We start from the raw sequence: 72,089 nt of genomic DNA, 5'->3' as shown, positions 1-72,089 counted from the left end.
GATATACTCTCTCTCTCTCTTCTAGTATTCTCTCTCTCTCTACTCCTCTCCCTGTCTCCACAGTCCACACCAACACCACCATGATTTTCTGGACAAAGGCTGCTGCATCTCGGGCCATGACTCAGATCCACCACCACCATAATTTTCCGGCGATCCCTGAGCAGATCTGAAACCACAGTGATGTTAGGTGTAACCCTAGATCCAACAGGGTATCCGAGCTTGTTCTTGATGGGTTCGGGTTATCCGGTAATTGGGGGTGTGGATTTCGTGGGTTTACGGCAGCGGGTTTACGGTGGATTTACGGCGGCGGATCTGCTCATAGATATCCAACAGGGTATCCGGTGGGTTTACGGCGGCGGCGGAGGTGGTGGTGAGAATTGGGGGTGTGGGTTTCGTGGGTCAGTGTTGGATTGTCGCCGGAGTTAGAGAAATTGGGTGATTTTGTGGGTTTGAGATCTAGGGTTAATGATTTGGTGGTGGTGGAGGTAGAGGCGAAATGGGTTGGAGGTGGACGGATCCGGTGGTGGTGGATGGGTTGGAGGTGGACGGATCTGGTGGTGGTGGTGGCCGGGTTTCGACCAGGTTGTTTAGATGGGTGGTTTAGATGGTTGACCGGGTGGTGGTGGTTGTAGATGGGTGGTTGACGGCGGCGGTGGGAATGGAATGGAATCTGCAACGGGGTGGGTGGGGGTATGGTGGCCGGAGTGGTTGTGATATGGTGATGGTGTGGTGATGGTGGCGTAGAGAGAGAAAGAAGAAAGAAATGAGGGGGAATGTGTTATAAATTTGCAGGTACAGGCGAAAAGACAAAAATGCCCTCACATGCGTCTCACGTGAGGGTATTTAACTGACTTTTTCTAACCCAGTTAGCGTAAAGGACAAAACTTGTAGGGAAAAAAAGTTTAAAGTACACCGCCTGCAAGGAAACTAAAAAAAGGACACGAACCGTAATTCGTCTTATTTTAAAGGACAAAATTTGTAATTGGGTCTATTTTACTTTAAACTATTGATTTTGTTGTATACTCAAGTAGATAATCATAAAAGCTTATTGATCTAAGATCATCCTCAACGAAGACGTCTCACTAAAGGGAGTCTATCTCCTTCACTTAAGAAAATCAAGAGTAACATTTTTTCTCTCCTCTCACATTTTAAGGCCCATCCGCTTACGACTATGTTAAGACGGATTTTCACTCCCGCTCTCTTTGTCACGCAATCTCATCCATTTCCTTCCCTTTCACATCAGTCCAAGGGACTCCATGAGCAGCAACGACAAAAATGATCTAACAAAAACCAAATTAAAAATACTTCATTCTTTAAATAATACACACACATATATAAAAGTCAAGTATAGGAACCTCTAAAATAATGAACACCCACAAAATAAACACACTTTCTATTAATTTATATTTTGTAGAGCATTATTTTGCAATTAACATTTTTAAAATCTTTACTTATAAAATACATGAGTGGAATTATATATGCATGTTATACTTATATATAATAAAAGGTAGAAAATAATAGCTTGATGAGAGCAAGAGTTAATTTCAAATTGTTGAAGGGCAGCGATTGATGTAACATCCCCTGTATATGATTTTATGTCCGTGATCTACTAGAATCGCATAAAAATACTGATGTTCATAAGACCAAAAAACAAGCAATCGAAACGGCGATCCTAGTGGCATATATACGTGTTGGAGTATATGGATGGCGAGAAACAATGTTCTTTAAAATAACATAAGGACCTCGATCAACTGAATCAAGGAGGAGATCGAAACATATACTTTTCTATGGGTCGAAAATAGAGGGGGAAAGTGCTAGGACTTGATTGGAAAAACTGGTGTAAATTTTCTTTCTAAGATATTGTAATCGTGTAAATTGTATGTGCATTCGGGTAGGCTAGTTGCCTGCTAGTCTAGTTTTTCTGATTTAACAAAATTGGCTATTCAAAAAAATAAAGAAGAGGGCAGCCGTTCAAAAGAGAAAAAAGAATATAAATAAAAGTGAAGAAAGAGAACCCGTAAAGCCCATGCATGGGAAAGAGTGCTCTTGTATTAATACGAACCTCCAACATTTCTTTATTTCTATCCTTTATTATGTGATCTGTCTTGTCTACTCAAAATGCACTACATACATATTATTTTAAATAAACAGTGTTTTATTTGTTATAAACTTTAATGCCTATTCGATTCAACTTTGTATATTTATTTCATACCACGATATAAATCGACAATTATGCGCTCCAAAAATGGTTAAAACTTTAATGTCTTGTCTACTCTTTGAACGCACTACATATTATTTTAAGTAAAATAGTTTTTTATTTGTTAAACAACAACGTACTTTAATGTCTATATTCGATTCAACTTTGTATATTTATTTCATACCACCAAATAGATCAACAAATATGCGCTCCAAAAGTGGTTAAAACTATAACTTGTATAAACTTAATTTGGCCTTTTGCGTTTATTCATGATCTAACTTAAGAGGTGTTTTTATTGGTGGATAATTTGTTGGTCATTTTTATTGAAGGAGTTATCGGGGTTTAAATGCATGCATGATGTACTTAGGGATGCTTTATGTGATGCTATTAAACATACATAAATATCTGCAAAATGGAGACCCTCGTGAAGTTTTTAATATATCCACTTGGAGGGAAGTTTGCTTTACAGTCGGCTAATATCCTGGTTTTTGGTGGGTAAAGGGAAACAAACTTGTGTGAACCTTACGTGAGTTTCCCCTCTTGTTGGGCTCGGTGGCAATAGGTTTGTTGCAGCCTTGAAGCCCAAGCGGCGTTAAAGGAGGAATCGGACGCCCTAAGATCCAAAACTTTGTTTTATATAATCGGATTTACTATTCAAAAGAAGATCGCGACATGCTATTCGTTTACCTACTACTTATTTATTGTAATAAGTATGAAGTAAGTACAATGAAGATTTAACTTCCTAAAAGAAAATAAATAAAATTTGTTGACTCTAGTTACGGAATTTCCTAAACCTATTAACTAAAAATTAACCAGTTAACGTTGTTCAATAACTAAAAACTTTAATTCAGTTCAATTATATTGTTATTGGTTAATATATATTAGTTAAATAGAGTGGTGGAGTGATTTTGTTGAGATGTATATTACATTAGAGATGTCCCTATCCATGTCTCAGAGTGTGGGGTGGGGCCCTTTTTGAAGTGTCACCGTCGGTTGGCTTCGTCCCAATTCCATACTACATATGTGTAGTTTCCTAAACCTATTAACTAAAAATTAACCAGTTAACGTTGTTCAATAACTAAAAACTTTAATTCAGTTCAATTATATTGTTATTGGTTAATATATATTAGTTAAATAGAGTGGTGGAGTGATTTTGTTGAGATGTATATTACATTAGAGATGTCCCTATCCATGTCTCAGAGTGTGGGGTGGGGCCCTTTTTGAAGTGTCACCGTCGGTTGGCTTCGTCCCAATTTCATGTTTCGATACATTAATGGATCGAAGTCAAAGCATCAAAGATAAGTATCACCAACAAATATTTTTTTAGTTTTTTCACTTGCATTGTATGCATGTGTTTTTTTCCGAATGCGTTTATTAAAGACTTAATTGCAGGACTTAATTGCAGTTTTGTTCTCTGTAGTAAAATTTAAAAAGCAGTTTTTAATTTTGTGGTGGTTTTTTTGGTGATTTTTTTTGCAGTTACAATCCCGTGGTGGTCTTTGTTTTTACAATTGGAACTCTCTGTTAGTCCCAAATTTGAAAATTATATGAAAAGACGTTAATACCCTTGCAATTTGTAACCACGTGGTCTGATAACTTATGCACGTTGGACCCCGTATCGGTTTAACTTTTCCCTCCAAATCTAACAACTAGCATTTGACTTTTCACGTTTGACCTTGTTTGACCCCTTGACTTTCAATTAAACAAGTTGACTTACAATTTAAGTTGCTTGTTACTCAAATTTACATGAACAAAACTAATCTTGATTACCTAAATGGTTAAATGCTAAGCAATGTAAACACGTTGTTTGACTTTCCTAAGCCAAACTGTTAATCTGTACAAGATTGAGCAAGTTGACTTTCAATTGCATATACAAGATGCATACATACATATATAGATGCATACACACATATAACACAGTGTTTGACTTTCCTAATTCAAACTATGACATATATATATAAAGGACCAATACAATAATTCCTAATTGTACATTACGTACGCCAGTTCCTACACCGTCGATTTCAAGAAAAACACGTGATTGCAATATTGTAAATTTTATCAACTCTGGTCCACCGCTCCCATCGATTTCGTCCACCTTCACCATCATCATTCAACAATCTGTCATCGTACAACCATTTCGTCCACCGTCGAAAGCACCATCCACCGTCATCATACATCGTTGTCTGTTGTTGTTCACAGGTTTGTTTATCTTTTGATAGAATTGAAACTGAAATTGAAATTGATGAACTTAATTGATCAATTAACTTTGAAAATTGATCTAATTAATCATCAATTTGAGGCTTCAATTGTTCAATAGAGTTTTGAGTGGTGGGTTTTAACCATGAATGTATTAAGATTAAGCTTGAACGTTTTAGGTTCTAAGCTTGTACGTTTTAGTTTAACCTTGAATGTATAAAATTTAAGTCTGAACTTCTAAACTTGAACGTTTAAAGGTGTTCATTTTGGTCTGAACGTTCCACTTAATCATTAATTTGAAGCTTCAATCATTCAATTTTGAGTTTTGAGTGATGAGTTTTAACCTTAAATGTATTAAGATTAAGCTTGAACGTTTTAGGTTCTAAGTCTGTACGTTTTAGTTTAACCTTGAATGCATAAGATTTAAACCTAAACTTCTAAACTTTTTGCGAACTTCTAAACCTTTTGTTTTGAACTTCTAAATTTTTATTCTGAACTTTTAAACTTGAATGTTTAGAGGTGTTCGTTTTGGTTAGAACGTTTAAATGTACACAGTGTCTTCAGTTTTGTTCAGAATGTTTAAACATATAATTTTGAACCCTAATCAGAGCTCAATTAAGTGTATTATTTCTACAATTTTCATAATCGATTGATGAATCTAAACCTTCTACACATCAATTCGATTGATTAAATCATCATTTTTTTTTTATCAATTTTGAAGATTCTTGATGTTCAACGACATCCTATTTTGATTTTGGTTTTTTTTTACTTTAGATATTTCATACTTTAAGCTCTGAATAAGGTTTAAAATTAGATAAGATAAAGTGGAGAGTTCAGAATTTGGATCAGAATGGATTTGTAATCGATGAATTTGATCATTAACTAGTTTAGGTTATTTACGAAATTTCCGCTGTGTGTTTTATAATCCAACACTCTGGAAGGTCGCGTAAGTAATGTACGCCAAACCATTATTGTACAATAACTCACCCCTATATAGAGATGGTCAAAAAAACCGGTTTGGGAACCGGTTTGCCGGTTTAAACCGGAAACCGGTTTTTACGAAAACCGTTTTTTTTAAAACCGGTTTGACCGTTTTACAAACCGCCGGTTCGTATTTCGGTTACAAGTTTTAGAGCCAAAACCGGTTAACAAACCGGTTAATGAAAAAACCGGTTTTTTTTAATAACCGGTTATGGAAAAACCGGTTAACCGGTTTTTTCATAAACCGGTTTTTGACCGTTGTGGAAAAACCGGTTAACCGGTTTCTCCATAACCGGTTAACCGGTTAAAAACCGGTTTTTGACCGTTGTATAACGGCTATATGGCCGTTTTTTTTTGACCGTTTTTTTTTTTACCATTTTACCCCCACAAACATCTATATATAGTTTAGGTTGGGTATTGGTTAGATCACACTCGATTATACAACTCCAAACGCTCTAAACGTTTATTTCATACGCGATTATTTTGTTATCTCACGCTCAATTATACCACATTACCACACCATACGCTCTTATTTCGTAGTCGATTATCATGGCCTCCCAAAGTGCTGCTTCATCCGTCAACATGGGTGCCTCGAACACGGGAGAAACGGTCGTTCGGGTCATCCCCACGAAACGAAACCAAGATGTTGGCAACATTTCGACCTATGCGAAATGTCTAACGGTAGCCAAAAAGCTCGATGCAAACATTGTTTGAAGTTTTATGGCAAAGATGCAAACTCCACTTTAAAAGCGCATGTACAAAGGCCCTTTTGCAAGGCCTTGAAGGACGAATCGGGAAGTAGTTCGCAGCCGGAGATGACGAATCAAGGAGCGGTGTTTACGTACGACCTTGAAGTGGTACGTCAAAAGTTTTCAAACTTTGTGATTCAACAAACACTTCCTTTCAACCACTTCGACAACCCTCAATTCACGGAGATGATGCAAAAGTATGTTCAACCACGCTACCAACACGTAAGTCGTTCGACCCTTAGAAGAGATTGTCTTAAAGCATGGAAAAACGCTAAATCCGAACTAATTTCATACTTTTCAAACTTACAAACTGGTGTAAACTTAACAACGGATGTGTGGTCGGTACCTCATGGTTCGCCCGACTCATACATTTGTGTGACGGCTCATTGGGTTGACCCCGAGTCGTGGAAAATGATGAAACGAACCGTTGCGTTTCAATTGTTTGATTACCCGCACACGGGTAGAAATATTTTTAAACTCTTGGATAAAGTCATTCGACAATAAAAGATTGAACATAAAATCTTTTCAATTTCGTTTGATAACGCGTCCAACAATACGGCCGCGGTTGGCCATTTAAAATTAAAGTATAAACCTATTTGTGATGGAGCGTTTTTTCATAGCCGATGCATTGCACATATTATCAACTTGGCCGTGCAAGATGGGTTAAACGTGATCGAAACGCAAAGAAACAATTTTAAAAGAATGTTACGAGATGTTTTTAGCAACAATAAAACATTTTCAAGATACAAAAAATTTTGTGTAGAAGCTAATTGTCAATGGTTGGGGCCAAATTGGGATTGTCCAACAAGATGGAACTCGACTTGTGATATGTTTGAGAAAGCCATCCAACAAAAAGAATCATTAATTGCGTTTCATCAAATTTTGTCAAGTAGGGGTAAATGTGCACCGTACGATCCTAGAAACTGGTTATTGATTGAGATCGTTACGGAGGTCCTTCAAATTTTTAAATCTTGCACAACTAGTTTATCCGGAGTTTACTATCCAACAAGTCTCATTGCTTTACCAAAAATTGCTGTCATGTGCACAAAGTTGAGTGAACTTCATTGTAGGGGTGCACCTTATTTTGATATGGGTGTAAAAATGAAAGAAAAATTTAGAAAATATTTTCAAGAACTACCCGCTGTTTTGACATGTGCTGCTGCGTTAAACCCTTGCATCAATGTTGGTGGTGTTGAAGCTTTAATAGAAAAAATTTGTGATGAGCTAGAGTTAAACGACGATCAAAACCCCTATTATAGCCAAACTTTAAAGAATGCTTTCAACACCACCTTGTCAAACATGTATGATGTTTACCTTACAAAATACGGGTCGTCTTTCCAAATTCATGACTCATTAAGAGCTGTTGCCCAATCCCAATCCCAAACCGACCTTGAAATGGGGATGTACTACATGATTTGGGAAGACGCCGGTAAACGACAAAAGGTAAACACCCCAAGCAGTGAACTTGGAAGGTATGGTGGTACCAACTTTGTGAAACACATGACTCCGGATGAATTTAGAAGTCTTGATTTGCTGGCTTAGTGGAGAGGTAAGGAGGATGAGTTTCCGATCCTCGCCGCCATGGCCAAAGATTTACTAACGGTCCAAGCTTCCACGGTAGCTTCGGAGTCTGCTTTTTCTGTTTCTGGCAGGGTTATATCGATTAGGAGGACTCGACTCACTCCACCAGCTATAGAGATGTCGATTTGCTACAAGGATTACTTGGACTCTTTAGATAGGGCACAACATCAACGCTCACTCGAGGGGGAAATGGAGTATGAGGCGGGCTTGTATGAAGATGAGGTCAATCAAGGACACACTCAACCAATGACCGATGAAGAAGCCGCGTACGACGATTACCTAAGGAATAGCTCGGGATCGGGTAGCGAAGAAAATTAGTTAAAGAAACAACAAACATGGAGGCAAATAATGAGTAAGAAACAGCAAGTTGTTCATGTAATCGTGTCTAAGCATTCTTTAATGTTTGTATTTTTGAGTTACGAATATGCGATAACGATTTAATGTTTGTATTTTTAATGTAAAAACTATAAATGAAAGTTATGCGTTTTTAATCTTCCAAGCAAAGAACCCTAACAACGAAAGCAAAGAATGGCTTCGGTCAGTCCATTTTGTCTTGTAGTTAACGGTTTGCCTTGTAGTTACCGGTTTGTTTATACTGTGAAAAAATAATGGTTATGTAAAAAAAAAAAAAAAAAAAAAAAAAAAAAAAAAACCGGTTAACCTAAAAACCGGTTATTAAAAAACCGGTTAATAAAAAAACCGGTTTATTAACCGGTTCTAACCGGTTTCTAAACCGGTCCTAACCGGTTAGACCGGTTAGGGTTTTGACATACAAAAACCGGTTATTAATCGGTCCGGTTATTAACCGAATCGATTTTTTTCCGGGCCAAAAAAACCGGTCCAATTAATAACCGAACCGGTTTTTTTAAAAAAACCGATTTGTGCACCTCTACCCCTATATATATATATTGTATATATACATATAGACAGATAGATACATTTATGCATACACGCCACTACAGAAAGACGTATATGCATACACACATATACGCGCAAACACAGAGATACAAACGTATATGCATACATACATACTATAGACATACACAATATGTGCACATGTGAATAGACAATAATGTCCCTGCATACATTACCATTCTTGACAAACTCTTACCGTTGACTATTTAACTAACAAGGATGTTGTTATTCTACTAGTTAATGTTGCACATACATAAACAAAAAAAAAAGACACAATGTAACACATGCACACACACAAGACAAACAGACACACGCAATCTAATACACACACAATCCTTTAACTTGAAGACTACCATTTCCAAAACACATTAGTAGCTTTGAAACGCATTAGTATGTGGTTGTTGTTAACATAAGCAAACACATCACACATTTGTAGTAGACCTAACTACTTAATACCAAAATACTAGTATTAAGACAACATACTTCGGTAATTACTTAATACCAAAAGTTTAATATAAAGACCCAATTATTACTCTAGCTAATCATTTCCACCTGAATTGAACTTAATCCATAAGATCATGTTCGGCCAATTCTTCGTCAATACCGCCATCTCCATGCTAAGGTGGGTCCACGAAAGCTCGACCAACAACACAACTACAATGGAAACGCCTGAACTTGATTAGTAATAGAAGTTGATCGGCCAATTTCAAATATTTTCAAAATGAATCCCGAATCATACATGAGACTAGGTTGGTATCAGTGAAAATGTTAATTAACCATGCCATTGAGGAAAACAGAGTTTAGTTAATCGAAGGGGAGGACCGGCAAAGTTCATCGGGTGATATATTGCAAAATACATATGTTTTCCCTTTAGAGTTTGTATCGTATTTGATTACTTGTAGTTTAATTTTAATTGAATTTGTATACTACTAAAATACTCGTGTTTTGTAGGTCTCGGGACTTAAAAGTTTCTGAAAAAAGCAAGAAACAAAGCTAAACGAGCTAGCACCGAGAGCCGAATAAGATCAGAAGAGAACCAACATTGAAACAACACGAAAAACGAGACAACATGGGCTGGCCGTGCCACGCAGCCAGGGTAGTAAGTCCCGCCGCGAAACAAATTGCGGACATGAAGGGGAGTTTTGTTTTTTTACCCTCAGTGGGACGCGAAAGACCTTCTTTTTCTCCCCGCGCAACGAGAGGAGCCAAAAATTCCAGAAAGTTTTGACGTCTACATAGGTTTTGGGGCTTAACTCTCCTACATAAACATACTTATCAAAACCATAACATAACACATGACTGGAGAGCCACCAAGGACGAATTATGAAGCCATGATTGCATATTTTGGAGTTTTCGGAGGCTAGGAATCATGGTTTGAAGAGCTTAATGTGCGGGATTGAAGATTTTACGGGTTTTATCATCCTGATTTCTCTATTTTGTTTATTTTACTTTGTCACCCTGATTTTCCGTTGTGGATTATTTGATGTTTGTTTGATTTAGTAATGCCATGTAAACATTATACACTCCCTAGGCTTAATGATGAAGTGTTGAAGTTTGATTTTTTTTCCTGATTATGTTCTTGTTTATGGTGTTATGATTTAGTAAACAGTTCGATTTTATTTATTCGATGCATGTGTGTGCTTAGGTTTGTTTGTCGATATTTATTGTTTCACACAGTCTTTGGTGAATGTCTTTCATATAATAGGATTCTGTTATGTCATTTACTATATGTTCTTGACTAGTTAATGGTTAGTTTGCAATAACACCAAAGAAAAAATAATAATTAATCAAATAGATATAGGTGTCTTGCTAATCTAAATATCTGTGAAGTGATAGATTATTTAATCATATATCTTAGTTGGCAAATTGCTAGATTTAGTTTTTTGAGAGGAGTTCGTCTAGGTTTGGTTTATCGATTTTGTCTATGTAGTCCAATTAATATATTAAACTACATTTGATTTCCGCGCTGTGAGGTAGGATTTCGTTTAAATGTACTTTTTCATAACTGTGAGGAAGTCTAACATTAAAACAGGTGTTTTTAATAACTTAATAGAAATCCATATGTGTCTTCTTGAGAAGGGGCATGGGTCATGTTCGGTTTTCTTTAAGTAATTGATACATTGGGGATTCTTGCCTAGGTAGTTTCTCGTCGTCATTTGATTAAATCATATTAAATCATCTTTTGTTTATTTAATTAGTTTAAATTTTATTTTCATTAAGATTCCCCCTTTACATAAATAAAATAAAATAGGTGTGTCCGTTAGTTTAGTCTAATTAGCTAGTTTACGTAATTTAAAGAGTCTTGTGTGTTCGATTATCCGGGCTTACTTAGCTGCATTAGAATTGTTGATACATTTATTGTCGTCTCGTTTTTTGTATTTAGTTAAGTAATTTATAATAGTCTAAGGACTAGTTTGCAATTAATGTAAATATTAAGTCGCTATGGAATTTATAGCGAATTAATACAGTTTTGCTTTCCCATTCACTAGGGAATGTTAGCGAATGAGATGCTAATGTATTGGGCAATTTGCTAGGGGAATGTCTAGCGAATGGCCTAACGAATGTGGCTCATTCTCTAAGATTGTGTTGCGTATGAGTCATCGTCTATATATAGGTTGTAAACTATTTCTATATTAACAGTATGATTATTTATTTAACTTTAGCCTCGTTACTCTGTCCGATTATTCTATCAAATACACCTGCATACACACAACATAACCCCAATCGTCTAATATCGATCATATCATAAGACTAGATCCTTCAGTATACGAATCATGATGTTCTCATGATTCCGAAAGTGGTATCAGTGCTTTTGGGATATCTGATTGATAGATTCGTTAACAAGATTAGGATTAACTGATTGTTTTTAGACAAATTTGATTGAACAACTTGTACGGACTTTGAACAAACTGCATATTAATCAATTTAGAGTAATTGAAGTGATAATTGGGTGTAATTTAAGTCAAGGATTGTTCGAATGAATCGGAATTAAGTATGGATTGATTGAATTGGACTGACATGTTTAATTTGATTTGATTTGGGTTTGAGCAGGAGTCTACAGTGTTTTGAACTTTGGTTTTGACTTTAATTTGTAACAATTGACGAGTTATTGATTGATTTGTGGTTTGGTTGTGTGCAGATTGTGTTTTGGAGTGTTTGTGGTTTGGTTTCGAGTGAATTTGCGTGGTTTTATCTTGATTTTGGATTGTTTTAGATTGTTAAGATTATCGGGTTTTGAACTTGAGGGTCTGAGTTCATTCGTCAATTTCTTGATCTTGGATGAGTTCATTCTCTATCAAACATGAGTTCATTCGCTAAACGGTTATAGGGTGATTATAACTGTTTCAACTATCCATTTTCTACCAAGTCATTCGTCAAAATCATTTGTTTCACTCATTCGTTAATCTCATTCGTTATCAGGATACATTCGTTGTTGTCATCATTCGCTGATTACCCATTCGTTACTCATTCACTATATCCATTCGTTAAACTGCTTATTTCACTCATTCGTTATCAAATTTTCAATAGTTGTTCATTTTCATCTCTATACTTTCATTTTTGACAAGTTAAACCCAAAACTTCAACCAAATGACAAATTATTATGCCCTTGCTTCTCAGAACGGTCTTATGCAAACAATTCTTAAATATGATACAAAGATCGGTTCTCATGCAAAAACCCCGAAGCTTAATAGTCTTGATGATTTCCAAAGATGGGACTTAAGATTTATATCTCATTCTTATCGTGTCGTCTACATGAGACATGACTTTGTATCCCATCACGTTAAGCTGAAACAATTTGACCCACAAAGAGTACGTGACAGTTTTACCATCAAGAACACGAACCATGTTTTGTATGTACGTGGCAATATAAATGGGTTGGAGAGCCATATGCTTCTCGTTAGGCTAGTTGGTTCTCATGGTAGTGATATAAAAGAAAAAGAAAGAACATGTGAGGTTGAATCTTTATGGTCGAAACCGATGACAACATGTGGTTGACGGGTTAGGGCTTGCATGGAGATCGAAACTAGAAAAAAAAAGAATAAACAATGGCGTTGATTAAGAAGTTTGGTGCCACAAATAATTTTTTTAAATATTTTATTAGTTTTCTTTTGTATTTATGTAAATCATTTTGATTTGTAAACAATTGTGATACGTTGGTAAGTTGGTTGTTGGTAATTTTGTTAATGCTTGGGAATGATAGGTTGAAAGTAACTTAGAATGCAGGTTCAAGTCTCATAAGAGAAGGTTTCTTGATCCTTTTTTTCATGAAGAAATTCACTTCGAATAGATTTTTTTTTGTTTTTTTTAAATTATTTTATTCGTGTTTCTTGTTTAAATATGTTAATATAAATAAGAGACTTGGGGTCGCAAGTATCTCATTGGGACACTTGGCGGCACCTTATTGGTGCAAGATATTTTGTTTTCTTTTAGTTTTGGTAGCGTAACGAACGTGACGAAAAACCGGCCGAATTCTCGTAGAATCACCGTGTTTGTTATGTTTTGTTTTAGTTCCAGTATCGAAACAAACGTAACGAAAATCGACCGAATGTTGATTTTGTTTTTATTTTCTGTTTACATTTTCGGTATCGTAACGAACGAGACGGATAAATGATTAAAGAGCGTTCCCAGCCCGCCCCCCACGATTACATCTTCGAATAGATTTTTCTATTAGAGATCATCATAAATGATTAAACACTAGTTAACTATAAATAAGGTTACATACATATAAGAGCGTTCCCAGCCCGCCCCCCATCTCCATGTCCGCCCTCCATCCATATCTCTATAATTACATTAAAAAACACTACAATTCTCTCTACTGTTCAATTAAATAATATTTTTTTATATATTTATCATTCCAGTTTTCTCTCTCATCGCATAATCAATTCAACAAATATTAAAAAGTAAATAAAGACAAACTGTTGTAAAATAAGCCTAATAACCAAATAATACGACAAAGAGATGTATGGAGAAAGGGAGAGATATTATTAATAAGGTGTGTATTACAATGAGGTATAATAAGATGTATATATAAGATAAGATAACTTGGACAATAAGTCTAATCTATATTAGGTATATTGATAACCACCATAATATATATTTATAACACTCCCCCTTGGTTATCAACTTAATACGCTTGGAGATGCTGCCTCATTAAAAACCTTGCTAGGAAAACCCAGTGGGACAAAACCATAGCTAAGGGAAAAAGAGTACAACGCGTATTGTCTACCCCTGATTTATAAATCTGTCAAAATGGTAAATATCGATCTTCTATGAAAGTTGCTCAAAACTTTGTAGTCAATCATTTGCGTCTTCGTTAGTTGACATTTGAATCCTTAAGTTGAATGATATTGTATGATCATCACGTGAAAACTTCTATTGCTTCATATGGTAAACACTATGATCCATTTGTGTTTCTCTGCATCAACAAGACTAACAAAACTTGTTTTGATGGGTTAGTAAACTATAAACACATATTTTCATACCTGAAATATATGTTTTAACCCGTTGTGATGTCTCCTAGTATAACACATGCCAATAAATATAAATAAAGAAAATAATAATCATATATAGCTAACTATACAACATAATGCACAAATGCATTTAATTATGGTATTTCCGAACCAATAAAATTCATATTTATATAGATAATGATATAGAGTCATTGTTAGACATCCTTTAACATGCTAAAAGGATTCAATTTGTCCATGTTAAAATGTCTCAACATTTTCTAGATGCACTTTGATGGATTTATAAACATATAATTATACATATACTCGAACTGTAAGTCGAACAATAATCACACCGTGCCAAGGTTTTTCAAAAAGAATTTTCTCTTTAAAATATCATAACTTTCTCTCGGTGATATGTGCATCATCATTGTAAAATGTGATTATAATGACCCTTTAAGAGTGAAATTTTGATAAAAGTATGGCTACTTATATCCAACTTTTCTCCCCTTTATCAAAATATCTCTTGATTTGTGCCAAGCTCAATTCAAATAGTTTAGCCCATACGTAATAAGCATAAATCCATGCATTTGCCAATCCATCATGGACTTCTTTTCAACTTGACAAATTATGTATACCGATTCACTTTTCCAGGATTTTTGCTGCATAAACTTGCTCATTGACACATCATTTTGTATCACATATCAAAAATCCATATTGTACAATTTCTTTGTTTATTACGATGTTGTACTCATCATGTACATTTTATTCTATGTGTATTCTTATTGATGCACATAATTACATCATTAAGATTTATCAATTAATCTTTCAAGTATTCAATCACCTTAGAAAACTCTTCTAGAGTTCCATTTATGTTCAACATATTCAATAATCGTAAAGTATTCAAATACGACTCTATACACAACAATTATTATGTTCTCGAGAACTTACTTTACATGATTTGATAATTCAAATCCTTCATAGATTTTCTTGTGAACTTTCAGTATCAACTGAATAACAATATTTATTAGACGCGTATCAATTCTCTATTTGTATTACCAGACTATTCAATTATTTGAAAGTTACTTATTCCAACATTGGAGAATGCGTCTCCTATTAATCAATCATGAGGCTTTGCAAAATTCTTGTGCCACCAACTTTGCCTTATTTCACTTAATTTAATTTTCATAACTCACATACAAGACCCGTTTGTATCTAACACTTTAGTTGTACGGACTGCTGGTCCAAAAACTTTCCGTTATTTAGAGAATTCAACTCTGCCATGCTTGCGTCTTTCCACTTTGGCCGATCATTTTTCATAGGCAGATCTTAAATCTTGATCCTCATCATTTTCAAGCGCCATATCATATACAAAATTATAACGACGTCGATTTTATTTCGATTCCATATATCTTGTAGACATGATACAATATAATTATTGAGAGCTCTTTGTTTTCAGGTACCTAAGGTTCTTCAAGAACCATCATGTCTAATCTCTTTCAAGAGAACTTTTATTTCACCTCGACTTGACCATCTTCATTACTTGCTCCAATTTTTGAGGAAATTTTACCCTTGAAACCGATCATTCTACCACGCTACACGCGTGCATTAGACTTATTATCAATATGCGTTTGTCCATCTGGGACATTTATTGTAGCATTAGCAGTTCGTATAGGTGTCTTAGTTAGACACTCTCTTTTGGTCAGTGAATCGTCTGGTAATTGATTCGTTAATCTTTATAGATGAATTATCTTTTGAACTTTTAGTTCATATAATTTAGTTTGAGGATCAATGATAATTCATTCTAACTAAATTCGTTTTCCAACTGCTTTATATCTCCCCCTGATGTTTGGGAATGTTGATTCACTATATAATCATAGATAATATTCAATACCGACATAAAATCTCAACTTCCTTTGTGGCCTCATCTTTGTTCCTTGTGGTGGATTAGTTAAAGTATATAACACACACGAAATATTAGATGAGAAATACTTGGTTACTGACCAAAACCAATTACAATGGGGAGGAAGTATTATAACTTATTGGCTTGATGTGAATTAGTTTTTAAGACATGTAAAATCATATGTACTCAAATACAAACACGAACCTTTGTTCTTGTGATAATTTCCTTTGCAACTAATTATAGACGTTGAGTAAGCGTCTTTAACAAAATAATTTATGAAATAACATACTTTGTTATGAAGTTCAACACTTATTCCAATGATCATTATTAACTTGGGAATTAAATTCATTATTAAAATGAATACAATATACCAATCTGGAATAATATGCTTGCTATCTTATTAGCTAAGCCATAGATCACACAAACATGAAGTTGCGATCTTGATAACCATTTAGACGATGCATCGATTTACAAAATACTAAATGGTATCATGTTAGGATATGCGTATCTTTTTCCCAATTCCATAACATCTAGCGATTCACGCCCACCTTCAGTTGGTAAATAAATGATTTCCCTTGAGAGCAATATACATGTATAATTATTATGAAGAATAATTTGGTTCCTCAATATATTTCACATCATTGACTCGGTGTGGTCTAACCAGTCGTGCCATTAGATAATCATGATCCATAAACTTTTGGTTTATGATTGTATATGTAATATGCTTCTTTAATTCAAGACTATAAATATGAAAGAACATTGTATTATCGTTTCAAACGATCATGTGATTTCACTTTTGTATTTTCACATTTTTGTTCTCATATATGATCAATCTTTTTGCCACATGTGGTGGTCGGTCTCATTATTACTAAATATTAGCATGACCAACATTATAATTCTGATAATCGATCTCATTATTAATATAATCATTGTTACAAACTTTCTATTATGTCCATGATCACAACAATCAGTGCGTATTCACATTCACTTTTGGGAATGATATCAAAACAAACACTTTTCATGGTTGATTCATAATTTTCTCGGACATAGATACAAAATCACTTCAAACCCTTCATACGTTTTAATGATATGCTACTTCAGGAGCATATTTGAGGTTTGACAAATGAAAAATGGTCTTAATTTTGTGTTTCCTCATAATTAATTTTCTCTTCACATGATATCAGTAGAGAAGTAATTACATGAATGAGTCACGTATTCTTTTGATAAATTTATAATATTTAATAATGAGATTTAGGGAGAATGACACTTCAGGTGTCATATTATTCTATATATTCATTGTAATTAGTTAAACGTGTTTATTTTCATGATAATATAAACCACAACTTTGATTTAGCTAATCTATATAACAAATAATAGCATATAGAATGCAAGGCATACCATAAACATAAAATCAATATAACGTTATAACATGTCATTATATAAAGCTAGTGATATTTACTTTTTATATCTCTTAAGATGTCACACCCTCAAAATCCACTAACGGAGTTTTACCGTCAGAGAGTGTGAACTGGCAGGATCGGAATCATTAGTTATAATCAAACCAAAGAAAAACGTTTAAATGTAAATAAGTGCGGAAGCGTAAAACCTTAATTCAAAAGTTGCGTCACGCAGGACGACTTAAAACCAAATGTAACTGTTAAAAATTAAGTTTGCAGAATAAAGATGGTTTCAATTAATGCATGCTCCTAAACCGCGCGCCCGCCTCGGCTACCTGAGAATAACATACTAAAAGTGTCAACACAAGGTTGGTGAGTTCACAAGTTAAATAAGATAAATCGTTTAGCGTTTTGCGTAACCTCGTTACGACGATTCAGTGTTTTGCGTAACCACGTTACGACGTTTAAGTGTTGCGTAACCCCGTTACGACGTTTAAGTGTTGCGTAACCCCGTTACGACGTTTAAGTGTTGTGTAACCACGTTACAACGTTTAAGTGTTTTGCATTACCAGATAGTGTTATGTCAAATTATATATCGATAGGTAGCTAATCTATACAACAAGTATCGCTAAGTGGTTCGCGACCGAAGCTGACTGTTTATCAAGTGCCCGTCACCAGGTCAACCCAGACCATGGTAAGTGTTAGCCAAAATTACACCCACTCAACCTCCAGTTGAGCTTAACGTCGGGTGGGGTTTGTCAAACCCAGTAGTACTACTCAACAGTGACTCGCTATTCCAAATATTAACCGGTCCGATGTGTGGGACTTCAAATGTTACGTTTGCCGCTTAGCCTTTACAAGTGATATATAATTTATAACAAAATCTTAAATATGCGTTTATCTCAGAAAATATGTTTATCGGAGTATGTTATCTCCCCCAAGTGAAAAACGTTTGAAAACAGTTCAAAGAGCGGGGTAAGTGAAACTCACTGTTTGCGAAGAATATCCCGATCTAGATCACCAAGTGATGTGCGTCGTAGAAACTCTCTAGCGTTCTAAATAACAAAGAGATTTTATAAGTATCGGTACGTCTAACGAGTCTCTAGACTCGGCACATAATACCTATGCACGTAACAAATTTCGTGTTTCGTTTGTGAATTGTGTGTGACTTAAACAAGTACAATTGTGATACGATACACGAGTGAGCAATTACTTTCGTGTCACGTACTAATAACATACTTTACTAGCAATTATCCCCGTAAGGGCATTTTGGTCAACAAACAAAGACTAACTAACCATTATTCCCCATAAGGGCAATTTGGTCAATTCATGGCAATCAACTAACAACTATTCCCCGCAAGGGTATTTTGGTCAAAATACAACAATTATATAAAAACTATCATATTTCATGCATTCCTACACAACTCAGCAGCTAGTTTCGTTATGACAGAATTTCTACTTGAAAGATTGCACTAGTTCACCGATCATAACGTCTCAATTAATTCACCAAAAATTACCACAGAAGCATACATATCTTAGGTTTCCAGAACATATTTTATCTTATTTTTATTCCACATATTTTCCTTATAATGACCAAAACATTACAGCAAACTCATATCAGTCAGATTCATGTGCAACAGAATGTTATTTGCAATTCCCATTAAACGAAAAATCCAATAAATGCAAGACCACTTGGGTTTGGTTCCTAACTCAATGAGTCAACTTCCAGAAGTGGAACCAACCCAATTGGTCTCGTAGTTCATGAGATATAACATTTACAACATAACCTAACAGCAGGTCTAACAGCTCAGCTTTGCATCACGTTTTTGTAAAATCATAAAAGTATACTTCCACTTATCCAAAAATTACGAATTTATACTTTATAGAAACTAGACTCAACCTAGTTTACTGCAGTACCCACAATCTCAATCAATTTTCACGTTTACACTTCGTTACAGTCACTTAAACATCATATATACATTCTGTCCAGAATCTGTTCACATCAAAACTCAACATAATAACAATCTATGAACTATCATGCATCCATATAACCCTCTAGACACTATAACTACTATCCATGCATATCAATTACACCATACATACAAGATTAGGGTTTGTGTTTTAACTCAAATCAAAGACAACAATCAATCAAGCAACAACATCAATCTAGTTATCAATCCATTATCCAACTAACAACAATCATATTAATCACATACATACGCATGATCGGCCGATTAGGGTTTACACACAACCCATTAAACATCAAAATTAAACAACAAAGAGGTAAGAGGTGATCAAGTATACCTTCCTAGCACCTAGTTCTTGGATTAATCTCTTGATTTGATGTGTGTATGTGTGAGTGGGTGGACGGCAGCCGTGGAGAACCAAAGAGGGGAGGCCGATCGGTCTTGTTTATAATATAAAATAGATTAGGGTTTAGTGTTTAGGTTATATTTATAGATAACCAAGTTACATTCTAGTCCCTAAACTTTCAAGTGCTACATCTCTAGCCTAAACTAGTTGGTTCTTGTTTCTTGTTTAACATTCCACACAACAATCAAGTAACACACATATACCTAACACATAATAATCACATAATTAGTGTTTTGACGTTTGTCGTTTATTTATCAATCGTTCGCGTCAACTCGTTTGCGTTTCGGTGCAAATCCCGAAAGACTACACATGTAGTAAGTGTTAAGCGTCATTTAAACCCTAGTTTAAATGTAATGAAGTGTGCGTTATAGATTCAACGATCTTAAAGTTTGAATTGACGGAGTTGAGTTAACGGGGTTAACCTGAAATTGACGATTGTCACATCATTCCCATGTTAAAGAATTTTCGTCCCGAAAATTTGAGTCAAGTCGTGATGAGAGCCTGAAAAAGTAAGAAAAAATTTTCAGTTTGTCATATCATCCCCTAGTAGAAAGAAATTTCGTCCCGAAATTTAGTTCATACCTCCGGTGATGTTTGACGGTTTGCCGGGTTTCGCGGTTTTCGGTGTTAGGTTAGCCCTTCAAAAAGGTGAGGATACTTTTTCATCATGTGATCCTCGCGTTCCCACGTGAACTCCGGTCCACGTCTCGAGTTCCAACGAACCTTAACGATTGGAATTTTGCTGCGTTTGAGCGTTTTGGTTTCCCAACCCAAAACCTCGACTGGTTCCTCAATGAACCGTAACTGTTCATCAATTTGTAGTTCCTCCAAACGGACTACTTGGGTTTCATCAGACAGGCATTTCTTCAAATTTGATACGTGGAATACATCGTGTACACCACTGAGTTCTGTTGGTAGGTCCAGTCGGTACGCCACCGGACCAATGCGCTCAGTTATCCGGTACGGACCAACATATCGTGGGTTGAGTTTGTTTCGCTTACCAAAGCGAACCACACCTTTCCAAGGCGAGACTTTGAGTAACACCCGATCGTTCACTTGAAATTCGAGAGGTTTTCGGCGCTTGTCGGCGTAACTCTTTTGGCGATCTCGTGCTGCTGCCATGCGATTTCGGATTTGAACAATCTTTTCCGAGGTTTCGAGTACCAGTTCCGGACCAGTGATTTGGCTATCACCCACCTCTGCCCAGCAGAGTGGTGATCGACACTTCCGTCCGTACAGCGCTTCAAACGGCGCTGCCTTAATACTTGCGTGGTAGCTGTTATTATACGAAAACTCTACCAAGGGTAAGTGGGGTTCCCAACTTTTTCCGAAATCTAAGACGCATGCACGCAACATATCCTCCAGGGTCCGAATAGTCCGTTCACTTTGCCCATCCGTCTGAGGATGGTATGCTGTACTCATATCGAGACGGGTGCCCAGTGCGCTTTGCAGCGACTTCCAAAAGTGCGAGGTGAAACAAGAATTTCGATCGGAAATGATCGAGACAGGCACTCCGTGTCTAGACACCACTTCTTTCATGTATACTCGAGTCAGTCTTTCCATTTTGTCTGTTTCTTTAATCACTAGGAAGTGTGCCGATTTAGTCAACCGGTCAACGATCACCCAGATGGTATCGCATCCCGTAGGTGTCTTAGGCAAACCCGTAATAAAGTCCATAGAGATGTGTTCCCATTTCCACATTGGGAGTTCCGGTTGTTGCAGAAGACCAGATGGTTTCTGGTATTCTATCTTGACTCTGGCACAAGTCAAACATTTGCTCACGTAGGTGGCAATGTTGGCTTTCATGTTCGGCCACCAGTAAAGTGCCTTTAAATCATGATACATTTTATCTGAGCCAGGGTGGATAGAATATCGGGACTTGTGAGCTTCGTCCATCACTAGAGTTCTCAACTCTCCGTATCGTGGAACCCAAATCCGGTTCTCAAAATATCGGACCCCGTCCGATCTGGTTTCAAGTTGCTTGCTCATGCCCCGCATGAGTTCCGATGGAAGATTATCATCTTTCAAAGCTTCCAGTTGCGCATCGCGAATATGATCGGGTAAGCTGGCATGAATCGTGAGTTGCAATGCTCTCACCCGTCTGGGTTTATCTGTTTCTTTTCTGCTGAGGGCGTCGGCCACCACATTGGCCTTGCCAGGGTGGTACTTGATGGCACAATCATAATCTTTAAGCAGCTCGACCCAACGACGCTGTCGCATGTTCAGCTCCTTCTGGTCGTAGATATGTTGGAGACTCTTGTGGTCGGTGTAAATGGTAAACTTGGTACCGTACAAGTAATGCCTCCATTTCTTAAGAGCAAACACTACAACTCCGAGTTCCAAATCGTGGGTCGTGTAGTTCTTCTCGTGAACCCGTAGTTGTCTAGAGGCGTAGGCTATAACCTTCTCGAGTTGCATCAGCACACAACCGAGACCTTGTATAGATGCGTCACAGTGTACCTCAAAATTTTCCGTTCCCTCGGGGAGAGCTAAAATAGGGGCGCTACAAAGCTTGGTTTTTAACAGTTGAAAAGCGGATTCTTGCGCGTCACCCCAGTTGTACTTAGTGCCCTTGTGAGTCAAAGCGGTGAGGGGTTGAGCAATCTTTGAAAATCCCTCGATGAAACGCCGGTAGTAGCCGGCCAGTCCTAGGAATTGTCGCACCTCAGTCGGAGTCTTAGGTGCTTCCCAGTTTTTGATGGCCTCTACCTTACCGGGATCGACATGGATACCATTCTCGTTGATCACATGTCCTAAAGAGTGAACCTCGCGAAGCCAAAATTCACATTTCGAGAGTTTAGCATACAGTTGTTCCTTCTTCAGTAGTTCCAGAATTATCCTTAAGTGCTCTTCGTGGTCAGTCTCGTTCTTGGAGTAGACGAGAATATCATCAATGAAAACAATCACGAATTTGTCGAGGTACGCCTTGCATACTCGATTCATGAGATCCATAAATACGGCTGGTGCGTTGGTTAGGCCAAAAGGCATAACCGAAAACTCGTAGTGACCATACCGTGTTCTGAAAGCCGTCTTTGAAATATCTTCTTCGCGCACTCTCAGCTGGTGGTAACCGGATCGTAGATCGATCTTCGAGTAGTAACTCGATCCCTGAAGCTGGTCAAACAAATCATCAATTCGGGGTAAAGGATAACGGTTCTTGACCGTCACCTTGTTCAACTCCCGGTAGTCGATGCACATTCGGAAAGTCCCGTCTTTCTTTCGGACAAACAAGACAGGGGCTCCCCATGGCGATGAGCTAGGTCGGATAAAACCTTTATCCAACAAATCTTGCAACTGAGTGGACAACTCCTGAAGTTCCGCCGGTGCGAGTCGATACGGGGCTCGTGCTATGGGTGCTGCACCGGGTGTCAACTCGATTTGAAATTCGACTTGACAAATAGGAGGGAGTCCGGGCAAATCCTCCGGGAAAACTTCCGGAAAGTCTCGCACAACCGGTATGTCCTCAATTCGTTTCTCCTCCGCGGGTTTCTCAACAATCTGCGCCAAAATTGCCGGATGGCCCTTTCGTAAATACTTCTGTGCCTTCAAAAGGGTAATGACGCTGGTGGTCATGCCGCTTCTCTCGCCTCGGACCGAAATGATCTCGCCGGAAGGGGTGGTAATATGGACTATCTTATCATGGCATATAATCTCCGCTCGGTTCTCGGATAACCAGTCCATGCCGACAACGACATCGAAACTACTAAGCGTAAAAGGAATAAGGTCGATGTCAAAGATATGACCTGACAGTTTCAACTTACATCCCGCAAGTATATGAGTTGTTATTACAGTTTTACCGTTAGCTAATTCAACAGGAAACTTAGCGTCTAACGGGGTTGGAGTAAGGTCTAGAAGTTGGCTAGAGGCTTTCGACACAAAACTCCTATCAGCTCCAGTGTCAAACAAAACAGAAGCAAAACAATCGTTTACAGGGAACTTACCAGACACCACATGCGGATCATTGCGGGCTTGACCCGATCCAATCACAAACGCTCTTCCTTTGCCATTGCCTCCACCATTACCGCCACTTCCATTACCCCCATTGTTGTCATTCTGTTTCAGCTTGGGGCAATCCTTCCGGAAATGACCTTCCTGTCCACATTCAAAACATCCCTTAGTCGTCATCGGTGGCTTAGGAGCACCCTTCGCCGTAAGGTCAACTCTACATTCCTTCGCTTGGTGACCTATCTTTCCGCATCTTTGACACTTGACACGGTCACACTGACCAACATGATGAAAGTTGCACCTGTTGCACTTTGGATATTTCCCAGCATATCCGCTCGAAACCTGCCCGCTACCGTTGTTGTTGTTGTTGTTGTTGTTGTGATTCTGAGTGTTGAAACTCCGAGTAAATTCGGGCTTACGGTAGTGGTGTTGCGGTGGGAGGTTTGAGGATGAAGTTCTGGTGTTGTCAAACTTTCTCTTCCCGCTGTTCGGGTTGCTGTTGTTGTTACTGTTGCTGACGTGGTCATTACTCGGGTTGTCACGGGCTTTAACAGTCGAACCCCTCGGTGGTAACGCACCCTGGGTCACAGCCTGATCCGTCAGTTTGTGAGCCAAACGGATCGCTTGTTGGATCGTGGCTGGTCTGGAAGACGTCACCATACCCTGAATCTGTGGTGCTAACCCATCAATGTACATCTCTATTCTCTTGCTCGGCGGATCCACCATCCGCGGACACATTACAGCCAACTCGTGCGAACGAGTAGTGTAGGCTTCAATCTCCGAACCCACCATCTTCAACGACCAAAACTCTGACTCTAACTTCGAAATTTCCTCCCTCGGACAGTACTCCTCTCGCATCATGTTTTTGAACTCCTCCCAGTTCATCGCGTTAGCCAGTTCCAATCCAAGGATCTGGACGTTCAAATTCCACCAAGTGAGGGCGGAATCCTCAAGTGTCTCAGCAGCGAATTTGACCCTACTGGCAGGGGGACAATTACACATCTCAAAGGCCGACTCGGCCTTCTCAGCCCAACGCAGGAAGCCTATAGCTCCCTCAGTGCCCTTAAACGTACTGGGCTTGCAGTCAAGGTAGTTCTTGAAGGTACACGTTCCACTCGGACCTCCAGTTTGATTCTGAACGTGTGCGGCTAAAGCGGCCGCCACATGGTCATTCAGCAGAGTTTGGAGTTCAGCTGCAGTCATGCTGATGTTACCACGTCCTCGCCCAGTGTTTCTTCCGGCCATTTCCTAGAATCACAGTATAAAATGTTAAACATGAATTTTTCTTTCATATACAACACACCATACATGTAATAAAAGATAGGTAAGAAAAAAAAACATCACATCACAACCACATATTAGTCTAAATAAAAACTCATGATTAAAACCATTGTATTCGCTACAAAGTATTTCCAATCAATCCTTAAAATCATAGAAAAATAATAGTTAGGATGGAGACAACCCCTCCATCTAAGTATCATCATCACTAGATGTCGTCATCTAAGGACACTTCCGAATGTGCCTCCTCCTCAGCCGGTTCTTCCTCCGGTTCTTCCTCGGGATCTTCCTCGGGATCTTCCTCGGGATCCTCCTCAGGCTCCTCTTCGGGATCTTCTTCAGGTTCTACTTCAGGCTCTGCCTCGGGCTCGGCCTCAGGCTCTGCCTCAGGTTCTGCTGCGTTCTGAGCAAGTTGCATTTGTAGGATATCGCAACGTTCTAACGCTATTTCGGTTCGGGTTCTTGCTTCTTGGAGTTGCTCTTGCAAGTCTATCATCTCGGCTTGCATCTTCATCATAACCTTCGTTTGTTGCTTACTAGTCTCCTGCATTTCTTTCATTGCCGCTGCCATGCGGGCAATCTCCTCCTGAGTCTCGGTTCCATCTTTAAACAGTCGGGAAACATTCTCTCTCGTGTAGCGCATGTAACCCACATCACGCTCCAAACAAGAAACGACAGCTGCGAGAACTCGCTCCACAGGTTCGGTTATGGGTGGTAGAGTGTTAGGGTAAGCAGGGTGGTTCGGGTGAGGCAATGGGGGAACTTGTTCACGGTAGACCATACGTCTGATCATGTTGGGGTACCAATCCCAGCTAACGTCGTTTTCATACAGGCCTCCGGATAGGCGGTACCTCTTCGGTGCAGGAGCTTCGAGTTCCGGGACTACATGGGGTGGCGAGGCAGTAGGTAACTGCGGTTCCTTCCCGTGAGCATGCGTCATCGAATCGGATGATGATGAGGGTGGCGTCGACATTCCTACAGGTAAGCCGTGTATATGCGCGCGTATGAGTGAAGGAGGTAAAGAAATAAGATTTCAAGACTACACAAACCTATGCAGTGCGTATCATTATAACTAATGGGTCGTCGCGGTTATAGTCTAGTATGCATGCAGCTTCTAGTTCGCTATAACCAATGGCTCTGATACCAATCTGTCACACCCTCAAAATCCACTAACGGAGTTTTACCGTCAGAGAGTGTGAACTGGCAGGATCGGAATCATTAGTTATAATCAAACCAAAGAAAAACGTTTAAATGTAAATAAGTGCGGAAGCGTAAAACCTTAATTCAAAAGTTGCGTCACGCAGGACGACTTAAAACCAAATGTAACTGTTAAAAATTAAGTTTGCAGAATAAAGATGGTTTCAATTAATGCATGCTCCTAAACCGCGCGCCCGCCTCGGCTACCTGAGAATAACATACTAAAAGTGTCAACACAAGGTTGGTGAGTTCACAAGTTAAATAAGATAAATCGTTTAGCGTTTTGCGTAACCTCGTTACGACGATTCAGTGTTTTGCGTAACCACGTTACGACGTTTAAGTGTTGCGTAACCCCGTTATGACGTTTAAGTGTTGCGTAACCCCGTTACGACGTTTAAGTGTTGTGTAACCACGTTACAACGTTTAAGTGTTTTGCATTACCAGATAGTGTTATGTCAAATTATATATCGATAGGTAGCTAATCTATACAACAAGTATCGTTAAGTGGTTCGCGACCGAAGCTGACTGTTTATCAAGTGCCCGTCACCAGGTCAACCCAGACCATGGTAAGTGTTAGCCAAAATTACACCCACTCAACCTCCAGTTGAGCTTAACGTCGGGTGGGGTTTGTCAAACCCAGTAGTACTACTCAACAGTGACTCGCTATTCCAAATATTAACCGGTCCGATGTGTGGGACTTCAAATGTTACGTTTGCCGCTTAGCCTTTACAAGTGATATATAATTTATAACAAAATCTTAAATATGCGTTTATCTCAGAAAATATGTTTATCGGAGTATGTTATCTCCCCCAAGTGAAAAACGTTTGAAAACAGTTCAAAGAGCGGGGTAAGTGAAACTCACTGTTTGCGAAGAATATCCCGATCTAGATCACCAAGTGATGTGCGTCGTAGAAACTCTCTAGCGTTCTAAATAACAAAGAGATTTTCTAAGTATCGGTACGTTTAACGAGTCTCTAGACTCGGCACATAATACCTATGCACGTAACAGATTTCGTGTTTCGTTTGTGAATTGTGTGTGACTTAAACAAGTACAATTGTGATACGATACACGAGTGAGCAATTACTTTCGTGTCACGTACTAATAACATACTTTACTAGCAATTATCCCCGTAAGGGCATTTTGGTCAACAAACAAAGACTAACTAACCATTATTCCCCATAAGGGCAATTTGGTCAATTCATGGCAATCAACTAACAACTATTCCCCGCAAGGGTATTTTGGTCAAAATACAACAATTATATAAAAACTATCATATTTCATGCATTCCTACACAACTCAGCAGCTAGTTTCGTTATGACAGAATTTCTACTTGAAAGATTGCACTAGTTCACCGATCATAACGTCTCAATTAATTCACCAAAAATTACCACAGAAGCATACATATCTTAGGTTTCCAGAACATATTTTATCTTATTTTTATTCCACATATTTTTCTTATAATGACCAAAACATTACAGCAAACTCATATCAGTCAGATTCATGTGCAACAGAATGTTATTTGCAATTCCCATTAAACGAAAAATCCAATAAATGCAAGACTACTTGGGTTTGGTTCCTAACTCAATGAGTCAACTTCCAGAAGTGGAACCAACCCAATTGGTCTCGTAGTTCATGAGATATAACATTTACAACATAACCTAACAGCAGGTCTAACAGCTCAGCTTTGCATCACGTTTTTGTAAAATCATAAAAGTATACTTCCACTTATCCAAAAATTACGAATTTATACTTTATAGAAACTAGACTCAACCTAGTTTACTGCAGTACCCACAATCTCAATCAATTTTCACGTTTACACTTCGTTACAGTCACTTAAACATCATATATACATTCTGTCCAGAATCTGTTCACATCAAAACTCAACATAATAACAATCTATGAACTATCATGCATCCATATAACCCTCTAGACACTATAACTACTATCCATGCATATCAATTACACCATACATACAAGATTAGGGTTTGTGTTTTAACTCAAATCAAAGACAACAATCAATCAAGCAACAACATCAATCTAGTTATCAATCCATTATCCAACTAACAACAATCATATTAATCACATACATACACATGATCGGCCGATTAGGGTTTACACACAACCCATTAAACATCAAAATTAAACAACAAAGAGGTAAGAGGTGATCAAGTATACCTTCCTAGCACCTAGTTCTTGGATTAATCTCTTGATTTGATGTGTGTATGTGTGAGTGGGTGGACGGCAGCCGTGGAGAACCAAAGAGGGGAGGCCGATCGGTCTTGTTTATAATATAAAATAGATTAGGGTTTAGTGTTTAGGTTATATTTATAGATAACCAAGTTACATTCTAGTCCCTAAACTTTCAAGTGCTACATCTCTAGCCTAAACTAGTTGGTTCTTGTTTCTTGTTTAACATTCCACATAACAATCAAGTAACACACATATACCTAACACATAATAATCACATAATTAGTGTTTTGACGTTTGTCGTTTATTTATCAATCGTTCGCGTCAACTCGTTTGCGTTTCGGTGCAAATCCCGAAAGACTACACATGTAGTAAGTGTTAAGCGTCATTTAAACCCTAGTTTAAATGTAATGAAGTGTGCGTTATAGATTCAACGATCTTAAAGTTTGAATTGACGGAGTTGAGTTAACGGGGTTAACCTGAAATTGACGATTGTCACATAAGAAAATTTCAATGGTAATAATTATTTATTTTTTTCACATGCTAACCTTTATTCTTTCATCATCAATTATAAGTTTCAAAATATTATTTTTCATAAAGAACAAAATATTAATATATAACACACTATAAAAATCATGCATCTTAAATTAGTTCAGTATGACCACGATAACATTATAGCAGAATTATAAACAAATATATTTATCAAATCTTATTAGAAAGGCAATTATAAAATATATATAGCAAACATATGTATAAATTGAGGAATTCAACTATAACCATTAACATATTCAAGTGAAACTATAATGTGACTAAATCACCTATATCATATATGTAAATGTTTAATTAGTTTGGCAAGCTTTATGGAACTTATTACTATAAAATAGTAAATCAGTTCTTATTTTATAACATTGTAATCCGATCTAATATAAGCTATGTTTCATTTGTTTAGTGTAAACCCTCAAAGTTTCCAAAACTAAGATTTCGATTTTTTATATAACTAAAATAAAGGATCGTATTGATTTTATAATAAAATAACTCATACTTCAAGAGAGATTAATATACCCATATAAAGAAAATAAATTTCATGTCAAGTTTTCGAATGCATTATTAATTTCTTTTGTGTGAATGACAACATTAAATAGTACTCTTAATATAATCAACTTATATAATCAATTATATATATTATTCTGTTATAAAAACATTAGATTTTCTTTGTTGTACCAAATCTTAAAATATATAAATTTATGCAATTCACATTTTTTAATGAAGTTAAAATATAAACCTGTATATAATAGCTTCTAGAAATATCATAATAAATATATAAATAAATAAATAATGATAAAATCTTTAACTTATTTAGGGTTTATATTACTTTTGTTCAAAACATAATCAATTCTATTTATAAATTATAACCATAACAATGATTTGATATTATAAACCCAAAATTTATTGATTTAAGAAATATATGATGAGATTATGAGAACATTGTTTCTGTTGATTATATGCTAAATATTTAATGACTCAAATCTGATTATGATAGTCATATTCAAAAACCCATGATTTTTGTTCATATATATCATAACCAGAAATAAAAATACTAAACAAAAATATCCTAACTTTTAAATAACAATCATGCAATCAATATTAAACATGAACTTTATAATGTTGATATGTATCTCTAGTTTTTTTTATTTAAAAGAAAAACTAATAAATATAACACAATTAATATAAGATACGTATATATATGCCTTATATTTTCCTTATGGAATATAGTTAAAAAAATGATACTAAATCACATTAATAACAACCATACAACTTGATTTGTCAGTAAAGAAATCAATGAAAGAAAATTAAATTAATTAACATACCCTTTAAGCTTTAGATATTAATAATGCATATTCAAAGAGAAGAGCAAAACAAATCGATAACACGACCCAAAATTATATGAATTTACGCTTGAGAAAAGAAACAATAATGCTAAATATGCACATACCTTATGATGTGTAATCAACTCCAAAACAATTCGTGCTGATAGCGTGTTGTAAAACAAGCCTAATAGCCAAATAATATGACAAAGAGATGTATGGAGAAAGGGAGAGATATTATTAATAAGGTGTGTATTACTGATGTATATAAAAATATACATCTTTTTAAGCATCAAATAATCTCTAAAACTGCAACTTCTATCGTATAATATAGTTAAAATAACTACTTATCATATTAAAATGTATTTTCAGGTGAATTCAAGCCTCAAACGAAGAAACGAATGAAAAAACAAAGAAAAACCAAAGAAAACAGCAAAACATGAGGCTGTGTTTTTTGAAACACGGGGTTGTGCTTTTGGAAACACGGGGCTGTGCTTTTGGGAAACACGGAGCTGTGCTTTTGGAAGCACGGGGCCGTGCTTCTGGTCACTTTTCAGAAAAGACAAAATAATCTACAAGAAAAGACAAAATAGTGAACAGCTGGACACGGGGCGTGCTTTTGGAAGCACGGGGCCGTGCTTACCTCTCAGAAACGACAAAAATAATTAGCACATGTCACTAAAAAGCACGGGGGCGTGCCTCAGGAAGCACGGGGCCGTGCTTACCTCTCAGAAACGGCAAAAATAATTAGCACATGTCACTAAAAAGCACGGGGGCGTGCCTCAGGAAGCACGGAGCCGTGCTTACCTTCCAGAAACGACAAAATAAATCTGGCACATGTCATAAAAATACACGGGGGCGTGCCTCACACTCCAGATTGCCTATAAATAGTGGCTCATGTTGCACTCATTTGGTGTGCCTTGAAAAGAATCCTCTCCGGTTTTCACTTATAAAAACACACACTAACACTCACCTTGAAGATCTAGTGAAGAGTTTGAAGGTTTGGAGGTCATCACCACTAATCATCATCATCAACCATCATTACCATCATTAAGAAGAAAGATTCATCTACATTTGGTTAGATTGTTTCAAGTTTAATCATGTATTTGTTATTATCAATCATCTTAATATTTATCATTATGCTCATTATGAGCTAAACTCCTTTTACCATCTAAAATCTATGAAGAAGCTTTGTTTTACTTGATAATTAATCAGGACATGTGATGTAGTCTAGTAAAGTACATGGTTATATTACAATTATCTTTTGATGAGAAATGTTTCACCATCTTAAATCACTAATTCAAAGTTGGTGGTTGTCAATCTCATTGGCAATCGTTCATGATCGATTCATGTTCTTAAAGATAGAAATACTTTGATACATTATCGAAACATGGATCCTTATATTGTACTTAGAAATGATGAGATATAAGTTATGGTGTATTTTTCTAAACCTTGGTAATCCGAAAATGGCTTTGCTTAGGATATCAAATTAGTTAAAGAAACCATATGTTAACGGAATGTGTAATTATAAACTACTTAAATCAACCAAGGGGAGGTTGTGTGATGAACTACAACCACCCGAAGTTGTTAGAATTGGTATTCGAGAAATTGAAGTCAATCCTAATCTTTCTACTTTACGAAACTACTTGCCAACTTAAATTGACATCATTGAGATGGTATGACATTAGTAAAGGGTGGACTTTAAAATGCGCATACCATCTCCTTAGTGCCAAACATGCTCACTTAAGGTTTAAGGAGCTATCTATCATATATTACTACGGCAAGTTTATCACATGTCTACATATTAATTATCAATGCTAAAATGGAGTGGATTATTGATCTTAGATGGAACCTTCGTATAATTGAACAACTCGTTTAGAATTTCTTGTCTTGGTCACCTATATATTATATATATAAGTATTTACATTTTATAAAAAGTTCAAAAATTAACCCCAAACTGACTAAAACCTCCGATTGAAGTGAAACAACGATTTATTATTAGAAACATTTGTGTCCACGGATCGATACTTGGTTCTTACCAATACTATTCTACATATACGATAGGTACACTTGCCTATTTTGTGTGTGTTTAGTCTTTGTAGAAATCACTTTTATAAATTTAAAACACGATCTTGTGCAAAAGCAAATCATTCCATCCATCATATTTTATACAAGCCGCGCACATGCACATCAATTACAATGAGGTATAATAAGATGTATATATAAGAGAAGATAACTTTGACAATAAGTCTAATCTATATTAGGTATATTGATAACCACCATAATATATATTTATAACACAAACAAAGTTTTCTCAAATTTACAAAAAATCACTGTATTTTCTCTGTCCATCTTACAGTTTGCACTCATAACCACTCATAACTCTATCTTATAATTTACAAACCTCTCACATAATTTAAGGGATGAGCTAAGAATGCTCTAAAAGAAATAGGAAACTAGATCAACCTGAATACATAAAAGTAGGGATGAACACGGTACCGGTACCGAAAATACCGATCCCGAAAATCGCAAATTCTTGGTACCGGTATCGAAGGTAAAACAATCGGGAAATGCCGGTACTGTATCAATCCCGAAACTTAAAACTTTGGTACCGATTCGTTACCGACGGTACCAAATGCCGGTACCGGTACCGATTTTGCTCATCCCTACATAAAAGTATACGTCAATAAACCATTGAAATAACAAGATATTTATCTTCTAATAATAGATATCATGGGAACCAGGCGTCTATAATACATAAAATCAACCAAATCAATCCATGGTCTTTGGACTAGCGACGAAGATCTTCCGGTTATTGATCATATAACATAACTATGAGTAATCATGATGCATTTGCCATTGCTGAATCAATTTCATCCTTATTGTTACTTGTAATTATTTCTTGCCACATTAGTTTTAAAATAGGATACTAGAAAATCGTATATTTACAACTGTATTTTTGTTCCTAAATGGTCACATATAGGAATAATTAGATTACCCCGGCTAGGCGGGTTTTATACTTTTATCGTTCAAAATATATAGGAATATTTTTGAGTGCTTTGTTTATTTTTAAATGGAATGGTTGGGTGCCTAAAAAAGTCAACATTCATGTTTGGAAGGCGGAAATGGAGAGACTATCAACCCTCGTGGCTTTATCCAAAAGAAACATTGAGGTGGGTTCGGTGACGTGTAGATTATGTGGAGAATACGAAGAAACGAGTGATCATCTCCTCACTTCTTGTTATTTTGCCACATTAGTTTGGCAATTTGTTAGCCATTGGTGTCACATTCCTCCCATCTATGCTTTTTCGATGCGCGACTTGCTTCATTATTATGAAACTACTAATTTGGGGACTAAAAAAACAAGGTTTTATAGGGGATCATTTTGACAGCGTGTTGGTGCATTTGGAAGACTAGAAACGAAGTCATCTTCTCAAATAAGACGGCTTGTTTCGGCAAAACTGTGGAGGACGTTAAATCGTTAGGATTTCTTTGGATAAAAAATCGTTCGTCTTTCAAAAATTTGTTGTGGAAAGATTGGTGTAATTTTATGTTGTAATCTTGTTTTCTTTTGTTCGGTTTCTAGCTTCTTGCTAGTTGTGTTAATAAAATTTGCCGTTCAAAAAAAAAAAAAAATGGTCACATATAGACGTCTCAAGGTGTGGGGAGGGTCCCTTTTGAAGGGTCATTGTCGCCTGGCTTAGTCCCAATTTTATTTTTTTTAGATCGGTACATTAATGGCTTTATCAAAGTACCAATGTCAATGCATTTACAACTGTGTCACAGTTTAGCGGTGTAGTAAAAACTTATATATTGCATTTGTGTTTTATTTTGTTTACCTTTCAAGTTAAGTTATTTGTATCCGTTCAAATCCATTAGATTACCCCGGCTAGACGGGTTTTATACTTTTATCGTTCAAAACAAATAAAGAAAAATAAATATAGGTGTTTAAACGATCAAGTATCAATATTAATATATAATGTCTAAGTTTGTATTTCCTAACAAATTTATCAGTCTAATATTAATAACAAGATTATATAGTATGGGTCAAGTTATTTTATAAAGGGGAACAAAAATGGGAAGGATGAAAAACCATAATTAATTGACATGTGTCAAATAGGGACCAAAGGAAAAAATGTATAAAAGTAATATTACACATTTTCTCTCTCCACATGCAAGTCACATGTTTATTCCCCCTTCATTTTTAAACGTCAATAATTTTTTCATATGGTATTTTTTTTAAAATAAAATTCACCATAATAACAAGCGTTTTTTTACCTTTAATATGAGTATAATTTTGTTATATAATAATAAAAAGTAATTTGCGTCATTGTGCCTTTTTGCGTACCATTGTGTCTTTTTTCGTCATTGTGTCTTTCTGTTTGTTATTGTGTTTTTTCGCCATTGCGTCTTTCATCTAATCATTGTGTTTTTTTAAATACTAATAACACCGTTGTGTAATAGTATATATATATATATATATATATATATATATATATATAATGAAAAATACCAACAAATTATCTAATACATAAAACACAATGATGAATGCATATTACACAATAACCTGAAACGTAACACAGAATAATGAATACATATAACAACACAATGGCCTGAAACGTAAGACACAATGGTAAATACATATACCACAATGGCCTGAAATGTAAGACACAATGATAAATACATATAACACAATGGCCAGAAATGTAAGACACAATAGTAAATAATATAACACAATGGCCTGAAACGTAAAACACAATGGTAAATACATATAACACAATGGCCAGAAACATAAGACACAATGGTAAATAATATAACACAATAGCCTGAAACGTAAGACATAATGGTAAATACATATAACACAATGGCCAGAAACGTAAAACACAATGGTAAATACATATAACACAATGGCCATAAACGTAAGACACAATGGCCTGAACGTAAGACACAATTGTAAATACATATAACACAATGACCTGAAATATAAAACACAATGGAATCATATATTACACAATGCCTTGAACGTAATACACAAACAACATAATACTCTTTTCCTCAAATTAAGTGAATATTGAACACAATGACTAAAACACAAAGATAAGTATAAAGACACATTCTCAAAGACACAATGACGCACGAAAGACACAATGACGTAATATTTGTGTTAATTTTTATCTTTAATATGAGTATCAATTGAAAAACACGATGCATAGAAAAACCCAATTAAAAACACAATGGACAACCAAATAACACAATATAAAAAAACCCACCAACTTTTTTTTTATTTTTATATAACAATATGATATTCATATTAAACATAAAAAAACGCTTGTTATTATGATAAATTTTTTTTTTTTTAAAATGTCGTATGAAAAAGTTATAGACATTTTAAAATGATTGGAGAATTGACATGTGCCTTGCATTTTGAGAGAGAAAGTCTTCATAAGTGGGTTATTACCTTCATGTCCTTTTCATCTATTTTTATTTAATTTTTATTCTTGAATTAATCTCGATCATCCAAATTTAAGATCAATGGATTAGATTCCTTCTCACCCTTCTAATTTTTGTTGTCCTTTGTATTTTAACTTTACCTTATATAGTATATAGCTTGTTTATGCTACTTTCAATACGAGTTTAGTTAATGCATAAATATTAATGTTTTTATTATTTAAAAAGCACATTTTGTTTAACTACGTTTTTGAACATTATAGAAAGAAAAAAAAAGACAATAGAAAAATGTACAATGAATAATGACGAACTTTTTTTGTTTTAACGAAGAATGATAGATTAACAAAAGATTGAACAAAAAATATCTATACTAGCAAGCTGCTAGAAGTTATCAAAAACCATACATAGTCTAAACTACATTCCAGGCCGTTTCCAATAATTTATATATCTTGGCCGAGCCAATATAAAAAGGCCAGTAGGCCTTAACGAAAATTTTCTATTCACTAATGTACATGAATAAAGCTTTTGTTTTATCGACCGATTTATTATAAGCAGAAACCATTCTAAACATGTAATTATCTCATAAACCATTGCAAATAACCTTATTTTTAACCCAAAAAACATATCTATACTTCTATACTATTTAATAAATAAAGCTTTCTAATGCCATATGTAATCACTATGTTTATCCTTACAAAATTTTTTCTCCTCTCTCTCATATTAATGACAGTTCTCTTTTTAATATTTCATTTTCAGTTTTTAATAATCCATCCTAATTTAAAAGAATTAATACCATCATAAATATGTTAATTTGTTTAATATAAAATATATTACATTAGTTATTTATATTATATTTTTATAAGTAACCAATACGAAACGAGTGAGTTTCTTTAACCGGTTAAAGTATCAAACACTGTTTATGTAAAAACAATTTAAGATTAGAATGAGTTTTGGTCCACGAGTTGGTTTAAAAAAGTAGTCATTCACAACTAAGTTTGATATAGAAAATAACAAATAAATAATTTATGATGTCTGAATTTACTAACAACTTTTTATTTCCAAATTGCGTAATGTGTAATTATTTTATCGTATAATATATCTTTATTGTCACACCCGGCCCTAAACGGCGGAAACAGCCGGGTGCGCGCGAGTGGGAATTGATAATCAAGCACGGGTCATTGCAAACATTCAAATAAATTTTTCCATTGCGCATGAAATGTCTAGTACAAAATACATTACATTGTTTAGAATTACATATAAAAACATCCACATATGAAAAACGTTGAAGATTTCCGCGCCATATCCCCTTACACGGCGGGAACAACCACGCGTGTGGAAAGGATAGAACTAAAATCTTCCAAAAACCATTTTTATAGATGTTCTGCGTGAAGTGCTCTATGTGTGACTCCTTGCGCTACTAATTATCACCTGAAAGACACGTAAAAACATTTGAATCAGTATAAACTGAGTGAGTTCACAAGTTTTGGTGACTTGATAAATCGTATTGCATCATATCCTTGATAAAACAATATTGAAACATATTTCTGATAACATCATTAAAACATATGCTCGATAAAGCCGTCCCGCGGGTTACGCGCGGACATTTCTGAAAACCGTGCTCGTCCATGCAAAGTGGCGCTGCCACTACGAGCGAAAATAATACCGTCCCGCGGGTTACGCGCGGACGTTGTGCTCGGAAAACTAGGCGCTCGTCCATGCAAAAAGGTGCGACCCCTACGAGCGGGCTTTACAACCAGTAGCACTACCCCATGACCATACTAGGCACTCGTCTATGCAAAGAGGTGCGACCCCTACGAGTGGGTTGATCAAACACAGTAGTCCCTACCCTTAGAGTTCCATTGACGAAGTGATCACTTTCTTGTTCTTACGCACTCACATTGAAAACCAAGATAAACACCATGAACAGATAATCGTTTGCATTGCTTGTAAATATACCATGATAAAACATAATTTAAACACGTGTCCCTCGCCCCGAAAACAGTTTAAAAACAATGAAAATAGGGGCAGTGAGACTCACCTGTGATTCTTGTTAAGTGATGGTTTAGAGAGAGATTAAACGAGATTCGGGTTTCCGATGTTAGCCTCGAAATTGGAAGTCTAAAATATGTTTAAATAACAAGAAATATGTATATTAAGATCAAGAAATCGAAGAATATAAGGGTTGGTCAGAAAAGTAAATCTTAAGACTAAAGTTTCGGCTTACCTAGTGATGGAAACGGAACTGGAAACGGATGCTCGGGAGATGGTTAGTGCAGAATTACAGGTTTAAGAGAAAAGTTTGAAGTGTGTTTGTGTGATATTTTTATTCAAGAATTGATACTTATTTATAGGCAAATTCAAGGGAACACAATCCCTTGATTTAGGGGATTGAAATCTTATCATATTGGGTGTAATGATGACAAGGTATGGGGTTTATTATTATTTATTTAGGGATGGGGGTGATGGTCCTAGGGAGTGGTTATAAAGATTCTGATGGATTTGACAGTACATGCAGGACTGTGGTTGGTGAGAGTAGGTGCGGCTGACAGCTGACATTTCGTGTTACAGTATACTTTTCCTGGTACTGTTGTCAGTGTGCAGTCAAAAGGTAAAAATCTCTGAAACACGCAACTGGTTCTTTCTGGGCGGGGGTAATCCCCTTACATCTGAAGAATAGACTAAGTGTTTTGTGCGTGTAGCCTTGCGCATATAGCCTTCTGCGTGAAGGCCATTTCTTTGAACGTTGTGGGTGCGTAACCTTCTCGTACTCAGGGACGTTGAGTTTCATTTGTAGATTCTCCATGAGGTCTTGGTATTTCAACATAGTGATCAGTTATGTTGAAGTCAATTCCATCTTGGAGCTTCAACAAACTAGCTCTCAATGTTCCCGCCATGCGGGGAGGTTAGTTCCCTTTTTCCGCGCGCGCATAAATAATTTGATTATTGAAGAGGTATGCACCCGCCTTAGCATCAAGCGGGGCGGCTAACCCACTAGACACGACATGAAATTAAGTTATGAAAACACAAAACCTGTGCGCGTGGCGCACATAACATATGCCCGCGCTGATCCTAACATGGCGCGCATCGCATCCGCGCATGGCGCATATAACATATGCCCGCGCTGATCATAACATGGCGCGCATCGCATTCACAATCTCCTAATAATTAGGTTGGTTACTTGGTTTATGGGATTGGGAAATTACCGGGTGTCACATTTATATATGTGATACATTTTTTTTGTATTTCACATTATGTTATTATTTAAAAAAAAGTACTTATTCTAACCCGTGTGCTACACGAGTAAGTAACCTAGTATATGTAATATGTATAAAAAAGTTTGTGCCCCCAAAACATATGTGTCCCGGCCGATGGTGCGACTCGCACACCCTTCGAGCCTCCCATGCTACACTCAATTGCATTATATAAAAAATAAATGCATCTAACTAATTTAAAACTAAAAAATTCTCATTTACTTCCATTCTCCCTCGATCTCAAACTATTCTTTACCCATATGTAACTAAGCAACTTAATATAAAGATGTCTTTTCTATAATGAAAAATACACTAATATAGAAATATGGTGAATTTGATGCAAGAGAGTTACCCGTATCAATTCAATATTACCATTTTCATATACAAATCAAAACTTACTAATAAGTAACTGACACATCGCATATAAGCGTTGGATGCCGAAAGAGATCTATGCATACAAACTAGAATGTCCATACCAACTCAAAAAACCCACATACCAGAATACGAAATGGTATATGTTTTTGTTATGCGTGTAAAATATTACTTTAATCTCTTTTAAAATAAATTTATTTATTTGTACTTAAGTTATATCTACTTAAAATCACCAATCAACATGACACTAAGCATCACTAAGCCACTTTTGTCACATGATGACTAATTGACTTTTGTGCTTTTACAGCATCATTATACATTTCACTACCTTTATTGAAGATGTTCACAAATTTTCTGTCTTATTTTAAGAAATTCATTTTCCATATTTCAAAAGACTCTTGAATTCTAACACCTTCCATGTTTACTTTTTCAAAGATTTGTATTCTAAAATATGTTTATCAAGCTCTTTACTTAATAAAATTGTTTTTACTTATATATGGCATTTGAGCTAATATCACATAAGCCATAATAGTGTAATTTTAAAGCATCAATCACATGTATCATTTTCTGCATAGTAAGAGAAGTCGGAAATTACCTCATATGTCTCAAAGGCCACCGTGTATGTTTCATCTTTGGCTTGTTATACTTTATCATTGCTATCACTCCAAGCACATCCAACAAAACCTTTATCCTTTTTATGTTGTTTTGGAGGCTTTGGACAATCATTGATACCACAAACTGGACTAAATACTCAGACAATACGCATTACCATAAGTTTCACTATGGCACAACATCAAAGGATGTTTGTAAGTCCTTTTTCTTTTTAATTATAACATTTCTGTTATGGGCCGCACAGAAAGGTCATGCGTTCCACTATTCGAAAGCCTTTTGAAATGAGAACACAAAGAGTACGGTGTTGGAGTCTTCGTCTACATTGAAGTTCTTTTATCCAAAGCATTTGAACTGTTGTGTTTTTTCTAATCAAAAAACATAACTTTTCTATATATACTTACTCTATGTTTATCGAAGCACATGTAGCCCAATGAAAAAAAGTTGTTGAAATAACGCCCCTTCCAAGTCGGGAGGTTTTAATTGCTATCGTGGGCAAATGATGTAGATTTAGGAATAGGTTTACGAAGGATGAGTTTATCTTTAAAAAAATTGCTTTTATGATTAGTGTGTTGCTAGTCTTGTACAAGTGTTAGGATACTTGTTAATTAGCGGGATTAACAAGTTATGACTAATACCACTAACGGGATTGTCACCACCAAACAACTCACCCCTACTATGTACTAAGCCTTATGACTTATGTATATACACACTTTGAATTTGTTTTTATTCTAATTGATTTTTTATGGTACATCCTGTTGGTGCATGTTTTGTAACAGATAATCTTTTGTGTTTGTTAGAATTGAGAGCAACGGTCAAAGGGGAGTCTGTTGGTGCATTTTGTGACCGTCGCTATGCAATTCTGATCAGCGGAAACGAAGGACGAAGTTAGAACAACTTTGCCATAGGCGAAGTTGTAACAACTTCCGCCATAGGCGAAGTTAGAACAACTTCGCCATAGGCGAAGTTATAACAACTTCGCCTACAGGCCCAAGCCCGCGAAGTTTATATATATATATATGTGTGTCTTGTTTAGGTTTGAGAATCCAGAAAAGTTAGAGTTTTGAGTGTTCAGTTCAAGTAGCTAGAGAGAAACCGAGAGGCAGAGTCGTGTGGGATGGCCCGAGGTAGAGCTCACCTCGGGTCGGCCGTCATTTGTTTTCGTGTTTGGTATGTAACAAGTTATGATTATTATATGAAAGGATCTGCAGATGTGTTTATCCCATTCGTGTGTTTGTTCGTGTATGTGTTTGTGTGTAATCGTGTTCTTCGTCTTCTACACCATAAACGAGTATAGGAGGATTCCGGACTCCTAGACCTCGTGTGGATCTCGTATCGATCGGCGACGCCCCGCGGGGGGACTTACAAGTGGTATCAGAGCCTTAGGCTCTTATGCTATGGTTCGAGATCTGCGTTTTGGTGTTTCTGGCACGTTTCTGATGCTTTTCTGGCCGAATAGCCGCCGCAGGCGAAGTTATGGGGTTCAGGCGAAGTTGTCGCTTAAATTTTAGGGTTTAGGCGAAGATATAAGGTTAAGCGAAGTTATTCACAACTTCGCCTACCTCACAAGTTCGCTTATCTCAGGCGAAGTTATCTGTCAGGCGAAGTTTTGAACATGCGAAGTTATGGAGGAGCGAAGTTGACTTTTAGGCGAAGTTGACTTTAGGCGAAGTTAAAAAAAAAAAAAATGTTTGGAGTTTTCGTCTGTATGGCCAGGTGTACACGATTATTGTGAGACCGAAGACGTTGTTCCGTCAACGAGTGAAACTTGTTATCTCTTGGTCTTACGTGTGAACAAATACGTGTCAACTCTGGATTTGGAGTTGAGGTTGTGAATGGGATATTGATTGAAACTGGATATTGACACATATTTGGGTGTTTGTGGGCAATGAATAGTTTTTGTTCGAGGTTGACCAACTGAATAAAGTCAAATTGAACTGAAGGTTTTCGTCATTACTGGATTGCGGTCAGAGCATATTATTTATGTTATTTTCAAGGCGTTCGAGAATTGGATCCTGAAACGTGATGCTTATTTATTAAAGTGATAATTCTGGAACAAGTTGGATTTAATCGGGAATTAAAGTGTTTATGTTCTTGATCGTTATCCCTGGTGATTGAAGATGCTTCGGATTAATTAATGGTCATGTGTGTTAGATTCTGTCAGGTGGTTTTGTGATAAAATTGATCACTTGATGTTGAGTAGTTGAAGATTAAACCTTATCGTATGCCGACGTGTTGGTGAAGATGTGGAGGGAGCCCAACTTCATGTGTTGGTGAAGTTAGAAGAACTTCATGTGTTGGTGAAGTCAGAAGGACTTCACGTGATTGGTTGAGATGATCAATTAGGCACGGGGATGCATGCATTTCAAAGACCTCAATCTATATAGCCGGAGAAGCTTACACTGAAGGGGAGATCTGATATGGAAGACGCTGGGTGATTGGTAGATTTGTGAAGCTACAAGACAGTTTCAGACACGGATGGTTGAAGAGCAAACAGAAGATCATCAGTTAAGAGGGAGTCTGTTGGTGCATGTTTTGTAACAGATGATCTTTTGTGTTTGTTAGAATTGAGAGCAACGGTCAAAGGGAGTCTGTTGGTGCATTTTGTGACCGTCGCTATGCAATTCTGATCAGCGGAAACGAATGACGAAGTTAGAACAACTTCGCCATAGGCGAAGTTGTAACAACTTCTGCCATAGGCGAAGTTAGAACAACTTCGCCATAGGCGAAGTTATAACAACTTCGCCTACAGGCCCAAGCCCGCGAAGTTTTTATATATATATATATGTGTGTCTTGTTTAGGTTTGAGAATCCAGAAAAGTTAGAGTTTTGTGTGTTCAATTCAAGTAGCTAGAGAGAAACCGAGAGGCAGAGTCGTGTGGGACGGCCCGAGGTAGAGCTCACCTCGGGTCAGCCGTCATTTGTTTTCGTGTTTGGTATGTAACGAGTTATGATTATTATATGAAAGGATCTGCAGATGTGTTTATCCCATTCGTGTGTTTGTTCTTGTATGTGTTTGTGTGTAATCGTGTTCTTCGTCTTCTACACCATAAACGAGTCTAGGAGGATTCCGCACTCCTAGACCTCGTGCGGATCTCGTATCGATCGGCGACGCCCCGCGGGGGACTTACACATCCTTTTGTTTTCATTTGTACGTTTAATTATACACGTTTTATATACATCCTCTTGTATGTTTTATACACATTTACTTGAAATATTTTCTTAACTAAATTAGGATAGACTACAAATATCTACCCGTTGGTAATTTGCCCTTAAATCTATTGGTAAGACACCTGGGAGAATTCGGCCATTAATTTGTTGATGAAACTGTCATTGCTATAGTCATAGTCGCTACACTATTTCGGTAATTTTAGTGAACACCCCTGGATAACATCAGTGGTCGTTGGGCAACACATGGATTACCACGCTATGGTTTCTGACAGCGAATCATATCATTATCATCAACGAAATACCATGGTACATGCCTTCACCAACCTGCAACCAACGAATATATTTGCCAGCGAAAACTTTTCGTTTTGTTTTAGATGATGAAGTTTCTCTTATAAAAGTATCTTGTTACACGAGGATGTAGCTTGAAAGGTTTTAATGATAGAAATTTCCATATAACCGAATAAAATGCATGAATAACAATATTTTATATACATAATGATATAAAATCAATATATTCTATAGACTTTACACCAATTTATAAGTAACAATGAAAATAACTAATTACAAACAGGGCAACCTTTATCTATATATATTATATACCTAGAGAGAGAACCGCTAAACAACAAGAAATCATGATAGACTAGCCATGCTCTAATAAGCATGAACAAACCAAAAGCAAGAGACCAAACATCATATATGTACTAAACGAAGTAAAACATAAGGAAAGAAAACAAGCTTTAATTAGTTAGTTAGATACCTATTGCGGTATTGCTCTTAATTAATGAACAGAGTTATACACCTATACCATCATCTTGAGAGTTGAGATATATTTTCTCATTTTTATCGTTATGGAAACATTAAATAACTAATTTAAACTTAACTTATGCAAACACTTTTTTTTTTTTTGAAAGATATTGTATTTTAGTTCATAAGAATTGAATTAATTAAACCCAAAACCTTTAAGTGTTTTAAAACTTTGTCATCCGGGTACCAATCTCAATACAACTTGTACGAATTAAATTATTAAATTTAATTATGAGTAGTATTTTAATTTCAAAATAAAATAGTAAAAATTACATATTGAGTATTAGTTTTAAATATTAATAAATAAATAAATAAATAAATACTAATTTTTAAACATTAACTATCAATCAATCATACACAGTTAAGTCCCACCAACAACAAAGCTATAAGTAGGGTCTGGGGAGGGTGGGATATAGGCACATCGTACCTCTATCCAATGGGATAAAGATGTGGCTTTCAGAGAGACCCTCAGCTCTGTAATACATATGTATGAGGGACCAAAGTTATATTTAAGTTGCTCAGTTTGTAGCTCATACACCATTACACCCTAAAAACAAATTCTCACCCTTTGTTGACTGGGCGTCACGTGTCGTAATTCGCTCCTATTTATAACCCCTCTACTACGCATAGCCTTAGTTTTAATGGTTCCTTTTTTTGACTTTTTGGGTCCTGAGTAAAGATGCCAATCAAATATTTACATTTTCTGCTGTGAACATTTGCATTTTTATTTGATTGGGTTCTTTACAAACAGTAATGGTATGCTTAGAGACTAAACTAGGAAAAACAATGCAACTTTTTGAATTTTATTTGATCTGTTATTTTTCTCCTTTTATACTTATTATAAAGTTACCATGGGGTTATTTGATAACTTCATAATCGATCAAAGGTGAGTGTCCATCTCACTAAAAAAAACATTTTAATGTTCTTAAGGCATTAAAATTAAGTTTTAAAAACATATTAATTTATGTTTGCATTGCACATACGATACAAGGACTGAAGGATCCCACATAAACTGAATTCAGATTCACAACTATTATTATTATTATTTACGATAAAATTTTAGTAGCAATTTGATTTCAAAATGTTGCCTTTTCAAATGTGAAACATTATTTAATTGGCAAATTGAAAATAGGAGGAAATAACATTTATGGGTATTATCAATGTGAGTTAGTTATTCTACAAACAATAACAAAAATAGAAGAATAAGAAGCCATAACTAATTAATTAATATGTGTCAAATGATGACTAAAGGAAAAAATGTGTTAAAGTAAAAATGTATATTTCTCTCTTCATATGCAAGTCACATGTTAATTTCTCTATCATTTTAAAACGTCTAACTTTTCAAGTGATATTTAAAGAATAAATAAAAAAATCACCATAATAAGAAATGCTTTTTTATCTTTAATGAGTATAATTTTGTTATTTAAAAATTAAAACAAAAATTACGTCAGTGTGTCTTTTTGCGTATCATTGTGTTTTTTTTCGTCATTGTGTCTTTCTGTTTGTTATTGTGTTTTTTCTCCATTGTGTCTTTCAACTCATCATTGTGTTTTTTTTAAATACTAATAACACCGTTGTGTAATAATAATATGTATATATAATGGAAAATACCAACAAATTATCTAATACATAAAACTCAATAATGAATACATATTACACAATATCCTGAAACATAAAACACAATGATAAATACATGTAACACAATTACCTAAACGTAAGACACAATGGTGATACACGTAACACAATGACTTGAACATAATACACATTGAGCGTAATATACAATGAACATAATACTATTTTTCTCAAATTAAGTGAATGCCACATGTCAATTCCGAACAAAAGACAATGAACGTATTACAAAATGACTAAAATGAAATGATAAGTAGAAATACAAATGTTGAGCACAAAGACACATGACGAACAAAAAAACATAATGATGTAATGTTTGTTTTAATTTTTATCTTTAATATGAGCATCAATTGAAAAACACAATGACCAATCTATAACAAAATACATAGAAAAACCCAATTAAAAAAACAATAAACAACCAAATAACACAATATAAAAAGTGCCACTAATTTTTTTTATTATTTTTATATAATTATATGATATTCATATTAAAATAAAAGAACTATTGTTTTTATGGTGTATTTTATTTTAAAAAAATGTCGTATGAAAAGATATGAACGTTTTAAAATGATGGGAGAATTGACATGTGTCTTGCATGTGGAGAGAGAAAAGTTATCATAAGTGGGTTATTATCTTAGTGTCCTCATAAAGTTTTATTCTTAAATTAATCTCTACCATTCAAATCTAAGATCAATGAATTAGATCTATGCTCACCCTTCTCATTGTTATTGTACTTTGTATTTTAACCTTACCCTTACCATGCATCGGTCAATCTTGTACTACAACCTCATATATATTCTTTATTACTCACAAACCATAATATTACTGGTAGCACCTACCCACAAGTACTCTGAAACTTTATTAATTTATTTTTAGTTCTTCAAATGTCAAAAATGAATTAATTTTGTGTGGCAAACATTTGCCATAAAATGAAGCGATGCTCCTTACCCACATGGGATGTGTGGTGTTGTCATCTAGTTTGGAAGCCATACACTCTATCCATATAGGTGCCTCGCGCTCTCTAAATAATATCACCTTTTGTGTATTGACTGATAATAATTTCATTATTAAAAATCACTACCAACGGTCTAATCTTTCAACTATTTTTGTCTTAATGTTGTTAATTTTTTTTCGAGTTTCAAACAGATGTTTTAGGGCTTTTGATCTGAAGAAGGATACGAGTTGACTGATGTAAACTTATCTTGAAACAGTGATCCAAATTGCTTAATTTTTGTTAATTAAAAATTTAAACACCCGAATTAAAACACTGTTTCGTCTTTTGGATCATCGTTTTACGTCAGTCGACTCGTATCCTTTTTCAGATCAAAAGATCTAAAATATCGGTTTGAAACTCGAAAAAAAAACTTAACGAAGTTAAGTGTTTTTTAATGAAGGTCAATAGAGACAAAAATAGTTGAAGGACCGTTGGTGGTGATTTTTAAAGGTAAGATTAATATCGGCCAATACATAAAAGTTTGGATCATTTATTTCCAATTTACCTATTTAATTACTAGAGAATGGTGATGAAATACATTTAGCTACTATAGTCTTAGCTATAAATTGTATAAACTTTGATGATCAAATTTAGTCATTGTTGTATAAATCGCTAGAAGCTAGTCGAACATTGGTGTAGAGACTAGTGATTATTAAGGATAGGGCTTAATTGGATTGGAAATCTATATATAGTTTTTCAAGTACACATATATATACCACATATTTTGATTTTGACCAATTTTAACCAAATAATGATTAAACGGTGACTAGTCGATGAAGTACCTAATCGGGGATTCAAGTTGGTGTTGCAAGTCTCACGGACGATAAATATTAAAAAAATTTACCCTTAACATCTCCTCTAATAAACCTATACTATTTGTTGATGTGCAACAAATTATGCATCATATACAAGTTGTTGTAAAGCTACAAGTCAATTCAATGTAACTTTAAATAAAGATGGAGCCACGTGTCAACGACACGTGCACAAGTATAAAACCCTTAACAATTTTACCAACTTTCCTGGTAATCCTTTCCTTTTTATATATTCTTTGGGTTTTTCCAGTTGTAAGATTATAATTCATAAAAAGAAAATAAGAATAGTTATATGTGATGTTAGAAAAAGGATCAATTGCATATTTCCTTCTTTAAATTTAATCTAATTGTATATTTACTTATTCAAACAATTAAATTGCATATTTTCTCATTCTTTAATGAAAATTCCATATTGACAAGATTATCCTTTCATAACTTCTTTAATTTTGAACCACTTCAAAAACCCCTAAAAAATAAATTAAAAATAAAAAAAAATTAAAAAAAGTAAAAAAGACAAAATATTTATCTAGCATCTCTCGTTTCCAAAACATAAATATATAAATAAATAAATAAATATAATGGTTTAGTCATTGGGTTAATAGATTTAGGATTAGTTTTTTTATTTTGAAGGGGGGGGGGGGGGGTTAACATTTCGAATTTTTTATAAGTATTAATAAAAAACTTGTATTTATTAGTATTTGACTTGGTTTAACTTATTTTATATTCTCATAACTTTCAAACTTGTTAAACAACTCCGATAAACCCTTAAATCGCTTAAACCGGCTAAAAATCGCATTAATAGAAGTATATGGATTATTTTTTGCCAAAAATCAAAAACCTTAAGCCCTAAGATAATTCATATGATGTTATAATATGTCCAAATTTGTTCTTGATTATTACAAACAAAATCATTAGGCTATTAGGCTCGATTTCATCAATAATTGGTTTGCTTGTTTCGAAGATGAGTTTGTTTACTAACTAAACAAATCCTAACATTTATTATATTAAGTAACCTATCATAAAACCCTAATCACATCTGTAAAACTCAGCCTCGATTACCAATTTCGTGACTTAGTGCTTCTGTTGATGATTTCTTTCAAGTTCTTTATTGTTCAGTTTGACTTTGGTTCTTCAAGACTCCTTGACTCATATTTTCTCATCGTTCCTTAATCTTTCCGGGTAAGCTATCTTATAATGAAATGTTTGTTTTTATCTAACAATAGCCCTCAATCAATTTTACAGATTGATGGGTTATGTCGGTCAATTGTTCTCCGACCCGTTTAGGGTTATAAAAGTGAACTTTGGTACTTTTCAATTCCTATACCTTCTAGTCAAACATATCTTTCGGCCCAGAAGACTATGTTGTTGTTTAGGTATTTTGAATTTATTGTTTAGGACCCGACTCATGATTTGAAGTTCGGATTCTGTACAGTGTCAGCTCGCTTAAACATTAAAATCCTCATATCTTGAGTTTCATTCCAGTGGCTATGTTCTTATTTTTAATTCTACTTTACTATACTACTTTACTATATCAACGTTTCAGGTTCATTCATGTCGGATCACTCAGTACATAAAAAACTCGATTTAATTATCTCTATCTCACCTAGCAAATCATGATTATTGTGTGTTGAACAGTTGAATGCTCATATATTACATGCTTACTTGTTTGTTTGTTTATTTTATCACACTTGGATAGGTTTGTTATTAACGCCACCGAATATTTGATTTCATTTCATTGTTGATGGTCACAATAATGAATTGATTATTTCTTACATATTATATTATTAGTTTCGAAATCTGGTGATTACTTGCTTAACCCTGTGCTGACATATATATATATATATATATATATATATATATTTTATTTTGTACGCATATTGCAGGTTATTGTATGGTTTAAAGTGAAGGTTAAAGATCACATAGAATGAGCTTTAAGATATTATTAAATAAAAAGACAAGTTGTTGGATTATTGTTTTTGGTTTTATTTGTAATTGTTTAAGACGATGTGTCCTTTATTTGAACTTAATAAATTAATTAGATATTATCACTAATATTGTTATGTTAGTGCATTGTGAGTTTTGAACCAACAGTTACGCCTCGGCATATTCCGCCTTAGGTTGGGGTGTGACAGGGAGTTACGATTTTTGCGAGGTATTGGGGTTGGGGAGTAGGTTTTTTTTTGCCCGGGGGTAGGGGGGGGGGGTTAGGTTGTCTTAGCTGGAAGTGGTGGTGGGCCGGTGTAACATTTGCTATTTTTCAAACTCAAAAACACGATCCCTTTTAAAATTTTGATCTTCATGAAAGAGTATTATTTTTTTAATGATGTTTATCATTGATTTGTATTTGTTAAGTTACAACATTGATTTCAACGTTGTATTATTATTATTAAATCATAAATTATTCATTTAAAATTATTAACATTATTCTCATATGTGCAAATACTTGAATCGATGTTCATTTCATTGTTTACATGTGTAATCGTTAATTTGACACGTTGAATCTGGTATGTCTAGATTAATATTTCAGCATGTAACATAAATAATTATGGTTGACTTAAATTAATTTTTATTCTAAGTATTTTATTTGGTATCTTTAATAAAAGAGAAAATTATGATTTTCCTCCCTGTGTAATATGGACGGGCGGACAATTAACCAATGTATTTTAAATTGCGATGTTGTACGATTCTCTTTTTTTGGCGGGCTCACTCTGCCCCCTACCGTTAGTCAAGCCCAAGTTAACCGTTTATAGCCAGGGGTAATCTCTTCTTTGAGCACGTTAAACATAATAAATCGTTTATATCCATGCAATTAGGTTTTATGTGACTCATTTTTACGATCCTCATCCAAAATAACTTCCCCCCAATAATTTTCCAACCGGAGTTCAAATTGGTTGCCGTGAAAGTGCTTGGAACTTTCAATGAAGGTCGGCTCATATAGTATTAGGCCAGAAAGTGACTGTTGCGACCCAGAAAACTTGTAAGGTAAGTTGTTACTTTTACTCTGTTTGGGTATTTGAGTTTTATGTTACTTTGTTATTAATCGTTGAACTATTGTTGGTTGTTATAGGTGATGATTATTCAGTTTTCACTATAAAGCTTTTTCATGGAGGCTTGTTCACTACTGAGCCGGGAAGAAAATACGAAGGAAGAAAGATAAGTTATGTGGACGAAGTGCAGGTTTCAAAATTTTGTAAAGGTTTGTTGGTTGAAATACTTTGTAAGTTACAATACAGTTGTGGTACAGTTAGTTACTTTCATTACAAACATCTGTCTGTTAGTTTGGATTGGGGTTCAAAGCCGTTGGTTGAAGAATATCATGTTCAAGATGTTCGTGCTATGGTTAGAGGTAATGATGGTGTAGGTAGTCACAATGTTGAGATTTTTGTAGAACATGGCAAAATTAATAATAGTGAAATTGTGGTACATGTTTCTGGATTTAATCATGCTTTTGAAAGTGTTCATTAAATGAGTGCTAGTGATGGTGTAGGTACTGATGGTGGAGGTAGTGTTGAGGAGGATTATGCTGACAATTATGGATCACATGAAAGTGATAATGGTAATCCTGATTATACAACTAAGTTTCAAACACCTGTAGAGGAGGTAGAAGTTGATATGAGATTGTATAAAGCTATTGTCGATTATGATGTGGAAGAGGTAGAAGTTGATCATAGTAGTGATGATAATGGCGTAAATCCATGCATGGATACTTATGAGAGCTTGGATAGTGATAGCATGAGTGTGTTAAATAGTGTTTTAGGAATGTTCAAGGGGAAAGAAAGGAGTAATGATAAGTGTCCCTTTTTTGTTGGTCAGTTAATACCAACAAAGGAAGCATTGAATGAGATGGTTAAGAGTTATGCTCTTCATGGTAGAAGAGATTAGTATATCAAGATGAATGAACCTTTAAGGTATAGGGTAATATGTTTGGGGACCAATTCGAAGTTGGTTGCTGGTGAGGGGTCAATTGTGACAGTTGAGGAAAAGGCCAAGGAAAAAAAGGAAAGTGAAGCCCACTTGCCCTTGGAGTATGCCCATCATAAGAACCTCTCTTCAGGATGATTGGTGTGTGAAGACCATTCCCAACCAACACTAGTGTCTAAAAAGTCAATCTATTGGTCTGCACACAATGTCAACAATTGCCAAAAATATTGAGTCTGAGCTAGAAACAACCTCGAACATAGCTGCCAAATCTTTGAAGAAAAAAATCCAGCAAAAGCATCAAATCTAGGTTTCTAAAGCCAAGGTACGAAGAGCTAAGACAGTAGCTAGGGAAAGGAAGGATGGTGGCTACCCCAGACAATACAACCACCTCAGATCCTATATTGATGAGCTTCTAAAAGCAAACCCTCGGAGTTCCATTAAATTCAATGTGGAACCATGTTCTAGCCCTAACAGTACAACTAGGCAATTCAGAAGAATATATGTATGCTATGCGGCTTTGGTTAGAGGTTTTAAATTTTTTGGGAGAGAACTTATATGGTTGGATGGTTGTTTCATGGAAGGGAAATATCCTGGACAGATTTTGACTACTGTTAGTACAGATGGTAACAATTGCTTGTACCCAGTTGCCTGTGCAATAGTGGAAGCATAATGCACACAATCACGGAGATGGTTCTTAAAGCACCTTGGAGATGATTTTGACTTGCCTGCTGATGCTAATTTCACCTTCATTAGTGACCTACAAAAGGTATGTCTACTTGCTTTAAGTTTTGTCTAATAGTATAGGCAAATTCATGGTACATGAAAATGTTGTTTTGAAATGTATAGGGACTCGTTCAAGCAGTTGAGAGAGTTTTCCCTAGGGCTGAGCATTGGTTTTGTTATAGACACATCCACGAGAACTTGAGGCGGACATGACGGGGAGATTTATATAAAGGCTTGTTTTATAGGACAGCCTCTGCCACTTCTATCACATACTTCAACATGGCTAAGGAGGAGATCAAGAAACCAAATCTTGATATGTTTCTCTGGCTTAATGAAATCCCAGCTAAAAGTTAGTCAAGATCACATTTTTCAGGAAGGGTAAAATGTGATATGTTATTGAATAACCTATGTGAATCTTTTAACAAGCAACTTGTTGGAGCAAAGGACAAGCCTATCATAACATGTTTATAGTATATTAGAGAGTATATGACAATGAGGATTGTGAATGTGAGGAAAATGTAAGCAACTTCCAAGGGCCCGTTAACACCACAAGCAACCAAATCATGGGATGAAATACAAGTAGAAGCAAGTAAATTGTTAGTTATGATGGTGATGAAGTTACTTACCAGGTAACATTATTAGTGTTAGTATGATATTATGACCATCATTTGTTAATATGGTGCCTATGTGATTATGTTGATAGGTTAAAAGCATGAGAAGCCAATGTTTGGTGAATGTGGACAAAAGGACATGCCTATGCAGGAGGTAGGACTTGACATGTATGCCATGCAAACATGGGTTGCAGCTCTATTTGACATGGTAGAAAATAACATGCCCGTGGTTCCATTGAAAAAGTGGGTTGATGAAGCTTACTTGTTAGACACTTGGAAGAAAGTGTATAAGCACCACATCATGCCCATCATAGGCCCAGATTTGTGGAAACCATCAGTATGCCAAACAACATTAACTCCACATAAACATCTTAATCAGGTATGTTATGTGTAAAATTTGTTGAGTTTCTAAGCAATTTGACTATAGTTGTTATGTTTTCACATAGATTGGGAGGCTGAAGAAGAGCAGGAAGAAGCCACTGGGTGAGAAGAATAAAATGGCAGCTAACAAGAATAGGAAGATGACAATTGATGAGGTTCAACAAGTGTTTTGTACATGAGGCAAACTAACTAGGGTGGGGCATGAAAAGAAATGTAAAGAGTAAAGTTCCATTTTCGTCCTTGTGGTTTGACAAATAATGCGAATTTAGTCAAAAAAGTTTATTTTTTGCATAGGGACCCCAGGTTTCCAATTCCCGCCAATTACATCCTAAACACTAACTACGTTAAATATAAACGTTAACTCAGGGGGCAAGCATGTCTTTACATCTTTTCATTAATATAATACTTCTTTTTTACTTAATATAATACCGATCCCAATCCAAATCCCCTGGACCCCAAACACGATACAAACCCTAATTTCATGCAATCCCATGAATCGAGTTCATCAAATTTCAAGTAGAGCTCGACAATCGACCATGGGTCTCTGTGTGTGTGGTGCGCAACTGTTATTCGCACGTCTTGGACATCGTTGAACCCAGCTCGTCATTTTTATTGCTGCAACAAACAGGTAAGTTCAGATTACCCAAAAATTGAAAGTTTTTTTAACCAAATTTTTAATCGGATTACCATGTATTATGGAAGGAGCGACGAAGCCGTGGATTCGTATGTTGGGCTGAGCCAGCATTGTGTGAAAGAGCTGCTACTATCATTACTGGACTTTTGAACTCAATTAAGGGGCATGAAGAAAAAGCAATAACCATGGACAACCAGAACAAGAATCTTCAACAGATTGGAAGACAATTGGCAGTGGAGAACAAGAGACTTAAACTAATGTTATGCTTTAGTTGGGTGTTTTTCATTTTGTATTATATGTTTCATTGACTAAAGTATTAGCATGTGGCAAGTAGTGTTTTGATGTTCCAAGTAATACAAGTATTAGACTTGTTGTATTTTGCTCATGTAATCAATGTTATAATGCAAGTAATGTTAATGTAGTTGATGTTTAGATGTTAATGCAAGTGATGTTTTGATGTTATAGACAAGTCATAAAGAAGTCATGTTACTCAACATTTGCTTTGATGTTAATGCGTGAGGGCATAAAGAAGTCAATGTGTACAAAGAGGTCATGTTACCACATCAATAATAAAACCTCATGCTACTGCAACTATAATATTTCAAAACAAATAAAACCTCATATTAATGCAACAATAATTAATAATATAAAAGCTCCATTGTTAAACTTAGGGGTGTAAATGAGTCGGGCTCGGCTCATTTAACTTACACAGTGCTCGGCTTATATCTCTATTTCGATCTCTACATTTCTTTTTCAAGCTCGAGCTCATTTAAATTACACACTGCTCGGCTCATTTCTCTATTTAGATTTATATATTTTTTTTTTCAAACTCGAGCTTGGCTCGGGATCATTTACGCTCAAGTAACTCGCAAGCGACGCTGCTCGTTTTTGCCCCTACTTATTAGCAACCTTGTCAAAATAAATAACTTCAATATCTAAACTGTATATTGTGCATTATGCATAACTAATTTATTATTATAATCTAATAATTATCAACTATAAACTATATATTATGCATTATGCATAAGTATATGTCCATAACATAGAGGTGCACAAAAAGGTCAGGTCTGAACCCGACCCGGAACCGGTTCCTACTCGTATCCTACTCATGGGTAGGACAAGGTATAGGATTTCTCCCCGGAGTCGTACCCGGAACCGACCTGGAACCTGAAATACCTGTAAAAATAGAGAAATGACCCGGACCCGGTTTGACTTTTGTTGACCATACCCGGAACCGGTTCCTACCCTATTCCGGGTTTAAAAAATATCCGATTTATGCATATCTACATAATCAACATCTTCAATTTGACAAATTCTACAAATAATACCAAAAGATAAACTATCCATTCATATTGCATAAACATAAACCATTCATCCATATTACAAATATCCATCCATTGTAGCAAAATACACTTACATCCATCAAACTAAAAACATCCCTAAGCTGCAGCATAGCTTTATAAGTTTCTAAACATAAGACATAAGCATAACACCACCAAAAGACATAAGTTTCTAAAACAAAAGACAATAATTTCATACTATATACATAACCAAAGCACCCCTAAACTGCAGCCCCAACTTGTTGTCTAGCTCCTCCCTATGCAGCCCCACCTTTTCTTCCAACAGTGCAACTCCTTTTGTTATGCCTTTTCTGCTTGCAAATATCACATGTAACTGTACCTGCCTTCTTTGGCATTTTTCCAGTGGTTGACATGCTTTGATTTAATTCTTCAACATCCACGGCAAATTTCTTTCTCTTTTTCTTTGGTCTGCCAATTTGCTTGTGATGCTTTGGAGGTGTTAAGGTAAATGGGCATTGAGAAACTGGCCACATGTCAATGCCATTAATTGGGTTAATGGTATGTTCATAAACCATTTTCCATGTCTCCAACCAGTAAGCTTTATCCACCCATTTTTCTGGGATACCATTACCCATACCATGCATAGCCATATTCCAAATACATGCCACTGCATGCCTACATGGCATGCCAGTGAGTTCCCACTTTTGACATGAACAAGCCCTCTCATCAAGATTAACAGATTATTGGTCTTGGTTAGGCCCAGTCACTTGATACTTTGTACCACCACTCCAAATCACACTATACAGATTGGCTTTAGTCTTGATCGTGTCAAGTGATTTAAAAGCAGCTGGTGTTAATGGGCCTTGACATTTTGCAATCTACTTATGTACGACAACCATTCTTTTCATTAAATATTCTCTAATGAACTCAAGGCAAGTAATGATAGGCTTGTCCCTTCCATAACCAATTGCCTGTTGAAAACCTCACAGATGTTGTTTAACAACACATCACACTTTGGCCTAACTATAATAATTACAAAATTTCAAGTTAGACAAATCATTAATCAAAACATTATTAGTTTATATAGGGCTAGAATTACATACCACTAAAAAAGGCTCTTAACCAATGTTTTGAAGGAATATTGTTCAACCACTCATGAAGGGCTTTAACTTTCAATAAGACTGCCTTCATAGCCTTGTTAAAGTATTGTGTTGTTATTGCAGTAGCACAACTCCACAACAGGTTTTTAAAGATCACACCTCTCCACTTTGGCTTTAACTTCCAATAAGACTGCCTTCATAGCCTTGTCATATTTTCATGTATATGACTTAAACAATACCTATGCTCAGCACTTGGAAACACGTTCTTCACAGCAGGTATTACACCCTATCAAAGCAACAGTTTTAACAAAACAATTTTAACAAAGTACAAATAAAACAACTACATACGTTTTGCCTGCCACTTATATATGTGAAATTACTGTTAGCTTCCAAATCCAAATAATCTCCTAAGCACTCCAAAAACCATCTCCAACTAGCAGTTGTCTCAGCCTTAACCAATGCGTATGCAACTGGGTATATTCCATTGTTTACTACCGCTGTTAAAACTTGCCCGGGGAACGGTCCTTTCATAAAACACCCATCAAGATCCAAAATATCTCTCTCGGCTACCTTAAACCCTGCCTTCAAAGCACCTAAGCATATGTAAATCCTCCTGAATTGTCTTGTTGAACTACTAGGATTAGTAAATGGCTCAATATCTATCTTCACAGTTGTTCTTGGATTAGACCTAATCAACTCCTCATTATAGTCCCTTAGACTCCCATATTGTGCCTTATAATCTCCAAGAACCTTCTCATTTGCCATCTCCTTAGCCCTAAAACTCTGATTATGAGTAATTTAGACTTTAAAATTTCTTTTGTAGATCCCCTAGCAGAATTATTGGTTTGATGAAAGGGTTGGTTCTTATGATTGGTTCAATCTGGTTGGCAAACCAACCAACTGTGCACAAATTAACATCCCTTGTTTGCAAACATTGGTGCTCATTGTTGTACCTTTTAACATCCCAACCACTACTCCCCATATAAGAAACATGTAAAAGCTAAGGGCAAGTTGGATCAGGAAGCTTTTTTCTAAGGGCAGGTGTTACTTTGGTTTTGATAGAAGTACCCTTCCCACTTGTTTTTTTTTTCTTTTTCCAGAATTTCCCTTGGATGTATCACTTACTTTTTTGGTTTTGACTGAACTTCCCTTTAATGCCCTACCTTCTTTCTTTGGTTTCACAGAACTACCCCTGGTCCCACCATGTTTCTTTAACACCCCATCCTTTTCATTATCACAACTACCAAGACTTGGATTTATTCCTAAGCAAATCACACGAAATCTAGAGCGGTCATTTTTTGAAAAGCACAACTGTCTTCTTGAATGTACTTCATAATCCTTCACAACTTCCTTTATGACTTCTTTATCAGTGAAAGATTGCCCAACATAGAAGGGGCAATCCTTATTTAGTTTTTCACTTTCCTCTTCGACATCCCTCTGTAATGGGGTATCATTATCACTGTCAGTTAGGCTATCAAACCCTTCTAAATCTACCTCATCACCATCTTTAGGTTCATCATTTTCCTCACCTTTATCACTAATGTAAAAGTCAACAGCAGACCTAAATAGATCCATATCTACGCTATAATCTTCTACTAAGTTCTCCTCATCTACTAAAAAGTCTGCATCTTGATTTTCACTTCCCTCATCACTACCCTCATCACCACTCTTATCACTTCCACTTTCACTATCTTCAACTTCAACTATAATACTTTTTCCCTTGTTACTGTCCTCAACTTGACTATCAGAATTCTTTTTGGACCTTTTCACATGCTCCACATATACTTCAATAACTTTATTTGTTTCAGCATACTGAATCAGATTAAGAACATCACTATCATTTTTAATGGTCTTAAACCAAGTTCTAAATCTTCTTTTGGGACCCTAAAATGGTATGATGCTACATCATCTTTTAAATAACCAAGTTCGTCCACCATATCGTCCATAATAATCAAAGAAAAAAGGTCAGAATTAACCTTGTCAACATATTCTACATTACCCCTGTCGTATCTAATCACTGGAGAAGTTTTGAAATCACCACCATGATGGAACTTCAGTGTAAACCCATATGGGTTTTGTGCTGCAATCATAATATATATAAAAAAAATTAAAGATTTGTGTAAATAAAACCTATTTTTTAAGAGTTGGGTAATAGATGAACAAACCGTAATCGCGAGTAGGATCAAAGCAAGAATCTGCGTTATCTCCTCCAAGTGAAAAACGTTTGAAAACAGTTCAAAGAGCGGGGTAAGTGAAACTCACTGTTTGCGAAGACTATCCCGATCTAGATCACCAAGTGATGCGCGTCGTAGAAACTCTCTAGCGTTCTAAATAACAAAGAGATTTTCTAAGTATCGGTACGTTTAACGAGTCTCTAGACTCGGCACATAATTCCTATGCACGTAACAGATTTCGTGTTTCGTTTGTGAGTCGTGTGTGACTTACACAAGTACAATTGTGATACGATACATGAGTGAGCAATTACTTTCGTGTCACGTACTAATAATGTATATCACTAGCAATTTCTCCCCGTAAGGGCAATTTGGTCACACACAACAATTAACTAGCAATTATTCCCGTAAGGGCATTTTGGTCAACAAACAAAGACTAACTAACCATTATTCCCCATAAAGGGCAATTTGGTCAATGCATGGCAATCAACTAACAACTATTCCCCGCAAGGGTATTTTGGTCAAAATACAACAATTATATAAAAACTATCATATTTCATGCATTCCTATACAACTCAGCAGCTAGTTTCGTTATGACAGAATTTCTACTTGAAAGATTGCACTAGTTCACCGATTATAACGTCTCAATTAATTCACCAAAAATTACCACAGAAGCATACATATCTTAGGTTTCCAGAACATATTTTATCTTATTTTTATTCCACATATTTTTCTTATAATGACCAAAACATTACAGCTAACTCATATCAGTCAGATTCATGTGCAACAGAATGTTATTTGCAATTCCCATTAAACGAAAAATCCAATAAATGCAAGACCACTTGGGTTTGGTTCCTAACTCAATGAGTCAACTTCAAGAAGTGGAACCAACCCAATTGGTCTCGTAGTTCATGAGATATAACATTTACAACATAACCTAACAGCAGGTCTAACAGCTCAGCTTTGCATCACGTTTTTGTAAAATCATAAAAGTATACTTCCACTTATCCAAAAATTACGAATTTATACTTTATAGAAACTAGACTCAACCTAGTTTACTGCAGTACCCACAATCTCAATCAATTTTCACGTTTACACTTCGTTACAGTCAGTTAAACATCGTATATACATTCTGTCCAGAATCTGTTCACATCAAAACTCAACATAATAACAATCTATGAACTATCATGCATCCATATAACCCTCTAGACACTATAACTACTATCCATGCATATCAATTACACCATACATACAAGATTAGGGTTTGTGTTTTAATTCAAATCAAAGACAACAATCAATCAAGCAACAACATCAATACTAGTTATCAATCATCATGAATTCAACAACCACCATGTTAACTCATACATACATAAGAAAATCGGCTGCCTAGGGTTTTTTGATTAACCCATTAAACATCAAAATCAAACAACAAGAAGATAAAGGATGATCAATTATACCTTCCTAGCACCTAGTTCTTGGATTAAACACTTGATTAAGGCTTGAATGTGTGTATGGAAGTGACGGCAGCCAAGGGTGAGGTGGGAGCTTGTTCCGATCGGGATTTTGAAGAAAGAATAATAATAGGTTAGGGTTTAGTTAAGGATATATTTATAATAATACAAGTTACACTCTAGTCCCTAATCTTTCAAGTGTTACATCTCTAGCCTAAACTAGTTGGTTCTTGTTTCTTGTTTAACATTCCACATAACAATCAAGTAACACACATATACCTAACACATAATTATCACATAATTAGTGTTTTGACGTTTGTCGTTTATTTATCAATCGTTCGCGTCAACTCGTTTGCGTTTCGGTGCAAATCCCGAAAGACTACACATGTAGTAAGTGTTAAGCGTCATTTAAACCCTAGTTTAAATGTAATGAAGTGTGCGTTATAGATTCAACGATCTTAAAGTTTGAATTGACGGAGTTGAGTTAACGGGGTTAACCTGAAATTGACGATTGTCACATCATTCCCATGTTAAAGAATTTTCGTCCCGAAAATTTGAGTCAAGTCGTGATGAGAGCCTGAAAAAGTAAGAAAAATTTTCAGTTTGTCATATCATCCCCTAGTAGAAAGAAATTTCGTCCCGAAATTTAGTTCATACCTCCGGTGATGTTTGACGGTTTGCCGGGTTTCGCGGTTTTCGGTGTTTGGTTAGTCCTTCAAAAAGGTGAGGATACTTTTTCATCATGTGATCCTCGCGTTCCCATGTGAACTCCGGTCCACGTCTCGAGTTCCAACGAACCTTAACGATTGGAATTTTGCTGTGTTTGAGCGTTTTGGTTTCCCAATCCAAAACCTCGACTGGTTCCTCAATGAACCGTAACTTTTCATCAACTTGTAGTTCCTCCAAAGGGACTACTTGGGTTTCATCAGATAGGCATTTCTTCAAATTTGATACGTGGAATACATCGTGTACGCCACTGAGTTCTGTTGGTAGGTCCAGTCGGTACGCCACCGGACCAATGCGCTCAGTTATCCGGTACGGACCAACATACCGTGGGTTGAGTTTGTTTCGCTTTCCAAAGCGAACCACACCTTTCCAAGGTGAGACTTTGAGTAACACCCGATCGTTCACTTGAAATTCGAGAGGTTTTCGGCGCTTGTCGGCGTAACTCTTTTGGCGATCTCGTGCTGCTGCCATGCGATTTCGGATTTGAACAATCTTTTCCGAGATTTCGAGTGCCAGTTCCGGACCAGTGATTTGGCTATCACCCACCTCTGCCCAGCAGAGTGGTGATCGACACTTTCGTCCGTACAGCGCTTCAAACGGCGCTGCCTTAATACTTGCGTGGTAGCTGTTATTATACGAAAACTCTACCAAGGGTAAGTGGGGTTCCCAACTTTTTCCGAAATCTAAGACGCATGCACGCAACATATCCTCCAGGGTCTGAATAGTCCGTTCACTTTGCCCATCCGTCTGAGGATGGTATGCTGTACTCATATCGAGACGGGTGCCCAGTGCGCTTTGCAGCGACTTCCAAAAGTGCGAGGTGAAACGAGAATCTCGATCGGAAATGATCGAGACAGGCACTCCGTGTCTAGACACCACTTCTTTCATGTATACTCGAGTCAGTCTTTCCATTTTGTCTGTTTCTTTAATCGCTAGGAAGTGTGCCGATTTAGTCAACCGGTCAACGATCACCCAGATGGTATCGCATCCCGTCGGTGTCTTAGGCAAACCCGTAATAAAGTCCATTGAGATGTGTCCCATTTCCACATTGGGAGTTCCGGTTGTTGCAGTAGACCAGATGGTTTCTGGTATTCTATCTTGACTCTGGCACAAGTCAAACATTTGCTCACGTAGGTGGCAATGTCGGCTTTCATGTTCGGCCACCAGTGAAGTGCCTTTAAATCATGATACATTTTATCTGAGCCAGGGTGGATAGAATATCGGGACTTGTGAGCTTCGTCCATCACTAGAGTTCTCAACTCTCCGTATCGTGGAACCCAAATCCGGTTCTCAAAATATCGGACCCCGTCCGATCTGGTTTCAAGTTGCTTGCTCATGCCCCGCATGAGTTCCGATGGAAAATTATCACCTTTCAAAGCTTCCAGTTGCGCATCGCGAATCTGATCGGGTAAGCTGGCATGAATCGTGAGTTGCAATGCTCTCACCCGTCTGGGTTTATCTGTTTCTTTTCTGCTGAGGGCGTCGGCCACCACATTGGCCTTGCTAGGGTGGTACTTGATGGCACAATCATAATCTTTAAGCAGCTCGACCCAACGACGCTGTCGCATGTTCAGCTCCTTCTGATCGTAGATATGTTGGAGACTCTTGTGGTCGGTGTAAATGGTAAACTTGGTACCGTACAAGTAATGCCTCCATATCTTAAGAGCAAACACCACAGCTCCGAGTTCCAAATCATGGGTCGTGTAGTTCTTCTCGTGAACCCGTAGTTTTCTAGAGGCGTAGGCTATAACCTTCTCGAGTTGCATCAGCACACAACCGAGACCTTGTATAGATGCGTCACAGTGTACCTCAAAATTTTCCGTTCCCTCGGGGAGGGCTAAAATAGGGGCGCTACAAAGCTTGGTTTTCAACAGTTGAAAAGCGGATTCTTGCGCGTCACCCCAGTTGTACTTAGTGCCCTTGTGAGTCAAAGCGGTGAGGGGTTGAGCAATCTTTGAAAATCCCTCGATGAAACGCCGGTAGTAGCCGGCCAGTCCTAGGAATTGTCGCACCTCAGTCGGAGTCTTAGGTGCTTCCCAGTTTTTGATGGCCTCTACCTTACCGGGATCGACATGGATACCATTCTCGTTGATCACATGTCCTAAAAAGTGAACCTCGCGAAGCCAAAATTCACATTTCGAGAGTTTAGCATACAGTTGTTCCTTCTTCAGTAGTTCCAGAATTATCCTTAAGTGCTCTTCGTGGTCAGTCTCGTTCTTGGAGTAGACGAGAATATCATCAATGAAAACAATCACAAACTTGTCGAGGTACGCCTTGCATACTCGATTCATGAGATCCATAAATACGGCTGGTGCGTTGGTTAGGCCAAAAGGCATAACCGAAAACTCGTAGTGACCATACCGTGTTCTGAAAGCCGTCTTTGAAATATCTTCTTCGCGCACTCTCAACTGGTGGTAACCGGATCGTAGATCGATCTTCGAGTAGTAACTCGATCCCTGAAGCTGGTCAAACAAATCATCAATTCGAGGTAAAGGATAACGGTTCTTGACCGTCACCTTGTTCAACTCCCGGTAGTCGATGCACATTCGGAAAGTCCCGTCTTTCTTTCGGACAAACAAGACAGGGGCTCCCCATGGCGATGAGCTAGGTCGGATAAAACCTTTATCCAACAGATCTTGCAACTGAGTGGACAACTCCTGAAGTTCCGCCGGTGCGAGTCGATACGGGGCTCGTGCTATGGGTGCTGCACCGGGTGTCAACTCGATTTGAAATTCGACTTGACGAATAGGAGGGAGTCCGGGCAAATCCTCCGGGAAAACTTCCGGAATGTCTCGCACAACCGGTATGTCTTCAATTCGTTTCTCCTTCGCGGGTTTCTCAACAATCTGCGCCAAAATTGCCGGATGACCCTTTCGTAAATACTTCTGTGCCTTCAAAAGGGTAATGACGCTGGTGGTCATGCCGCTTCTCTCGCCTCGGACCGAAATGATCTCGCCGGAAGGGGTGGTAATATGGACTATCTTATCATGGCATATAATCTCTGCTCGGTTCTCGGATAACCAGTCCATGCCGACAACGACATCGAAACTACTAAGCGTAAAAGGAATAAGGTCGATGTCAAAGACATGACCTGACAGTTTCAACTTACATCCCGCAAGTATATGAGTTGTTATTACAGTTTTACCGTTAGCTAATTCAACAGGAAACTTAGCTTCTAACGGGGTTGGAGTAAGGTCTAAAAGTTGGCTAAAAGCTTTTGACACAAAACTCCTATCAGCTCCAGTGTCAAACAAAACAGAAGCAAAACAATCATTTACAGGGAACTTACCAGACACCACATGCGGATCGTTGCGGGCTTGACCCGATCCAATCACAAACGCTCTTCCTTTGCCATTTCCTCCACCGTTACTGCCACTTCCATTACCCCCATTATTGTCATTCTGTTTCAGCTTGGGGCAATCCTTCCGGAAATGACCTTCCTGTCCACATTCAAAACATCCCTTAGTCGTCATCGGTGGCTTAGGAGCACCCTTCGCCGCAAGGTCTCCTCTACATTCCTTCGCTTGGTGGCCTATCCTTCCGCATCTTTGACACTTGACACGGTCACACTGGCCAACATGATGAAAGTTGCACCTGTTGTACTTTGGATATTTCCCAGCATATCCGCTCGAAACCTGCCCGCTACCGTTGTTGTTGTTGTTGTTGTTGTGATTCTGAGTGTTGAAGCTCCGAGTAAATTCGGGCTTACGGTAGTGGTGTTGCGGTGGGAGGTTTGAGGATGAAGATCTGGTGTTGTCAAACTTTCTCTTCCCGCTGTTCGGGTTGCTGTTGTTGCTATTGTCGTTACTCTGGTTGTCACGAGCTTTAACAGTCGAACCCCTCGGTGGTAACGCACCCTGGGTCACAGCCTGATCCGTCAGTTTGTGAGCCAAACGGATCGCTTGTTGGATCGTGGCTGGTCTGGAAGACGTCACCATACCCTGAATCTGTGGTGCTAACCCATCAATGTACATTTCTATCCTCTTGCTCGGCGGATCCACCATCCGCGGACACATCACAGCCAACTCGTGCGAACGAGTAGTGTAGGCTTCAATTTCTGAGCCCACCATCTTCAGCGACCAAAATTCTGACTCTAACTTCGAAATCTCTTCTCTCGGACAGTACTCCTCTCGCATCATGTTCTTGAACTCCTCCCAGTTCATCGCGTTAGTCAGTTCCAATCCAAGAATTTGCACATCTGCACATCGTCTGGGGAAACCTCTGAGTGTGCCTCTGGCTCAGCCGGTTCTTTCTCCGGTTCTTCTTCGGGTTCCTCCTCGGGATCTTCCTCGGGATCCTCCTCAGGCTCCTCTTCGAAATATTCTTCAGGTTCGGCCTCAGGCTCCGCCTCAGGCTCGGCCTCGGGCCCGGCTGCGTTCTGAGCAAGTTGCATTTGCAAGACATCGCAACCCTCCAACGCTATCTCAGTTCGGGTCCTTGCTACCTGGAGTTGCTCTTGCAAGTCTATCACCTCGGCTTGCATCTTCATCATAACCTTCGTTTGTTGCTCACTAGTCTCTTGCATTTCTTTCATTGCCGCTGCCATGCGGGCAATCTCCTCCTGAGTCTCGGTTCCTTCCTTTAACAGTCCGGAAATGTTAGCTCTCGTATAGCGCATGTAACCCACGTCACGCTCAAAGCATGAAACGACAGCTGCGAGAACTCGCTCTACAGGTTCGGTTATGGGTGGTAGAGTGTTAGGGTAAGCAGGGTGGTTCGAGTGAGGCAATGGGGGAACTTGTTCACGGTAGACCATACGTCTGATCATGTTGGGGTACCAATCCCAGCTAACGTCGTTTTCATACAGGCCTCCGGATAGGCGGTACCTCTTCGGTGCAGGAGCTTCGAGTTCCGGGACTACACGGGGTGGCGAGGCAGTAGGTAACTGCGGTTCCTTCCCGTGAGCATGCGTCATCGAATCGGATGATGATGAGGGTGGCGTCGACATTCCTACAGGTAAGCCGTGTATATGCGCGCGTATGAGTGAAAGAGGTAAAGAAATAAGATTTCAAGACTACACAAACCTATGCAGTGCGTATCATTATAACTAATGGGTCGTCGCGGTTATAGTCTAGTATGCATGCAGCTTCTAGTTCGCTATAACCAATGGATCTGATACCAATCTGTCACACCCTCAAAATCCACTAACGGAGTTTTACCGTCTAAAGGTGTGAACTGGCAGGATCGGAATCATTAGTTATAATCAAACCAAAGAAAAACGTTTAAATGTAAGTAAGTGCGGAAGCGTAAAACCTTAATTCAAAAGTTGCGTCACGCAGGACGACTTAAAACCAAATGTAACTGTTAAAATTAAGTTTGCAGAATAAAGATGTTTTCAATTAATGCATGCTCCTAAACCGCGCGCCCGCCTCGGCTACCTGAGAATAACATACTAAAAGTGTCAACACAAGGTTGGTGAGTTCACAAGTTAAATAAGATAAATCGTTTAGCGTTTTGCGTAACCTCGTTATGGCGTTTCAGTGTTGCGTAACCCCGTTACGACGTTTAAGTGTTGCGTAACCTCATTACGACGTTTAAGTGTTGCATAACCAGATAGTGTTATGTCAAATTATATATCGATAGGTAGCTAATCTATACAACAAGTATCGCTAAGTGGTTCGCGACCGAAGCTGACTGTTTATCAAGTGCCCGTCACCAGGTCAATCCAGACCATGGTAAGTGTTAGCCAAAATTACACCCACTCAACCTCCAGTTGAGCTTAACGTCGGGTGGGGTTTGTCAAACCCAGTAGTACTACTCAACAGTGACTCGCTATTCCAAATATTAACCGGTCCGATGTGTGGGACTTCAAATGTTACGTTTGCCGCTTAGCCTTTACAAGTGATATATAATTTATAACAAAATCTTAAATATGCGTTTATCTCAGAAAATATGTTTATCGGAGTATGTTATCTCCCCCAAGTGAAAAACGTTTGAAAACAGTTCAAAGAGCGAGGTAAGTGAAACTCACTGTTTGCGAAGACTATCCCGATCTAGATCACCAAGTGATGCGCGTCGTAGAAACTCTCTAGCGTTCTAAATAACAAAGAGATTTTCTAAGTATCGGTACGTTTAACGAGTCTCTAGACTCGGCACATAATTCCTATGCACGTAACAGATTTCGTGTTTCGTTTGTGAGTCATGTGTGACTTACACAAGTACAATTGTGATACGATACATGAGTGAGCAATTACTTTCGTGTCACGTACTAATAATGTATATCACTAGCAATTTCTCCCCGTAAGGGCAATTTGGTCACACACAACAATTAACTAGCAATTATTCCCGTAAGGGCATTTTGGTCAACAAACAAAGACTAACTAACCATTATTCCCCATAAAGGGCAATTTGGTCAATTCATGGCAATCAACTAACAACTATTCCCCGCAAGGGTATTTTGGTCAAAATACAACAATTATATAAAAACTATCATATTTCATGCATTCCTATACAACTCAGCAGCTAGTTTCGTTATGACAGAATTTCTACTTGAAAGATTGCACTAGTTCACCGATTATAACGTCTCAATTAATTCACCAAAAATTACCACAGAAGCATACATATCTTAGGTTTCCAGAACATATTTTATCTTATTTTTATTCCACATATTTTTCTTATAATGACCAAAACATTACAGCTAACTCATATCAGTCAGATTCATGTGCAACAGAATGTTATTTGCAATTCCCATTAAACGAAAAATCCAATAAATGCAAGACCACTTGGGTTTGGTTCCTAACTCAATGAGTCAACTTCCAGAAGTGGAACCAACGCAATTGGTCTCGTAGTTCATGAGATATAACATTTACAACATAACCTAACAGCAGGTCTAACAGCTCAGCTTTGCATCACGTTTTTGTAAAATCATAAAAGTATACTTCCACTTATCCAAAAATTACGAATTTATACTTTATAGAAACTAGACTCAACCTAGTTTACTGCAGTACCCACAATCTCAATCAATTTTCACGTTTACACTTCGTTACAGTCAGTTAAACATCGTATATACATTCTGTCCAGAATCTGTTCACATCAAAACTCAACATAATAACAATCTATGAACTATCATGCATCCATATAACCCTCTAGACACTATAACTACTATCCATGCATATCAATTACACCATACATACAAGATTAGGGTTTGTGTTTTAATTCAAATCAAAGACAACAATCAATCAAGCAACAACATCAATACTAGTTATCAATCATCATGAATTCAACAACCACCATGTTAACTCATACATACATAAGAAAATCGGCTGCCTAGGGTTTTTTGATTAACCCATTAAACATCAAAATCAAACAACAAGAAGATAAAGGATGATCAATTATACCTTCCTAGCACCTAGTTCTTGGATTAAACACTTGATTAAGGCTTGAATGTGTGTATGGAAGTGACGGCAGCCAAGGGTGAGGTGGGAGCTTGTTCCGATCGGGATTTTGAAGAAAGAATAATAATAGGTTAGGGTTTAGTTAAGGATATATTTATAATAATACAAGTTACACTCTAGTCCCTAATCTTTCAAGTGTTACATCTCTAGCCTAAACTAGTTGGTTCTTGTTTCTTGTTTAACATTCCACATAACAATCAAGTAACACACATATACCTAACACATAATTATCACATAATTAGTGTTTTGACGTTTGTCGTTTATTTATCAATCGTTCGCGTCAACTCGTTTGCGTTTCGGTGCAAATCCCGAAAGACTACACATGTAGTAAGTGTTAAGCGTCATTTAAACCCTAGTTTAAATGTAATGAAGTGTGCGTTATAGATTCAACGATCTTAAAGTTTGAATTGACGGAGTTGAGTTAACGGGGTTAACCTGAAATTGACGATTGTCACAGATTCTCTCTTAATAATTGAAGAAGTGTTTTGGGGTTCAGGGAATTGGGATCGGTATTATAAAAAGTAAAAAGAAGTATTATATTAATGAAAAGGTGAAAAGACATGCTTGCCCCCTAAGTTAACGTTTATATTTAACGTAGTTAGTGTTTAGGATGTAATTGGCAGGAAATGGAAACCTGGGGGGCCTCTATGCAAAAAATAAACTTTTTTGACTAAATTCGCATTATTTGTCAAACCACGAGGACGAAAATGACACTTTACTCAAATGTAAAATATGTGGAGAATATGGGCACATCATTAGGACTTGCAAGCCATCACCGATTCCGGTCTTCTCAAGGAGTTCCCCAACCAAGTCAACCCTAATGATGTCAACAAGGTGTGTTTGACACTATTAAAAGTTGTGTTATGGACGAGCTTGAGACAATTTGATGGTGTGTGTTATGATGGTTTGAGACAATTTAAATCTTGTAGCATGTGCTCTAGTTTTGGGTTATGATGATTTGTGTTTGAGTCAATTTAAAGCTTGTAGCATGTGTTCTAGGTTTGGGTTATGATGGTTTGTGTTTAAGACAATTTAAAACTTGTAGCATGTTTGACAATAATGGATTGTAGGCTTGACAATAATGGATTGTATGGTTTATTCTTTCAAATCAAAATCAAGTTAAATTAAAGTAACAAATTACACTGCATTTAAAATGCAAATAATACAAATAATACTAGAAACCAAGAACAATGCTACTTCCAATGACAATCATCATTTGACAAGTCAGAGTCCCACACGGGATCGGCTTCATATGGATCATGATAATAATCTTCCTCCGGCTCAATAGTATAGTGGTAAGCTGCTTTCAATACCTTGGGGTCATAATCATCACCCGACTCCTTTTCATGTTCTTCACTTGGTCTAAATAATTCATCTTCTTGCACAAAATAAGCCAGCAGATCATCTTCTTCCAATTGACACTCCTTATCTTCCAATTAAATTGCTTCATTGTTAAACTGTCCTACATCCTTCTCCAACTCATGCTTTTCCAAATGTACTTCATCCTTCTCAATTTCATCTTGGCTGCAACATGACTGATAATATGCAACATAAATAATGTAAATAATTGAAACAACAAACTCTAAACATTTAACATAAACTAGAATAACAACAACAAAGATTACATTATCCCATACTACAATTACAATCTAAACAACTAATTAATAAACACAAACATAAACAAAGAACAACAACCAACTAATTCCTAGCAACATCTTCAAGCTTGTTACTTCTTTTGTTTTCATTTTTGCAAACTCATCTTTCTTGTTCATCATCTTCACCATTGCTTGAATTGCCTTTTCACAACTAGAGCATGTGGGACCATCAGTCCATTTTAACCATACACAATTCCCCTTCTGTAATGTACTTAACATATCAACAAAGAAACAACCTAAACAACTACAAGATGAATATCACATTTAACAAATTCAATTAGCCCTAAAACTCACCTAAGCCAAATTAACAGAATAAAGATCGATTAACACACAAGAACCCTAATTTGTGACTAATTAAACACTTACACACCACAAGAATCGACGACCCGGGTTTTCTTCGGTCCTCGATATCCGGTAACAAGTCCCTGCACCACACGGGCATCACAAACAAGAATCTTCGACACGGGAAAGCTTGGAAGGTGACCCCGAGGAGTATTGACTTGACTTGGATTGAGACATCACAAATGAAGGGATGAAGAAGTGAATTGATGATTCTTTTATGAACGGTGAGATGAAAAAGATTAACAAGTGAATGATTAAACGGGTGAAGGGTGTTGGTGATGTTATAATAATGATATGAGGGTAATAAAGTAATTTCATCAAATTTGAAACGATCAACGTGGGTTTGACTAACGATAGGGGGCAGAGTGAGCCCACCAAAAAAAAAGAATGGTACAACATGCGCCAAGAAATATGCAGTGGTTAAATGTACGCCCGCCCATATTACATAAGGAGGAAAAAATAATTTTCTCTTTATTAAAAGAAAAACATGTTTCCAGCATATTCCAAACACAACTTTCCCTCCAAGACTTACCTATTAACCTCTTTATAATCACAACAATAAATGACCCCTCAATTTCATCCTTTTCTTTTGTTCATTCTTCGTCTTCTCTCTCTAATAATAATTCTTCAAACGAAGTTGTTAATTAATATCTTTCTTGTGTTTGTTAATCTCAAGATCACAAGGTAGGCATAAAGTTTTGTTCTTGTTCGTGTTTTCTTGTCTTTGTTATCAGTTTCTTATAATATTCTTATTGTATAATGGTTCTCACCTAATTATGTTTGTTATCCCACATAATCTATACACTATGGTGTATAGGGTGGGCGAGACAAATAACATAAGGTTGCAATGATCCTTAATGATCACACCTTATCAAGTTCTTACATTCTTGAAGTTTTTGTTTGTTTTATTTATTTTGATTCAAGAACCATTAGGATTTTGATAATACATGACCAAATATATTGTATTTATCATACCACAAGTGGTTTATAATTTCCTTTATCAAAATTCATTCCAAAGCACCAGAAACATTGTTGTTTACAATGTTTCAAATTTGACAACAGAATTGTTCGACAAAGGTTGAGCAATAACTTGGTCATAACAAACTAGAAAGATGCAAGGTCAAAGCCTATAATTAAATTTATTGAGTTAAATTTTAACTACTATTAATTTGTATTTTTATTCTTTCGTATGACTTCAATGTCGTTATTTTAAAATTGGTGCTCATATTTGTACCCTCTGTGAAGATCGACTAATTTAGCCTATCTCGGGTTCGTGTCTGGGAAAACTTTCTAAAGAAAAGTAGTTCCTTACATATTAATTTAGTTTACTGAAGATTTTTATAATTTTTGAGAGACAATTGATAGTTTTAACCATTTATGCAATCGGTGACAAAAATATGTCCAATAACTGATTTTGTTTTTCTTGTTTCTTTTCCAACTTCTAGTTTTGTTATATGTTTCTTTGAACTTTATTTATGTAAGGCCCCGTGACCTGTTACCGGTTCCCTACATTGTCGGTGGATTTACTCATAAACATAGTTCTAAATATCAGAGTTAATTAAAACTTTCGCGGAATAATATAAGTCAACCATTCATTACAAACAATCAAAGCTTGTCTTTACAACATAACATAAAGTAGCTTATTAAAAACATCATGACAAATCTTCTTTGGATGCTAGTCCCTTCAAATCATGCCATGTGTCTCTCTCTCAAGCCATTTGCTTCAATCTATTAACCTGAGTGCATACTAAAAATCAGCTACGCTGAGTGAGTTCTAGTTAATCTGGCAAATACAATACATTCACATACTTACATATATACGTATTCGAAGATACGTATAACATACTTAGCTCATTACCTTTCTTACATACTTACGTAATTTCGTTCTTTCTTTCTTTTACATACATACATACATACATACATACATACATACATACATACATACATACATACATACATACATGCATGCATGCATAATTATATGTGTTAAGAGCATTTCGCCCTATATCCTTCGCATATATTATTAGGGTATGTTCCCTACGTTTGCAGACATCAGTAGGGTCTATTCCCTACATTTGTAGATATTATTAGGGTCTTTTCCCTACATTCACAGATATTATTAGGGTTTGTTCCCTTCTTAATCGTACAACCATACATTCATACAATTATATAAATTCATCCTTACATTAATCTTCTAATGATCACCTTCCTTGGGGATACGTGCATTCCTTCATATCCTCAGTATAAAAACTATCACATAATTCATATGCGACATACATTTACCACTTAAGGTAAGTGTATTAACTAATCACATCGAGTATGCACACAACCCCGAAAACATAACAAGGACATGGGGCTAGAAACTCACCTGGGTAGG

Source organism: Bidens hawaiensis, unplaced genomic scaffold, assembly GCF_021521415.1.
Source record: "Bidens hawaiensis isolate Kalapana, Puna unplaced genomic scaffold, B.hawaiensis_p1.1 tig00004474_1, whole genome shotgun sequence".
Taxonomy (NCBI): domain Eukaryota; kingdom Viridiplantae; phylum Streptophyta; class Magnoliopsida; order Asterales; family Asteraceae; genus Bidens; species Bidens hawaiensis.
The sequence above is the reverse complement of the archived record's forward strand: the minus strand, read 5'-3'. Positions refer to the sequence as shown.